The 72089-nt window shown below is 40.3% G+C and overlaps 1 protein-coding gene across 1 annotated transcript; it reads right to left on the bottom strand.

Annotated features, from left to right (window-relative positions):
• Positions 1–20190: 20190 nt before the first annotated feature.
• tio (tiptop) lies at positions 20191–40245 on the bottom strand. The gene is made up of 2 exons (XM_067139523.2): positions 40054–40245; positions 20191–25425 (listed from the first exon to the last, which is right to left on the bottom strand). Exons 1-2 carry the CDS (start codon positions 40104–40106, stop codon positions 21789–21791), a joined length of 3690 nt encoding a protein of 1229 aa, XP_066995624.2. The 5' UTR covers positions 40107–40245; the 3' UTR covers positions 20191–21788.
• Positions 40246–72089: the final 31844 nt, after the last annotated feature.

Here is a 72089-nt window from a genome sequence, read left to right as displayed (position 1 = left end):
AAACATTAATATATTGTAACTCGTATTGCCGGTTCCGTGGTGTAGGGGTAGCGTGCCTGCCTCTCGCCCGCAGGCCCCGGGTTCGATTCCCGGCCAGGTCAGGGATTTTTCTCTTGACATGAGGGCTGGTTCGAGGTCCACTCAGCCTACGTGATTAGAATTGAAGAGCTATCTGACGGTGCGATGGCGGCCCCGGTCTCGAAAGCCCAGAATAACGGCCGAGAGGATGCGTCGTGCTGACCACACGACCCCTCGTAATCTGCCGGCCTTCGGGCTGAGCAGCGGTCGCTGGGCAGGCCAAGGCCTTTCCAAGGGCGTTAAGTGCCGTGGGGTTTGGTTTGATTTGGTTTTTTGGTTTGGAAAATTGCATTATTTGAAAAATATATCTGTTTTGTGTACAGCCGCCTTAAATTACTTCAACAAGGACGGTGTACATATTCCTGTGTTTGATTTCCATAATAAAGATGAATTCAAAACCCTACAAAAATTACTGAAATGCTGAAGACAAAACTATCAGATTAAGGCTTTTAGATTCATCCAGAGTATAACCAGTGGATATAACTTCCAAAACGAATGTTATGTCAAACAAATGGGTCCCAACAGTACAAATCATAAACACACTACCAGAAACGGTGAATACATCTAACTCGACCAGCTTGTGAATATGAAGGGAGATACAAAACCAGAAATCTTCTGTTGCATCAGGCTGACAAGCATTCGGGGTGCACTCAGCAATCTTCAGATCAAACATGCCTGTAAGAAAACAGTGCCTGATCGGTGCATTATCCCAATGCTGTGAAACCTGGGCACTAACCAAATTTACAAAAGGGAAACTGAAAACATCCAGAATAGGTATGGACAGGTCACTGCTGGGCTTTAGGCGGAAAGATTTGAAGAAAGTAGAATACCTAAATTAGTCACACAGGTTAATGACGTCCTGGAGAGAACAGGTATCTTGAAGTGGCAGTGGGCCAGCTGTGATTCTTGCTTGAAATATGACAGATGAACGAAAATGGTACCGGAATGAAGTCCGCGAGACCAAGAGGAAGGCCATTGGACAGAGGGAATAAGGACATTTGGAAGATCAGGGGAGTTCACTGGCAGAGAACTGCCCAAATGCATTTCACCTGGAAAGAAATACGTGGACTTAAAACTTCAATGGAGCATAAGATTTCAATAGAATTGGATGACGATGGTAACCAATGGTGCAGTAGCCCATTCGGGCCTAGGCCTGCCTAGTCGACTGCTGCCGATCCCGATGGCTTGTAGGTGCTAGAATGCCACTTGGTCTACGTTACGCCAGCCTATCCTCACCCGTATTGCTTGGCTTTCTTGGCCGGGTCCTCTGTCTTTCGTATCAGGCAGCTTGTAAGTTGGTCTCGCGAGATTGAGTGACCTCTGTTCCATACACTGTATAGAATACAGCTAAATTTGTGCTTTAGGAAAAAAATACCATCTATGGATCCTAATTGTTAATGGAGAATACTTATACTGTAGCATCGACGTTATTTTTACTCACTATATACCAAAATAAAATTTCTGTTGACAGAACATTTACAAATGAGACTTCTATAATTCAGAGTCAATTACTGAAATAAATCTGGCGAAACCGTCAAGGAATTTTAAAACTAAAGTGCGCGTGGAAACGGTAGTTGCCTTATTGTATGCCATGCAACCTCAGCTCAGGTTTAACTCCTGAAAGCAGCATTGGTCAGTGTTATGCCATCCTTAGCCGTAGTGCTTGGCTTTATTTGCCGCATCCACTGCCTCTCGTATGAGACAGCTTCTCAGTTGATCAGTTGATGATATGGTTGCAAGAATTATTGCATACTGGAAAGCACATCAGAACACAAGTTGAAAATATTTACAGTCATAAAAACTACCAGAATCCACTCAGTAACTTAGATTGTCAGATATTCTACATACAGAACGGGACTAACGACCAAACTTCCCTGTTTAATCTATTCTATTAGCATTACCCGGTCGACAATAATAATAATAATAATAATAATAATAATAATAATAATAATAATAATGGCATGTGGCCTCCGAGGAGACCTGTGCAGGTCTTTCGAGCTGACGCCGTATATGCGACCTGCGCGTCTATGAGAATGGGGCCCTACCTGCGATGAATTCTAGTGATGAAGGTGGCACACACACCCAGCCCCCGAGCTATCGGAATTAACCAATGAAAGTTAAAATCCCCGACCCGGTCGAGAATCGAACCCGAGACCCTATAGACCAAAGGCCAGCACGCTAAACATATAGCCATGGAGCCGGACCCGGTCGACAATGATTGCAAAAATCATATTGGTCCAGAAGAGCAATTTATGATTACCATGAGGAAATGACGTCTATTACATTTAAAGACAGTTTTGAGCAGATTGCTATGTTATATAGAAGAGGTAAGCATAGTAGTGATTGATAACACCCCCTGTCATTCCGTCAATTTAGATAAAGTTGCAAACACATCCTGAGGAATCTCTGAATGGTAGCCGAAACAAAGGTAGGTATCGAATTTTCCACAATAAAACTGAATTCTTAGAACGTGTATTGCCCTTCAATAACCAGCCTTAAATTTAAGAGGTATACTCACAGACGAAAGCTGACATTAAATAAAACTACTAGGGTCTGCTCCTTGCCACTGGAAGAACAATCGTGTTAAGGACTGAACTAGAGTGGGCTCAGCTAAGCAGTACAGTCAGTTTGCAAGAAGGAAAAACTTTCGGAATGAACGACTCCTTAATGATGGAACTGACTACGTGACACAGGACTGGTAAACCTACGTAAAACACGCCAAAAAGTTAGAAGAAATGTTACGACCAATGGGATATTATTATAAATTTGCAGGGCTTGTACTACGAGGACAGACTTTGACGGTTGTGATTTTTTTTTTTTTTGCTATTAGCTTTACGTCGCGTCTACACAGATAGGTCTTATGGCGATGATGGGACAGGAATGGGAAAAATCGACGGGGAACCTCTATCAGTTACATTGAAGATAGGTATTTGGTAACATATGAGACATGATAGTCTTCCTATTGTATTTCTAGTATCATGGCAATATTCTAAGATATATTACATATTGCCATAATATGTTAAACTGAGGAAAAGATTAGAATAGACGCCTGTTTAGTAAAGATATCACAGCATGTTTTTGTAATTTCTATTGGGAAAAGTAGCGGAAAATGAGTTCAAACATAGCCGACGGTGTGATTCCTGCTCACCTGCCTCTGGACTCCGTGGATACTGGCCAAATGGGTAAGCGCTGTTGAAGACGGCTTCCACATGTGGATGAAACAACAATATACTGTAACTGGGGTTTACTTGAAACTGTATTTGTAATTTTTATAACCGTAAATTTGGTCTGACGAAAGTCTTTATGCAATTCACAAGATACGAGAGTGCAATGCTGTATTGTCCCGTAGATATTTATTTTTGCTGTTCTGTCACATTAACTCAGATAGATTTCCGGTAATGCTTCGATAGGAAAGTGTTAGGACTGAGAGAGTATGAACAGTAGCCTTACAAGTTATAGAATGAATTAAGATTAAGATACGGTATCGCCATGGAAAACAACAGAGAATGATCTTTAGGACTGCTGATAGTGGGGTTCGAACCACTATCTCCTGAATGCTAATTTAAAGCTACATCACATGTACCACACAGCTAGTTTGCTTGATTTTCACAATTCTTTATAATAAAATGAAAAAATATGGTCATTATTGGTAATCATAGCGCACTGTTTAATCTATCATAGAGCCTTCCCCTTTATTAGGCTGAAATTCTACCCAAATATTTGTGTCTAGCCTCCTGAAAATAGATTTGTGTACTCTGTCATTAACCCAGTTGAATTTCAGCTTCAAATCCAAAAGATCTTTCAGAACGCCCAAGAAAATTCACAAATCAATGCAGAGGAGAAAAAAATGCAAGTAAAAGAATAGGAAATTATGATTATTGCTGCTTAATGGGGCCTAACATCTAGATCATTGGCCCAGAAACATAAGAAATTCAATAAGTGCTTTATAAAGTCATAAGAAGTAACATTTGCAGACTGCGGTGGCGTCACAACCGAACTTAAGAATATGTCACGCCACGTTTAATAAAATTGTCATTAGAAATTGTATTCACAGAGTTTAGATAAAATGTTCTCTTGCTTAGTGACGCACCTTCAAAAATTATGTACATAATGAAGTAATCAATTCATTTTGTGACTTTGGATTCAGTGGAATATCATTATTTAATTCGTACTTTTCATTATTATTAATGTTTACAATTTGCTTTACGGCGCACCGACACAGATAGGTCTTGTGGCGACGATAGGCCAGGAAATGGCTAGGAGTGTGAAAGAAGCGGCCGTGGCCTTAATTAAGGTACAGAAAATGGGAAACCACGGAAAACTATATTGAGGGCTGCCGAGAGTGGGGATCGAACCCAGTATCTCCCAAATACTGGATACTGGCCACACTTAAGCGACTGCAGCTATCCAGCTCGGGGTAACTTTCACTTTAATATTTTCTTGAAACATCCTACTGTATATTCATCATTTATGTGTTAATTCCAGTTGCCTGTAAACCACACGTCAGACGTAACTGGTAATTTCTTATAACCTACTCATCTTCGCATATGAGTGGTATAATCATACTCTACGATTAAACAAGGTATCTGAAACAGTGGAAGATCCGACATCAGCTATCCTAAGTGTAAATTTCTCTATAAATATTCATACTCACTCCAGTAAAATACTGAGATTTTAACTTATTTTCTGTCTTGGGACGACTGTACAAATATGAGGTCAAAAGGTTTCAGTCATATGGACCCATACTGTAACTCAGATTGGTAGACATTGTACTCACTGAACGGAGCTGACGATCAAACTTACCTGTTTCATCTATTAGTATGACTCAATCAGCAATGCCTGTTAAACCAGCTACGTGCCGAAGTGCTATTTCAGTGCTAACATCAGCCATCCTAGAAGTGCTTCAGTCGCATTTTAAACAGCATACTCGAGTGAACTGTTATAGTCCAGATAGATTTGTTACAGTTCCATTCCCAAGTCATTAGGTTCCACTAATTAAGACGCCGTGAATATAGATCATTGCACACCAATCTCTCACTGTGGGTAAGAGATGTCAATAGCCACCATGTCCCTGTGCTCGGGGGTAAAATTATAAACCAGTAACTGCCAACGAGATGCAGCTCTTTGTTCAACGTATTTCAGTATTTAAAATTTGTATTAAACTAAAAGTTAACTTCGAAGAACAGCATTTATTTCTTCCCTTCCCATAGGAGCTTCATGTATTAATACGTAGTGTACTTCGGTTACTTGTCATGTTCTTACTTCGACAATGGACAATTATTATCCTGCTGTGTACCTGAGAACCATTAAAATTAATAAGGGAAAACGTGAAGTAACTCAATTCTTGACCCTGTTGGATCTTAACGAAGCAGCACGATCAGCAGCACAAGCAGCTCTTCAGGAGTACATTTGGCTTCCTATTTGTAATGTGTAACAGGACGTACTCTGCTTCGAACAATGAAGGAGCAGTGAAGAAACCGACCGGATTGGGATTTTAAGGAACATTTCACACACATACACACACATAAAAAGAGAGAAGGAAAGAAAAATAAATATGAAGAATCTATTAATTTGCATGTCATTTGAACTTTATTTTAATCCTTTATATTTAACATTACATTCACTTGGAAGCTCCACGAAACGGGCATGATAATTTACAAGAGGGAAAGATACTGTACAAAAACACAACACATCATCATCTTTATTAATATATAATAATGACTAAAATACTGACGCGACTTATGAAAGGAGCTTTTTCTGTCCCATCGCTATGGTATACATGAGAATATTCACATTATTTAGACAATGTCGTAACATTTTTGTGGATTTTTATACAGTACTAAATTATGTACTCAACAAATTTAAAATAATAAGATATAAATGATAAAATGGATCATAAATTGCTTTTCTTTGTATACGTTACGCAAAGGAGAATCTTTATACATATATTTTATTAACATTCATAAGGCGCATGAGACCAATAATAATTAAGTAAGAAAACAAGAGATCAATGTTTTAATATAAGTGTTTTTACAACTTATGGTATTGACATAAAAGTTTATTTTTATCATTATAGATTCCTCTCTAACTTTCTTCTATATGCATTTTTTTCAGTTTCATGGTGCGCGAGCGAAGACTGACATCCAATCATACACCTAGGACCATGAACTAGATCTTTATTACTGTTACAGAATCGCTTAACCAGATGTCAGTTTTCACTCATGCAATGTTCATCGGTGTCCACTTACCACATCGCTAAGTGAGGTATTATGAATATGATATCCTACACTTATCTTCCTTCAATCACGAAATTCAAACCACTAATGTCACAGCACCTGACCTCCTCTCTTACTTTTCAATACTGTTCTTTCTCAAGTCGTTTCCAACAGCATTTCTCACGTTTTCGAGTAAGATTTCTGGGGCGAGCAAGTTGAGGCAATGCACATAACATAATCCCCACAGCCAAGTGATAACTCAGTCGAGATATTGAGCGCAAGATAAACTGGGAACTGTGCGAGGAGGGACGACGGGGGAGAAAGGAGTGTGCTCATTTGAACTTTGTTGAAAGTCGCGTATATAGAGAAAATGCTTTTAAATGTCTTTCCGTTGGATTACACACTTTCTTTCTACCTCCTCTGCCCTCCCTCGTCCCTTCTCGCTCTTCTCTTTAAACAATATTTGTTTGGAAGGGCTCGTCGCAGAGATTTTACTGAAGTACAAACGTTGTCGGAAGCGACTGAGGAATATATACGAAGCAAGACAGAGAAACAGTTACTAGGAAAGAGGGACACATAAAATTGGCTGAAACTTTGATTATGAAAAATATAACTGAAGTTGAGAGTACAGAACTAAAGATAAATATTTCTACAGAAAAACATTTTTCTTTCCTTCACTTCCTGTATTTATTGCATATATTATTACAAAATACATCACCTCCTAATAAGTAAAGAGAAAAATGTCTTTTAGATAGTGAAATATTAACACACGAAATTAAAGCAATTAGGTGTCCCTTTTCATATCGCTCCCATACCGTAAAAAGGGAAGAGAGACAGTTTTACAGTCTACTGGACATTCGAATGGTAAACTCTAGTTTATAAACGCACTGGGAACGAGATGCATGTCTTTCGTATACTTAAATTTGGTCAGGTTGATTTGCAATGAAATTCGAAATGAATTCCATTGCATCTTATTTTGGGGTTTTCATGAAAATATCTTTGCAGAAAATGGAAGGCTTATACTTCAGCATGCCAAAGTGCTTTATTGATAGAACAGGCGTTTGGTGCATTTCTTAGTGCTATTATCAAAACAGGACGGTCAAAAAGAGGTAGGGCCTACCTGTAATTATTTCTACAAACGGTGACAAATTACACATATTTATATGTATGTATGTAGCTGTAAAATATAGTCTATAAATACATACTGCACGGCACAAGAAAAGCATTTTATACGACTTGAATAAAGCTGTGACGTGACACAGAAAGTTGAGGTAAACACAATGTTACAGCACACTCCACCTGAGGTTTTCCTACCACCAGAAAGCTAACATATCACTCCGTCGCCATTAGAATCACTATCAACACAAAGCCTCACAATGCGTCATAACAGCCTAAGTAAATAATAGACTTACGATAGACAAATAAACCACTTTTCCTTGAGTGGGTAGGTATAATGTATTCTTGTCAGGTGAGACGGATAATGAAAAGACGAAAAAGAAATAAAAATAAATCAGGACAAGAAATAACAAAATAAGTGAAGCAGGACAAAACGACGAAGAGGAAAAACAAGGTCTTTCTTTAACGCTTCTCTGCTAGCATCTGTGGGGCTAATCTGTCAGCCAGCCAGCTGTTGAAGCATCAGTCGCTCTTCCGTCTGTTCGTGCCACGAATGCAGGAGATCAAGCCAACCACATTGTTTGATTGGCCAAAACACGACTGCAATTTACTATCACACAAAAACTACCTACATGTAGCCATGTTTTCTTTCAATGTGTGCACTTACACGCTCCGAGAGCCTAATAAAGTTCGGGCCGCATCCGCACTTTGTGGCTAGGAAAAAAGAAACAATCTGCTGAACGAGATATTTTCAAAGCACAACATTGAGTTTAAAACAGCACGTAAAGTGATTAATTTGGGGAGTACACTAGTCTAGTTCTCCTGTTTAACATTGCCATTGTTGGCCGTGCGCTTAGAGGCGCGCGGCTGTGAGCTTGCATCCGGGAGATAGTAGGTTCGAATCCCACTATCGGCAGCCCTGAAAATGGTTTTCCGTAGTTTCCCATTTTCACACCAGGCAAATGCTGGGGCTGTACCTTAATTAAGGCCACGGCCGCTTCCTTCCAACTCCTAAGTCTTTCCTATCACATCGTCGCCATAAGACCTATCTGTGTCGGTGCGACGTAAAGCCACTAGCAAAAAAAAAATAACATTGCCATTAGAAACAACTGATGTGAACAATTCGTACAAGAATATGATTTTCAGTAAGGAACCGAGAAAGAGCTGTTCACACGGCAGTGGTCTTGAAGTATTACCTCAGATTCCAGCATGAGTTTCTTGAGTATCGGGAAGCAGACCGACTATTCCTCCAGGAAAAATACCTAATTATATGAACTAGATCATCGGTCACAGTCACATTCCTATCCTGCATTAGAACGGTAATCCCATGAGAATCGTCATAATTGCTGTGAAATCTTCTGTTAAGGCCATGGAACGAAATGTATACAAACTAAACTTTTCCTGTAGTTATTAACAAATACAGTTTTTGCTTAATTTTTATTCGCAAGCCACTGAAATTTGTGTATCAAGCTCCAATAATACTGGGAAACCTAAGTCGAGTGGTTTAATATTAATTTTATTGGTTTTGCGCCCAGATGACTAATTTTATGGTTTCTGAAGAAGCCGAGGTGCTAGAATTTTGTTCCGCAGGAGTTCATTTACGTGGTAGTAAATCTACTGACACGAGGCTGACATATCTGAGTGCCTTCAAATACCACCGGACTAACCGAATTCGAACCTGCGTTCTTCAGCTCAGAACGCCTGCGCTCTACAGGCTGAGCCACACAGTGATTATATTCCGTGACATGATGACTCTCACAGGCTCTCCTATTATCGGTTTTTGGAAGTTTTTCCAAAATGTCCTGGGAAATATGGTGGTGGGATCTTTCCTTCAAGTACCGGAGCATCTGGCTCAAATAACAGTATCAACTCAATGAAATGAAATGGCGTATGTCTTTTAGTGCCGAAAGATCCCAAGACGGGTTCGGCTCGCCAGGTGCAGGTCTTTTGATTTGACGGCTGTAGGCGACCTGCGCGTGGTGATGAGGATGAAGAGATGATGAAGACCACACATTCACCCAGCCCCCGTACCAGGGAAATTAACCAATGATGGTTAAATTCACGACCCTGCCGGGAATCGAACCCGGGACCCCTGTGACCAAAGGCCAGCACGCTAACCATTTACCCATGGAGCCTACATCAACACAATAATGACTCGCTACAGTTCCACGCGTAGGACTATAATCTTCCACTTTGAAACATCTGGGACCGATCATCGGAAGTGACAATTATATAAGAAATGGTCTCTTCACCAGGAGGCTACAGGTGGACAAAGCTAGATTTCCAAATAATTTCTATAGGGAAACAGCGGATTTCCTCTGAGGACTGAAAATCAGTCGAAGCACATCGCTGACCATTCTGCTGTCATATCTGGCACTAGAGGTAAGAAATATGTGTATCCTTCCTCTCCTCAGAAACTATATTACTCCACCGTGTAACTAATCTTGGGCCTACTGCACTAACCTCTGATCAATACCATGAATTAATTTCATAATTTTACGGAAGTGTTTTTCAAATAAGTTTTACATTGCATATTTGCATTGCTGGTGCCTCCGTGGCTCAGTCGGCAGCGCACTGGCCTCTCACCGTTGGATTCCGTGATTCAAATCCCGGTCACTCCATGTGAGATTTGTGCTGGACAAAGCGGAGGTGGGACCGGTTTTTCTCCGGGTACTCCGGTTTTCCCTGTCATCTTTCATTCCAGCAACACTCTCCAATATCATTTCATTTGTCAGTCATTAATCATTGTCCAAGAGGAGTGCGACAGGCTTCGACAACCGACACAATTCCTATCCTCGTCGCTGAATGGGTCGAATGACTGGAAACAGCCTGTGGATTTTCATTTCTTCTGCAATGCTGATCAAAGCTAGGATTATCTGCAAATAATATATAACTGTAACCTGTAGCCTACCAGCGACCGTCTAGCAACAAGGATTAACAAGGATTAACGTAACTCATATAACACGTGGAACAGAATTGTGACCATTGAGACAATTTATAAAGCATTACTCTCCATGAATATCCACTAAGGTACTGCTTCCATGAACTTAACCGACCGATATAACTTCAATTCTATCAAACCTGGTTTTACGAAATGGCCTCAGAATATATTTTTAAAAGGCTATTGTTAATTTAAGAAAGGCTTCTCAACACACAGATTGTGTTCCCTATGTAGTGGAAGCTTAGGTAGTGGTGTGTACGACTTCCTTACTGTATTTTATGATAAGTTGGAACAATCAACTTGAACGCTATTTTGTGATATTAAAATATTGACTGCACGACTGAGGAAAGTGGTTATAGTAGAAATTACTAACATCATCCCTTTGAGAATGGACTTTACAGCGCAGAAACGCAGTGTGATCCACAGATGGCTCCAAACTAGATAATCTTTCAAAGCAAAGTTTTATTCTGCGCCACAAGGAAGTTTTACTTAAAATGATACTATATAGAACACTTTTAATGGACTATATACAGCACTCAAATATCTTAAATGTAAATGTTCGTTAAGTTCTAGATATTATCATTAACCAAGAATCTAATACTCAGTTAGTTTTACTGACATACTACCGACACAAAAGTCACCAACGAAAAATATTTTTTTTAATTCCCCAGTTCCCCCTCTGATGATTTTGTGTGAAATTACAGAAAGAAACCTAACTGTATCTGCATGGAGGAAGTTGACCTTTGAACAAAACATGTTCATTTTTAGTTCCATTAGTTCTTATTATTTCGCTGCTCTAGTGTATCTGTCCCCCAGTTCACTCAACACTTTCAATTTTCATGTCAAATAACAATTGAACCTTGTCAGCATTTAGCACGTAGTCCTGCATTGCAAACAGTTTGAGCCAATAGCAGCTATCAAAAAAGCGAACAGGATATCACCAATAATTAGCAATAAAGGTAATAGATTAAATATCCTAGCCGGCCCCGCGGTCTAGATGTAGCGTGTCTGCTATCACCCGGAGGCTCCATCTTCGATTCCCGGCCAAGTTATGGATTTGAGGGCTGGCTTGAGGTACACTCAGCGTTCTCGATCATAATTGATGAGCTATCGGGTAGAGAGATGGGGAACCAAGCCTAGAAAGGGGAGAATAACGGCCGAGAGGAGTCGTCGCAATAGCCCTGAGTCACCTGATAATCTGCAGGCCTTTAGGCTGAGCAGCGGTCACTTGGTTGCCAAGACCCATCCTGGCTGCAGAGCCATGGGGGTCGGGGCACGACAGCTTCAATAATGGCGACGGCAGTCTGAAGGTATTACTGTATGTAGGTCATTATCGTACTTCGCATCTTTACTGAGCAATGTCACATTGCTGTTTCATTAACATTGCTTCATATTGTAGAAATAATAGTAGCTATGTTCACAGATCCATACATAACGAACCAATCTACGGAATGCCAATTTCTAAGAAATAGAAAATATCACCTTATGGCTTATATTACTGCTATACTAATTTCTACTTTTAGCCTGGTGCAGCCCTTGTAAGGTAGACACTCCTATGAGGGTAGGCGGTATCTACCGTATATGAGAAACTGCGTGTTATGATGATGGAGAATAGTACTGTGTGTAGCTGCACGAATGTTGGGGACAGCACAATAATCCAATCCCCGGGCCAAAGAAATCATTTAAGGTTAAAATCCCCGATTGGACCCAGAACTGAAACCAAACAGAACGCTATTTCGAGGATCATTTAGCCAAGGAGCCGGACATACTACTGCTTAAATAAACAGACATATAATTAACTAATTATTCTCGCACTATGAATGGACGCCTGGAGAAGAGGACGCAGCAGCCGTTCGGGGAGATCAAAGCAGGCTTAATAAGCTACCCCAAACAATTCACGGAAAGATCGAGAGATTTTTTCTACAAAGAAAGAAAATTCACTACTCAAGGAAACTAAAGATACTATTTAGCAGAGAAGATTGAGAAGAATTGTTTGTGGACTAAATTCAGGAATCATGTACGTATTATTTGCTGTAAATAATCATAGGAAGTTACACCGAAGTAATAAATATATCTGAACCGGTCCAGAAAGCCAAGAATAACGGCCGAGAGTATTCGTCGTGCTGACCACACGACACCTCGTAATCTGCAGGCCTTCGGGCTGTGCAGCGGTCGCTTGGTAGGCCAAGGCTCTACAAGGGCTGTAGTGCCATGGGGTTTGGTTTGGTTTAGTGTATCCGAATGTCAGCACTGTAGGGAGCTACGGCTATTGTAGACTACAGTATATTTCCGTAGGTATTCGGTTTAAACGAAACATGGACCTTCAATTCACGTATACTCTTACCACAAAAATAAGCTTCCTCATAGATTTTTTGAGAACATGCCACCTAAATTGGATAAAACTCCCAAATTTCACAATTATCATCCCAGTTCTATTTAGAGAACCACATGGCCACATTCGCAGACTCCAATTATGCATAAGTATTATCTTCCTGGACTAACAGACAGAACAACTTGAATGCCTAGCAAGATACTATTTAGCGGAGAAGATGGAGAAGAATTGTTTGTGGACTAAATTCAGGAATCATGTAAGTATTATTTGCTGTAAATAATCATAGGAAGTTACACCGAAGTCAGACCTAAGTGTATATTGAAATAATAAGCAGGAAATCTTCCATGACCGGTACAGCAATACATCACAGGCTTTTGTTGCAGATATATTTTACATTAAAATATTCTGAATCACTATGTAAATGTTATAGTCGAAAAACAATGTTATTCATAGTTGTAACTCGTAACTATACACAATACTGGTTTAGGTTCAGAACATTTTTATTGGTCTTCGTATATTCTGGTTAATGTTAATGATTGCACTGCTTAGTCTAGTGCGTGAATTCCTTCCCATTCCGTCAAAGCGAATTATATCGGCTGTATTTCTGCAGTACACATATGACAGAAGGCGATTCTTAGTTAAGGAAGACAAAGAAGTGTCTCGATATACGAAGCAGAACAGTCATTCCTATTCCAACTGCTTGCAGGTTACTCGCGCGATAGCGTGTTACGTTTTTGTATTCCGACTAGCTATCAGAATGCTTTGTTAATGTACGTTTATGCTCAATTATCTTCAGTACAAAGACCAATTTTCGTCAATTTCTGGTACAATTAGGTGCGGTGTAGTGTAACAGAGTTATATTATTAAATTCCATTATGCCCAAGTTCTTAACGAGACGGGAGCATCAGGCCAATTACATCCCACACTAATTTCTGCATTCAATCCACAACTTCAGTTCCTCAATCTTAAATTAAGTACGGCAACATTAACAGTCTCTGAGGAATAAACTAACTTTATCAAGAAAAATCGTACACCAGTTAAGTAGCTCCAATTAATACAGTCATCGATACACTTTCGTGAATCGCATATGGCACCCAATAAAAATAATAATAAAATACACACTAATTAATATACTTTTACTTGATAAATGCCTCTCTGTTTTCTTACTGATGTAAGTTGACTAATGTTGAGTTTATTTTTTACCTAATATTATCATTAGTAATGCCCTAGGTGTCGATGGACGGACAATATTTCATGGAATATCACATAAACGCAAGTCATTAACGATACGACTGCTCTTAGACTAGAAATAATACTTATTTTTCAGTTTAGAATCATCCTCTTGTTTCTTCAGAAATAATATGACGGAGTTCCTTGGATTGATTGCACACAAATGACGTAATACTGAAATCTCGGGAATTAAATTTGAATGACATATAGATACAGAAAAGTACTGTCCGTTCAGAATTAGGAAAAAACCTTTCCTGGTCCTGATATTAGCTACAGAATAGGAAACATTTCCGATTTGCTGCTACACACTATAAGTTGCTCATTCTTGCCTTACGCTTAGTAATTAAGGTTATTTACAAGCCGTACCATGCACCTAAACACTAATAGAGTGAACTGTATTCACAACATGATAATGGAGATACGGTATGACATGGTATTTTCTAAAGGAAACCTTCCCTTCTGAAACTTTGATTGTAATTAGCACGTCCCCTACTATCGTAACATTCTTTATGCTCAGCCCAGAAATGGCGTTAAAATGGTACCAAACACGAGCTGTCTCGTTGAGATCAAAGGCATGTATGGGCATTACAATCAATCAGCAGCGCACATCGACATTTTATTTTGAGATGGTGATTTAATCATAACAGACCTGCTCGAACAGGACGAGTTTGCCGTGCGGTCAAGGCCGCGCAGCTGTGACCTTGCATCCGGAAAATAATGGGTTCGGACCCCAATGTCGGCAGCCCTGGAAATGGTTTTTCGTGGTTCCCCATTTTCACACCAAGCAAATGCTGGGGATGTATCTTCAATTAAGGCCACGGGCGCTTCCTTTCCACTCCTAGCACTTTTGTATCCCATTGTCGCCGTAAAACCTATCTGTGTCGGTGTGACGTAAAGCAAGTTGTTAAAACAAAACAAAAAGACCTGTTCGTCGGAGCTGAGCTTGAAAGCAAGGGACAAAGGACGGAAGTATGTTGTTGTTGTTGCTGCTGAATATCGTAGTCAATGAAAACCTACAACCTGTTTTCCCGTCATTGACCGGGTCAGCGATGTAATGAATGAAGCAGATATAGGCTGTTAGTACGATGGGGTCGCCACTCCCAAAGTGATTTATTAATGAACGATTGATGCTATGAAATGATAATGGAGAGTGTTGCTGGAATGAAAGGTGACAGGGAAAACCGGAGTACCCGGAGGAAAACATGTCCCGCGTCCGTTTTGTCCAGCACAAATCTCACATGGAGTGACCGGGATTTGAACCACGGTATCCAGCGGTGAGAGGCCGACGCGCTGCCGTCTGAGCCACGGAGGCTCACATCGTAGTCAATAACCCAGTATATTTATAGCGTATGAACTATATCTGACAATCTGTGTAATTGTCGTGCCAGTACAGAAGTGATATTCACATCATTAACAACTGTCCCCTTGGTGAAAAAACCTTGGAATTATGTACAGCATAAGTACATAGTTCCAAGTTGAGCTGGATACTTGTTGATGTGAACGTAAAACTATACCTGGAGTAGAGATATTGGATGTCTACTGGATTTGTCCCTAATATAAGTGTATTCGGTGATAATACAATGCTTCAATGAAGGTATTTTGACTACACCATAATATTGCTAACACAAATAATAGGTGACTACACCAAACATCTAATGGTTTCGTTGTTCAAAGACTAGATCAAACAAAAATACTGTATAGTGACATGGCTTCCTCTAAGACAGGCATCAAATGCGCATGTCTGTTGAAGGAATGTCCCTAAATCAGTGGTTGTTGGAAAACCATCTGTGAATATGTCAGATGAGATAGAGATAGGCAAATGTATTTATTCCCGTAGTTAAGGCTATTAGGCCTTCCCTTACACTGATTGTGTCTGTTGAAAGCTACCTCTCACTCTGATTCTAGCGTTAAATTGCAATGAGCAATGACTGTTCAAAGGCAACGTCTAGTACCATTATCTGTCGGCCATTGGCGTTGGAAACTGCCTCTAATGCAGGTTCTAGGTGGCTACGAATACAGCTTTCGAACTCAACTATCCCATCTGATAAAGTGCTATTCGTAATTAAGAAGAGGAAGAGTCAGACGAAGCGTTGTTTGTGCTCCCTACCCCCACGCGCAATGACGTCACAATGTGCCATCCATCTGTCGGGGGCCCCACAACCACTAGCCTCGTGTAAATCACCGCACTACGACAGGTAGGTTGGCAGTCATTACAAGAACCGGTCCACTAAGCATTAGTGTGTGGGCCCCACCACTCAAGTAGCATTGACACAATGTTACATTACTACACTCCAAACACTAAAATACCATGAGGAATGATAAGAAGAAATGTAATTGAAGTATGGAAAAAGTTTAATTTCATTTTCAGGAGAGAGATCAAAATTTTCAATTTTTTAAACTGTTGTTCTTAGTGGGCTAAACGTTAGATTGGAGAAAAACGCACAACTCACAAGTGCCAGTCTGAGTAAAATATTTAGTGTAAGTGCTTACAAGACGCTTTGCAACCTAATTGCATTAAGGCACACTCGTAACAGAGTTTCACATTTAATGACTGACGAGTTGATTTGTCGACCTCAAGATCAACTCTCAGCAGATTACTTGTTAATGTCCATAAAGAGATTTAAATACATGCGCAGTGACTGAAAATTCAAGGAAAACAACACTCTTCATGCTAAACAAGTATGTTTACTCTCTCCATGTAGGCAGTCATTAACAGTGAGATATATTTTGTTCCTTTCAGACACCCAAAGCCACAGTGTTATTTAACCGAGTTACACTAAGTTTCAATAGCCCACCTGGTGGCCATGATCGATAAGGCTTGAAGCCTATACGGTCTGACACCGTGGAGAGCCGGTTCGAGTCCCGTTGGTCGAAAAAGTTTTACCATCCGAATGTTGCCCGGCAGGGTAGTTTGCATGCCAAAAGCCTGGATTAAATAACAAACCTCACCGCAGTGTTCATATGCAGTGAAAACGTATGACGCTGTTGATGGTGATTTGTCCGTCGGATGGAGACGTAAAGCCTTGATGCTATTCAACTGTTGTAGACTATGTTCTGGCACCGGATTTCACACTCTCCCTTCCTATTGCCATATATTACTTCATTCATTTCATCTCATTAACTCCTCTTGATGAGGTTGACGTCAGGAAGGGAATCCGTAAAAAAACTCGCTACGAAGATTCATCCCACTTGATACACAACCCGGTAGAGAAATGGGACAAGGGTTGGGCATATATACATACATACACTGGTTTCATTCTTGATAACGGAAGCCCTCCCTTTTCTGAAATATCTATAACAGCTCGTCCAGGTTCTAAAAACGTACAATATTATTTTAGTCAAGGAGAAAATAACTCATTTTAGGTAAGTAAAGTTGAAACTTTTTTTATATTTACATTTTTATGAAAAAGCTAATTATTCTGCTGGGTTGTCACACGTATGGTTGTAGGTTTTCGATTTATTATCATAGTTTATAACAAGATTCAGGTAAATATTCACACGGACTTATCTGGCGAACATCTCTACGAAAAGAATTCAATATGGGCGAACAATTAAGAAAAATATTACTCAAATAACTTATGACTAAAGGCGCTACATCACATAAATTCGGAAATAGATTACATCTGTAGAATAACAATGTTAATGATTATGTCTTTTGGATTATCATATGTCCTACGTAACTAACAAACGTATGTCCTTAAGTCTCTTGAATTAGTAAGGTTATTAACAGACCTTCATACATAGTATAAGATAGAAAGCTCTGAAATTCTGATAATAAAACAGTCTTCACTATTTTGGACAAAGATACAGTATGTAACATCGTAACGTGAGAATTTTGTAGGGAACAAGTCGAATCAAGTTCTTCTGTGGGCCCAGGGGTTTAGTGGAAATTCTCTTTCACTTCAACTAACTTTTCTGCACAGGCAGGAAGGAAACCTCTTAAAGCTTCAAGGTCATTTCTATCCAGACAGTAGAAAAGATGCGCGATTTATTGGTGTTTTCTCATTATCACTAGGTAAATCTAATAATTATCAAAGAAATGTATTGTGTAAGAGCGTCCAAGTGTGTGTAGACCCACAGTGGTCAAAGAGACCGTCCCTATGACAGTCCTAGGATAATTGGACAAGCAATGTTACCAATGAGCTAGAAGTTGGGAGCCTTTAAACAACAAGCAACAAGGGCAAGCAATGTACTTTAACATGTACACCAGTCATTGAAAGAGGAATGATTCTAACCGTTTTGTGTATAGTAGAATGAACTAATAAAATATTAATGGAATTAATAGATTATCCCCATACGCATTACACACAGAAGATTTCAGTCATCCATAGTAGCACAAGCAAATACATCCCAAACTGGAAAATTCCATGTCATCTTAGGCCAATGTTGTTTCTACCTTTAGCACTGAAGATTGGAATAACCAACAAAAGGAGTTAGAGCCGACGACGACGGTGACAGCGATGAATTAAGCTTCATCTACTCCTTTCTCTTGAATTTATGCAAATGAATAACCATGAATACTCTCACGTGGTTGAACCATCTCGTTTTTGCAGCTCCTATCTCTCAGGAATGGTGCGAGAACTTGTCATCTGAATTAAAATGTTAGGTAACTTTGCAAATGAACTTCGCAATTCTTGGAAAATTAGTATCGTCGTTTAAGATAAAGAAATATGACCTGAATAGTAAAGTGTGAAAATACAGTCTTTTCGTTGAAAGCTGATGTCTCCATTGTCTTTTCGTAATTGCCTTCATTTATTATCACCCGATATTTGGGAACACGATGACAACCTCATTAAAAGCGTCAACTAATATGGCTAGGCTGATTCTGGAGAAAGAACATTTCCAGCCCTCAACGGGATCGATGAACTCTTAGATAGGTCCCTCAAAACGATGGGTATCATCATCAATATAGCCTACTTCGAATTCCGTAGCCAAATTTTCAAGAACAGCATTCACTAAATATTCCGGAAACCAACCTCAAACACGGTTGCCCTCGACGTGTGAAAATGTTGCCGAGGGGAAAAGTAAGAAGGCGAGATGAACTGGGCACCCAAAAGATCAGATCGTTTTCCTTTAACGTTAGTTTCCGTCCGGAATCATGCTACAGTATTTATACACTTAATCGCCAATCTAAGATTATTTCAAAAATCTATTCCCTTTTACTTTACCCGTACCGCCGGAGATTAAACTGACAACGTATCTATTCTCCCCGACGTTAATTTTATCCTCCCTTACATAAATAAATTCACTTTTTTCGAAAATCCACAAAAATGAATTACCTTTAGAATAGCATCGGGGTCTAGAAAGAACGATTAATTAAGATCCTTCCTGTAGAAACGAATTCCTGCAAGCAAAGATGTATCGTGTTATGTATTCAGAAACCACTGGCTATTATTTCGTACGGAAAGCAGAAATTGATGTCTAATTTTAAGTTGACAAACGATGACTCACAAATTCTTCACTTGGCAATGGATTTAGAATTCCTACGTAATTAAATCGGAAGAATTCTAATTTCTTCGACTACAATCATCCATTTCCCCAACTGACTTACATTCATAAACTAGCGACATGAAATGTGTCACGCATAAGTCCTGTAGTTCCTTGTATGATCATCAAAGCGATAAACTGCCATTGCATGAAGTATCCGCGTGTTTATAGGTGTATTACTAGAAAACGCCTACAAGCTGTGTCATCAGAGAATGTCTCTCGTGCTCCATTTAGTGTTACGCATAAAGCACACATCAGAGGCTGCGCGTTTCTCTCCTCGGAGTCTACATTAACAATGCGACGGGGAAATATGGATAGTTGGATATATGTAAAATCAAATAATGAATAGAGAAATAAGTCAAAGAAGGAAAGGCTAAGGAAAGAAAAAAAGAAAACAATGAAAGCGAGAAAGCAAGCAAGAAATAAATGCACATTTAAGACGAGAAAGGAATTGTCACTTAGTAGAAAATAAGTGTTTCTGCAATGACTAAGGGAAATTTTTTATCAATATTAAATTTGACAAATGGATAAAATGAAACTTTTAAATAGCTCACACCTGTTCATTATAGCACTTGGCATAATGCCTTTCGAATTGGCACAATTTACATTACTTGATGAATAACTTACCATTAAGATAATTTTCGCTTGCCATTCGCGTCTTTTATGAGTTATATCATGACAATTCAAAAATAATCTATTCTATATTGACATGTTTTTCAGGTTCTAAGATCTATTCTTTTACCCAAATCAGTAATAAAACTCTCCTTGGACAAGAAAAATCTTTTGTTTTATTAAATTAGCATAAATTCACAGATATAAGTTCGTATAATAAATAAAAAGGAGAACGATATACATTTTGCATTTAAGGCTGAAAGGCATCATACAGTATTCTTAGTTGAGCATTTATAAACAAAATCATTTTTAACAAATATGACACAAAAATAAGTAACTACTTATAAAACTTTTAACAAAATAAATGGGAGAGAAATACATATATGAGCTTTCAGCTTGATTATTCGAGCTAGCGTATACATTGTGTTCTTCATTCTCATTTCAGATTTAAATATGTACAGAGTTGTGGGTTAAATGAGTTTTATGTAGTCACAGAAGGAAGAAATGGATATTCTTTTAAAGATACGTATACGAATGTTTTGTTTATACCATTATCATTATCATCAGCTCAGAATTGGATGCCAAATATTGCCTTCTAAATTTCAGATAAATTGATACCATCAAAGATAAAGTATTGAATGTATTACCTTGTTAAATTTCTGGAGTGAAAACTTCGACTGTGGCTGTTTGATGTGTGCGGTGGTAATAAGTCAGGAAACTATGCACGTATTATATCATTCATTTCATGCCAAGAACGAACTTGAGTTATATCGGCCACTGGCTATCGCAAACAAACGTCTACTGCTTCCACAAAACGTGTATTCAGCAAAACACCAACACTTCCATATAAAAATATGATTAACTTCGCTGCTGATGTGTGAGAATGAGAATGTGCAGTTCAGAATAATAAAAAAAATCCTCCCATGACCACATGAAAAATGTGTGTATTACTCTGGCCGCACTCATCTTCCAGCCACAAACCGCTTTTCACAAAATTTCAGTCACACCTGAGCCAGTTCATTTATACCCACATGAGATTTTTCGAATGCAGATTTTCTTCAGGCGTGAATCTCACGAGGACAACGGGAACAAATAATACAAAGTATTGATGAGCACTTGCCAGCTGTGTCTGGTCCAGTAAGAAAAGAAACAAACTTCTTTGAAAAGTATTGGCGCAAAATTGTATGTGTTCTTTATAATCGTAGGCTTTCATAAACACATCTTCGTACTGTACAGCTTGAAGATGGGGAAGAGGAAGAGAAACCACAATTTGTTTGAACTTAGTTCCACAAAGAGATTAGAAGATATCATCACAATCTTTGGCGATATATATTCCAACAACATAAAAGAATGATTAGGTTTGTTTCATCATTCTAACTCTTCAAATATTTTAACACTATTCTACAATATTATTACTTTTAAGAATTCTTCGCGTCTGCAAGATATGATAGCATCACATTGTACTGTGCACGAGTAAGAAGAAGTTGCTACGCAACCACTCTTCCACGCAAACATTTTAAATACTAAGAATCATAAATTATTCATAATCTTTTATTTTTAGAACACCAACAGCGAATAAGGAAACTGGAGGAGGATTTTTCTTTCACGTATTCTACGAACGATATGGGAGGAATGACGAGAGAGGATGAAGGGAGACAAATAATTTACAGTTATTTCATCATACGCACACACGCGTGAACGCTCACTTTTATACGAATATTTACACTCGTCACACGTGGTAAGTACATGTGTGGCTCCCGTCATCAAGTGTCTACAACTATACATATTTACTAGACAGTTGTTTGGCAAGTTCAGTATACTTAAGAAATTTTGAGTGCGGGCTTTCTTCAAAGTTCGATCCATGTTGAGGACTTTTTCCGCTCGTACCGGGAGCTCCAGAGGAATTACTGGCACCTGAAGAATTAGCAGTTGGCATTCCACCCTTCCCTGGCTGAGGAGCACCCGCTGAAGAGCTGGAACTCTGTTGTTGTTGAGCTTTTAGTGCCACTGGATCGGGAATGACGCCATCCTTCACAAAATGCATTTTTGAAAGGTGGTGTCGGTAAGCCCCCTTAGAGATGAATGGTGTATCACAGAACGCACATTTCATTATTGAGTCTGAAGTCATGACAGCATCATTGCACGCCCAGCTGAAGGCGAGAATGGCACCCGGAGCCGTGCCACTGACAGATCCCTGCGTAGCGGCAGCACCAGTGGCCGACGTGTGATTTCCACTGCCTCCAGTGTTTGATGGTACGCCCGCCCTTCCTCCACTGCCACCGTGGCGTTCAGTCTTGTCACAAAGCTTCTGTAATGCTGCTAGGGGATGGCTACTGCTGCTCCTACCACTGGAACTGGCTCCGTCGTTGTTACCTCCCCCACCACCAGAAAGGCTGTCAAACATTGAGGACAGCGCACCGAGACTAGACTTCTTCTCAGCTCCTATCGAACTACGAGGTGTACCAGACCGTTCACTGCTGGCTGGACTACTGGTACTATTACGGCAAGGACTGTTAGGTACACCCCCTACATTATCGACAGCAGATGGGGTAAGTGGTGTCTGTTGACGAGGACTAAGCACCGGACTGGGAACACCCGCACTACTAGCACTCCTCCTACCTCCTGCTTCGTCACCATCTTCATCTACACCACCAGAAACTGGAGTCAAGGATACATCATCGGCTCTCCTTTGTCTAACTGCACTACCACTATGATAGCTCGCACGATCTTCATCTTCATCGTCAACATCGTCAACTTCCTCTTTCTTTACTACTATATCTGCGTGAGTTGATTTCCTGATTTCATCTCTGTCATCCTCACTAACAACCTCCTTCTTCACCATATCTTCGTCGACTGTCTCTTCGTGTACAGACACTTTAGCAGAAGGAGGGGTTTGAATACGTTTTTCGGGAGTCGTCCTGGGTGTAGAAGGTAACAGCCGCTCTACAGGTTCCAATCGTCGGTCCGGTGTAAGAACTTCAGTTCTCCCTCCACCACGGTCGGACACAGAGCTGGACTCACTACCACTTCGCTCTCGTCTACTGAAGTGATGCTGCTGGTTATGATGATGGTGGTGATAACTGCGCAGAATGTTCATAGTTTGTGCATCAACTAACGGTTTCGTATAATCTACGCTTTCATCGATACCCAGCCTCTTCAAGATGCTTGAACCCATTGGAGCCGATCCTACTGGGCCACCTCCGAATGCACCCGCTGCCCCATGCGGTGCTCGTGAATCGAAACTCTTCTCGATGAGTTTTTCGATAGCGTTCAAAACCGAGGGTGATGAGCTGTCACTACCAGCCGGGGGTCCTGTATTGCCTTCCTTTGCAGGCGCTGATAAGTCTGTGGCTAATGACGGGGATCTATGATGCCGACCTGGAGGAGGAGTTGGATCCTCACCTATGCTTTTTCGACCATCGCGGTCAGACATATGTCCAATGACAACAGGATTCTCCGGAGGAAGAACATTACTAGAGAGGAGTGCACTCTTAAGCAGATTCCTCTGATTGTTACCAATGCTACCACCACCAACGCATTGACGGATGTGATCGACGAAAATAGATGTCTCAATTTTATCGCCACATTTTTCGCATGTAATGCGCCCTGTTGCAGACGGTTCCCTCCCAAGTTTTCCTCCACTGCCTACAATCACTCCACCTTCTCCATTCTTAAGGTCATGTTGAGCACGCTCTAATTCCAGTAGTTTGCGGACTGGCAAGGACTTTTTACGCTTCTCCCTTGTCTGTCTTCGTCTTCCTCCACTTTCAGTAATTGATCGCATGATGTGTTCTTTATAATGGGAATTCTTTACCATATGATTACTCAGTTCTTTCAAGGAGCTGAATGCTTGGTCACAAACTTTACACGTTAGGACGGCGCTGACGTGACTGCTTGTCCCTCCTGCACCTCCGGCTGCAGTTCCACCACCTCCGCCACCTACACTTTTGTTTTCATCTGATGACTTCCAGGATATTATCTGCTCTTGAGATATGATGTTCGTATAATGTTGAGTCTGTTGCATGTGGCTGGTCATTTCAGCCAATGAACGAAAACTCTGACCACACCACATGCACTTGAGTATCTGCCGAGTCTGTTCCGCGCCTTTACCCAACCAAACATCTTGACCTCTAACCAACTTCCGTGGAAGTGGCATTGTTTCCTTTATGAGAAGATTCAGATCAGATGCAGGAGGCTTATTGTTGCCAGATAAAGAAGTTGGAGCAACAGCATTGCTGTTCGTTGGTGTCGACGGAGTTGATGTCGGTGGTTGATGTGGTGGTGGAGGTGGTGGCGGTTGAATCTGAGGTGCAGGAACATTCACGCCGCAATGTTTAGCTTCCTTCATGTGCGCTGTCATTGCTGCCAGGCTGGGGAAACTCTGCTTGCACCAGACACATTTTAGTACATCTTTGGCTTGCTCTGCCCCTTTGTTAAGCCAATGAGACTGCCATGCGCTGTGACGACTGCCACTCGTCGAACCAACACCAGCACTGGTACCTCCTACACCCGCATTAACAGAGGGCCTAAATAAATCGTCCCCTCCCAGTTTACTTAATTCCTTCATTTTCTCCAGTGCTTTGCTAGCGTCACTTGGTGTAGGTACGAAAGGTGAAGTCTGTTTCTCGTTTAATTTTATCTTCCCATTCCAAAGCTGACTTTCTGCGGTTCCATGAGTGGTGCTGTTGGAGGTATTCTTCGGTGAGAGACTACTTGCGTTAGCAACTGCAGCTGCAAAATACTGAAAGTGAGATGCTACCACAGGTGAAGTCCAAGGTGAAACAACAGATTTGAACTCTGCAGAGAGTCGAGAATTCTTGCGCGTTGGCTGATGGGGACTAGGAGACAATGATGGGTGTGACTGAGACGAAGACTCATCAAGACTTCTCTTCCTGCTGGAAACTGACAGATCTAAGGGGCTATTGAGCTGATGAATTTCTGTAGATAGGACGGGGGTAGGGGGTTTGCTGAGGTTTAGAACTGATTCACCTTCAGGTTCTTCACGTGAAGTTTTCACATGACTACGCTTGGTGCTAAAGTCCAGGACGGTGGAGTCTGTTTCCATGGGCGAACCCAAGGGCGGTGGGGGAGGTGAAATAACAGTATTAGCACCCGCTAATATAGGCGGTGATGATGAGGACGATACGAGTGGGGACACAGAACCGCGGGGTAGCACTGGTGGCAACGGGGAAGTCATAAGTAGACGGTGGTGAGGATGTTGTCCAGCACCCAAATAGGCAGCGATGGCGACCGAATGTTGCGGCAGGACTGCCACAGGACTACTGGCCGGCAAAGAACTGGTCAAATTGTTCCCTCCACCACGTTCAGAACACAGCGACTCACGAGACGGGCAGCGGGGTGGAACAGAGGAGCCACGAGAATCCCGAGACGGACTGCGTGAGATCGGGGCGTCTCTGAAACACAGAATATACACAAGAAATTAAAAGGAATCAGAGTTACTCCGAAAGAGAAAATTGTTTTTAATAATATAAGTGTCAAAACGGTGATGAAGTTTCCAGTCTTTAATGAAATATTGACAATTAAATATACCAACATACAAAATATATGTTAAGAATTTATAACACTCGTCATATATATATATTTATATTTATAACACGCACTGTATGAAATAATTAGCAAAGATTTGAGATTGAAACACTAAGGTATTTACCAATATAAAGCAATGAATTAATGAAATTCCCAACACTCCATCACTTGTGCTGACAGAAGTATGAAATTGTAAAATATAACGAAAATTAAATTTGTTAACTTACATATAAAAATATCTAAATTCTGGGAAAGTACGCAAATTTTACTCACTCTAATGATGCTTTTATCTCCATTCTGTCATCCTTATTACCGTGAAGAATTCTGAGCGTTTTTTAATACTTAATATGCATTTACCTTTCATAAAATATACATTAGTGTCTCTTAAATTTTACAGCAGTTGAAGGGCCGTAAGCACATATCATTATACAATATACTATAGTTAAATGTTATCTAAGGTAGTGTCGGGCTCCATGGCTAAATGGTTAGCGTGCTGGCCTTGGTACAGAGAGTTCCGGATTCGATTCCCGACCGGGTCGGAGATGTTAACCTTAAATGGTTAATTCCCTTGGTTCGCGGACTGGGTATTTGTGTTGTCCACAACATCCCTGCAACTAACACACCACACATAACACTATCCTCCACCACAATAACACGCAGTCACCTACACATGGCAGTTTCCGCCCACCCTCATCGGAGGGTCTACCTTACAAACCAAACGAAATTATTATTATTATTATTATTATTATTATTATTATTATTATTATTATTATTATTATTATTAAGTGAGTGAATGTTTGCGTAAGCGAAATATTTCTCAAAATCGTTCACAAATCAATTTGTATCTTACACGAACAACCTGTCACAATCGGAAATACGACTGCAACACTAAATCGTAGGTGAAATCTGAAAACTTTGAAATTAACAATTCATTTTTCTAGAGTAAAATGAAAATCAATATATTTTTCGTAAACTCTCAACGAACTATTAGTAGGACTGGAGAAGCATTGAATATTTCATGTCCTTTAAATGAATAATCAGAATCCTATCAATCAAAATATGATATTCACATTATTTTTTCCGGAACGATATTGTATTTCAACATGTTCGTATGAGTCTGCAATACATTTTGCCTATTCCCAATTTGTTGAAAATATCTCAGCGGTTATATACGTATTCTTGGATAACTGAAAAAACTCCTCATTTCAAAGGAACATAAAGATAATAACCAAAGAAGATAATAACCAAACACTGTACAGGGTACGATAGATAGACAACAGAGAGGGGCAGGAAGTTGAGGGCTAAGAGGTCTAGCCAAAGGGGGTTCAAAAGACTTGGAGAAGTATCGGTGAGGAATAGGTATGTGTCTCTGCTGGTAGAACAGCAGAGGGAAACTAAGGAACAGCGAAGCGTTACAGAAGAGGTGGATGAGGAGTGATGTGGAACAGGGTCAAGAGAGCGAGAAACTGTAAGGGGAAAGTAGGTTCTGCAACCATCAGGGAGGGTGTCAAATGAGGTGGGTGGGATTTAGGCTCTGATCATGTGGGGACTCCATTGTTAGGCACCTGGGGAAAGTGTGTGGAGGAGACAGTACGAGGATGTTTAAGACAGATGTTGAGGAAAGTAGAAGGGAAGAAGGAGGTTAAGGGGAATGTGACAGATTTTCTCGTTGGTATCAGCAACATAAGGCAAACATAGAATAGGTACCAACATAGTTTGGGATAAGTGAAAGCTGCTTGTGGCAGCGCGGGAGAAGTTTAAGTGAGCGGAGATTGTTAACAGTGGGATACTGCGCAGGAAAGTTGATAAATGGAGGGCGATCGGGAATTTAAATGAGTCTATGGTGTGGGGATGTGGAAAATCGGAAATGAGATTTGTAGATCTTAACGGGAGTTAGGAGATAGATATCTGCGATCAAATGACCTTCACTTGAATCATATAGGTATGTGTAAGTAAAGGATTGGTTTAGGATTATGTGGCGGTTGATTCAAGGAAACGGGGTGGATTATGGAGCGGTGTTGACAGTACAGGAATGTGACAGAAATGAATGTTGTAAAAGTAGGACTATTAAACAGCACCAAATTATTGATAAGAGAGGCATGAAGGAGCTATTGAAAAGTAAACATGATCGGTGGAAAATAATAAATGAATTGTAAACAGCCAATGGAGTAGTAGGTTTAACGTAATTGTTAAGGAGTATGGAAACAGGTATGTACCTTTAAAGGAGGCAAGGAATGGTAAAGACCCACAATATTATAACAGACAAATAAAAGTTTAAGAAGGAGGTGCAGGTTAGGAAGAGATGGAGTAAGGATTGGTTGCGAAATTAAGGAGAGGTTAGGGAACTTGCCAGGAAACTGAAGTAGGAAAAAAAGTATCAGCTTAGGATAACATGGCGGTAAGTATAACTGCAGTCATATGAATTTTAGTGAAATATGGAAGTGTATGTATATGTACTTTAAGGTAGAAACAGGTTCGAGCAAGGACATTCCAGGAATTATAATTGACCAAGGGATGTACTGTGTATGTGAAGATTTATACCAGGTAGAAGTATTCAGTCTGCAGTATGTTAAGGCAGTTCGCCATAAGGATAATACCCAGTTTGAGTAGGCGATTAATGCTAGAGAAATACTGAAATTTACCTATGATGATAAAGATATTTTAAAAAGATACAAAAGTTAGAAAACCACCTGGAACTGATAATATTTCTGATGATATACTAAAGAGAGTGAGTTGGGATTACTGTTTTCATGAAGGAGTTATACCAAATGAATGGAAAGAGTACAAATGAAAGTTTAATAAATATAAAGCAGTTAATTACAGGCCAGTCAGCTTGCCATGTATTTCATCTATGCTCTGGTAAAGCATTCTTTCTGATTATATTACACACGATTGCGAAATTACTAACTGTTTTGCAAGAAGGCAGTTCCGGTTTAGGAATGGCTATTCCAATGAGACTCAACTTGCAGGATTCCAGCAAAATATAGAATATATTTTAAATTCAGGAGATCAAATGGACTGTATCACTATTGACCTATCCATGGCTTCTGATAGGGTGGATAGTGGGAAACTACTGACGAAAATGATTGCTATCGGAGCAGATGAAAGAGTGACTGAATGGGTGGCTAAATTTCTAGAAAACAGAACTCTGAGAGTAAATGGAGCATTATTTGATACTGTTGTGATAAATGGGGTATTCCACAAGGCAGAATTACTGGACCTTTATGAATTGTGAGCGACTGCAAAAAGACTTCGTCACTGTTGTGTGATGAACAGCCGAAAATGGAATGATAGTGAACGGCGTGTAGAGTTAGGCTGTAAGTATCACTAAGAGGAAAAGTCCTCTCAGTTTTAATTACCGTGTTAATGCGGTGCAAGTACCTCTTTGGATTGCTATAAGTACCTAGATATTAATATGAGGTAAGACCTTCATTGGGGTAATCACATTAGCGAGGTTGTAAATGAAGGTTACAGAGCTCTTCAAATGGTGTAAGAATATTTAGGGGTTAGAGTAAGGTTTTAGATGGGAGGACGTATGAATTACTAGCCATGTCTCAATTATTGTATGGTTCCAGTGTATGGGACCCTCAATACGATTACTTGACTGGAGAGCTGGAAAAGATTCGAAGGAAAGAATCAAGATTTGTTCTGAGTTATTTCCGAGAAGAGAGTAGTGTTACGAAAATGTTTCCAACTTGGGGCTGGGAAAACTTATGAGTAATAAGAGGAGCTACTCGGCTAAGCGGTATATTCAGAGTGTTAGTGGAGATAGAGTGGAATGATATTAGTAGACGAATAAGCTTGAATTGGATGTTTAAAATTAGGAAGGATATGAATATAAAGTTGAATAACGACTCCTTCGCCGAATGTTCAGCGTTGAGACCTTCGGTTTAGGGGGTTCCGGGCTTGATTCCCGGCCGGGTCGGGGATTTTAATTGCGTCTAATCAATTCTTCTGGCTCGGGGACTGGATGTTTGTGTTTGTCTCAACACTTTCCTCTTCATGTTCATACAACACACTGCACTACCAACCACCACAGAAAACGCAATAATGATTACATCCCTCCATATAGGGTTGGCGTCAGGAAGGGCATCCGGCCGTAAAAAGGGCCAGGTCCACATGGGCGACACAGTTCGCACCCGCGACCCCACAAGTGTGGGAAAAGCGGTAGAAAGAGAAGAAAACTCTGAATATAAAGTGGACATTCAAGAAGACATATTCGAGCAAATAAATGTTTATAGGAAAAGGAATTAGGGATTGGAATTATTTACCGAGGGAGATGTTCGATAAATGTCTAACTTCTTTGAAATCGTTTAAGAAAAGTGCAGATAAACAACTGGTAGGGAATCTGCCACCTGGGCGACAGCCCTAAATGCAGGTCAGTGGAAAGTGAGTGAAAGAGAGAGAAAGAGAGAGAGAGAGAGAGAGAGAGAGAGGGTGTGTGTGTGTGTGTGTGTGTGTGTGTGTGTGTGTGTGTGTGTGTGTGTGTGTGTGTGTGTGTGTGTGTGTGTGTGTGTGTGTGTGTGTGTGTGTGTGTGTGTGTGTGTGTGTGTGTGTGGGTGGGTGGGTGGGTGTGTGGGTGGGTGTGTGTGTGTGTGTGTGTACGATATATATTCCTATTCCATATGCTTCTCGGAATATCGTCCTCTTATTTACCCTTCAACACCATTAACTCTCTCTAAAAAAATCAATAATGATGTCTTAATCCTGTGTGACAAGCTCAAGATTACTTCTAATTTACGATGAATCATAGTTTGCTCAGAAAGTGCAACAGAAAGATAAGTATTTAAAATGTAATGCTTTTTTGCTCTTATAATATGCAGTATATTGCGGAAACTGTACTGCAGTAAAGCATGCTACAGATTAGATGAAGAAGATAAAGTGCAGTTGGAAGATTCAACTACCATTATCTATCGGAACTTAAGTTCAATAATTTACAAAAGAAGTTCTAATAACATTGAATCTTCATGAAATGTTCATGAAATCGGTAAAGAAAACTAAGCTATCTGAAAAATTCTACTCAAGAGTGGAATGGGAGCCGAACTGACAGGTTCAGCAATTCCTTCAATTGCCATGGCTAAACGAGGATCTATCCAATCATCCAATTATCGTTGGAGGAGATAAAGGGTCAATAGTCACCGTTAAATTTCAGATTTGCAGGAACCGTACTTAGGAAGAATTATTTCGGTTATTTAAATAACATCATGCAAAGTTATCTAATATAATTTTCTTGTAATACTCGCCTTAGAGAAGAGTATTATATGACTGAAATTCTATAGTATGACGGCTTAATACTAGTGTACACAGAAAGGCTTGATCAACCATCGCCGACATCCACACACACGTCACAATACATGTTTATATTTATTGAACAGAAACAATCCAGCTGCCAACAGCCCTGTAATATACTCTTTGTGTGAGTACCATATTAAGCGTGCCCTGCTAACTTCAAATTGTAAATGTAATATTTATCAATTATAATTGATTAATCATTCCGCTATTGCAGCCATCAGGTTTCATTCAAAATTTGGAATTCAATCCACAACCAAGTTAGTGGTGTGTTTAACGACTGAACCATGAAGTGTTTATATATTCTTGTGCTTTATCATTCACTAGATCCATACGTTAAACACAGAATTAGCATCGATCAGCATTCTAATTCTCTCTGACTACATTTTCGACTATTACACTGCTGAAACGCAGACCGACAAAACTCTTTTAATCTACAATCTACAACCACTAATTTGCAGTGTGCATCACTGGGAAAATGGATATGCCTACTTTGGATGACGGCTTCAGAAGTTCAGAAGTTTTTAAGAGAAGGGAGAAAGAGTCTGTATGTTCAATTGGTTATGTTCAGTAAAATTCAGTAAAATTCAGTAAAAATCATCGGAGAGTAAACACTTTTTACCAGTCGTTAGCACGTAATAAATGCAATAACAGCTTGAAAACAAGGTCCCTCGCATTTAAAGTCCACTGTGTCTGTAGGACGAAGCCTTTTCTGGAGGTTCTCACAGATACTTTGCTTTTTAATAAAGGATAACAATAATAAGCATACAATCATAATCAGCCAATAAATATTTATCCCAATGTAATGGAAGAAAATCTAGAAATGGTACACTTGATCAAAATGTATGTACGTTGACTAATCCGTGCAGAGATTGATTGGATGCCCAGCTGTCTAAGCATCACTTAAGTGGTGTATAAAGGAAATGAGGAGTGATGCAGTTCACGGTTGGTTTCATTGGAGGAGATACCCGATGGATTGAAGTATGTGTTATGAAGCATATTTGTTTATTCTAACATTTACTACTCAAACTACGAAAGTAATTCATCGGGTGGAGGATACACTCAATTCTATTTGTTTTCTATTCGCTAATCTTCGGAGTTAAATTTAATATTTCAGTTACTTGTGCAGTAAATAAAATTGTCCTATATATATGATATATTTATAGATATATATAGATAGATAGATAGATAGATAGATAGATAGATAGATAGATAGATAGATAGGAATTCCGTTAAAATATAAGAATATTTTACAGGTACTATCCGAAGTTTAATATTACCAAAAGAGGTTTATAATGTTTATGGCCCTCCGTGTGTTCAAATTATTTTTGCGTTCCTTACATAACATGGTGACGAACAGCGATAGAAACATCTTGTAGTGTCCTTATTTGTGACAGGCAGCAGACCTTCTCCGCATACATGAGGGTGTTTGTCAATGGTTGTCAAAGACAGACAGTGACCTTACATGCATGGACAGCATGGACAAGACTCGTACGTGGCATAGTACGAGTTAAGAACTCCGTTACAGGGCAATAGTAAGAAAAGGCAAGGCTTCTTAGCCCGAGTCACGCAGAAATATTTAGTGAATAAATAAGTACATATGAACAAATAAACACAGAAATTAAAAACAAAGAATGTAATTAATTAATTAGCAAGCCATCCCCTTCAAGGCTACGGACGTCCAGGAGTAGGAGAAGACATAAATTAGACGCTAAGTGGAATAGAGTGGTCAGCCCCCAGGAACTAATGAAACTCAACTTGTACTCATTTCTTGAGTAGGTTGATTGAACACCAGGGTCACGTGTCTTCCCAGAAGTGGAAGTCCTGTTTCCAAATTTTCAACCTCGAGACGGGGAATCGGATCTACTACGTTTCGGATACACGAAGCACATCCTTACAGCACTGGCTAAATATAACAAAAATTTCACCCAAGGTACTTAAATATTTAAGTAAATTATATTTTCAAACATTTTGAAAAAGTAACTCAACCAAATTTTCAGTTTGAACAACAGTTTATAATACAAAGTTAATTCGCAATGTATTCTTTCTTCGCTGACTGATGTTAAAGGACTCAGATACTCAAATAAAGTGAATCCCAAAATATTGGCAGATCAGAAGACAGTATGATGAACTCCACAGAATACCAATAATAACAAACGAAACAGGTTCACACTGACGAAGTTTGAGGTTTACATGGAAATATTTCTTCCGCTGGAAAAAATGGAAATGCCATACATCCTCCTTTAGACGGTATTCACGGGAAAATCACAGACCTTCCTTGGTGTCATCATAGATGTGTTTTCACGCTTACAAATTTCGGATGGTTTTGTTGTTTTTGCTGCTGTTTTTGTTGTTTTATTGCAATTTTTCGCGTTTGTTTTATCCTAACTATTCGCTTTCTGTCAGCGCAATGATTGGTTAACAAAGCACTACTTTCGGCATTAACTTAATTTATTACCTTCCATACATACATACATTCATACATACATACATACATACATACATACATACATACATACATACATACATACATACATACATACATACATACATACATACATATATATACGCCTCTTAATTATAGACTAGTGTGACTTTCAGCTTTCAGTCTGTAAGCCTCTGTGAATTAACTACGCGTCTACGCAATCCTCTATTTCCAGTTAGTTCCCTGGGCTGTTAGTTCCACACTTCGTATCATTAAGCCATTAAAAACCGAGTCTAACCACCACCACCTTCTTCACCCTCTACTCCTCTCAACCTCCACGCTAGAGTCATGATTGTCCTTGATAAACTATCCTCCACCATTCGTTCCACTTTACCCCACCACCGAAGCCAGTTTACGCGTATGAATTACCTTTCAAGTACCTTTCAAGGAATACAAAATAAAATATCAAAGAATGTAAGTAGAGAAATTTAAAGTCTGATAACATGTTCATCTTTCTAGAGCTTATCATAATTACCGCTAAAATCGTCCCATTCGTTCATTATTTCCAGAGACAAAATAAGAATAAGAATAATTTATGAAGACGAACCCCTTAACGACAGTCATCGTCTACGCGTGCATCATTATGGAAAGCAGTGTTGAAACAAACCATGAAATCACATGAAATTAAACTGGCGTGTTGATAAGTATGAGTAGGCCTCAGATCGGATTTTGAAGCTGTCAGTCTATATTTAGCATATATATCCTTCATTCTTGCCAAGCCATATCCAGGCAAGAGAGAACATTCCATCCAGCATAAATTCGAGGAATGGAATAACTCGTGAGACCCAATCTCTGTTATCTGTAAAATATTGGAAATGTCCCCCTACTCACACCCGCACCCTTCCACGTCCCACATGAAATTGATCGTAAGGAAAACACGGCTTAGTTTATTGCACAAGAGATTCGAGCTGTGTTTGTCTGCCCCGGCCCGTTCACTCTGATGCAAGCCAGTTTGGCTGCCTTGCAATGATATGGAAGAATGTTTGCTGAATGTGTGTGTTGATTTACGATAATAGCGAACTACCAGTGCTAAATATTACTTCTCCGCTTGCCATCGTCGGCGTCGACGCCAAAAACAAAAAAACAAAAAACAAAAAAGAATATAAAATGAGATGGGGACTAGAAGAAAGAAGAAAAGCAGTTGAACCCAACCGTGCTTCCACTTTATAGGCAGGCAGTCTGGTAGTTAAGACTTGCAAAACTTACATTACCCTCCTTTTGTTTCCCAAATGTGATCTTTCATAATGACGTATGAAGGAAAATGAAGAATTGGCAACAACTGACTTGTAAGGTTAGAAACACGAGCAATCTAATACTGTTACGCGACATTCGTAATTTTCACAAGTCATCCACAGAATGAAACGCTCATAGTATGACCCAAAAATGTGCGATATTTATCCTCCACTAATAGAGAATAAATAAAAACCAATCCTTGGCATATGTAAGCCAATAAGAGCCTTGGCCTGCTAAGACAACTACTGCCCATCCAGATGGCTGGCAGATAATTGAGTGCCACGTTTTACTTGACTTCCTTGACCGGATCCACCACCTCTCAAATAAACAGCTCCTCAGTTGGCCTTCCGAAACTCAGTGAACCCCGTTCGAGTCCTCGGTCCAGGATCTAAATCCTTGGGCGAGCCAGGAATCGAACTCAGGGCCTCCAGGTAACTGATAGATACAGTAGCCCTAAATTAAGGTGCTCAGAAACGGAATATATATCGGGAGATTTTGAAATTCGTTCGGAACGTTTAGGTGATTGGAGATGTGAACCTTTTCGAAAGTTAGAGCAGTATTTTTCGAATTTAGCAAGTTTTCCAAAATAACATTAAATGTCACATTTAAGATTTCTTAATTACAAAAATGGTTAAGTCGACACACTACAAAGAATGTAAACAACTGATAAAACAATCTCAAATGAAGTTCTTGGAGGAGTGAATAGATTTTGTCAGGATATGAAGTGAGAGACGCCGCGGCATGAACATTAGGAATATACTTGGTACGGTCTCGGTCTTTGTACGGTACTCTAGCTTCTTCCTTTACTTGCAGTCAGTATGTCTGCAAAAAAGGTGGAATACATAAAACTGTTATACTTACATCTGTTATTGTTAGGTTACTGTAGAAAATGCAAGTAACTCTTTGTGAAAATTACACCTGAATTTCCGACTTACAGTAATTAACCTCTAATATTATTTCCAGCGTGTGCTATTTAAGTGGGTGGTATAGATAATCATTCTGTATATGTCCCCTAAATCAAAATATTTCTCCCCAATGAGGGGCGTAAATTGTTTCCTAACTAGTTGAATTTTCAATGTCACGCTGAAATCTGAATCTGAAAGTTTCATCTACACACGAGAATTTGCCTGCAAGTGAGAAAATCACCTAGAAAACCTGATGTCAACAGCACGCTGCGTGGTAAGGGCACATTCCTTAAGCTTGCAAGTTTGCTTTCGAAATTTATGCGTCCTAAGAGACTTACGCCGGCCCCGTGGTGTAGGGGTACCGTTCTTGCCTCTTACCCGGAGGCCCCGGGTTCGATTCCCGGCCAGGTCAGGGATTTTTACCTGGACCTGAGGGCTGATTCGAGGTCCACTCAGCCTACGTGATTAGAATTGAGGAGCTATCTGACGGTGAGATAGTGGCCCCGGTCCAGAAAGCCAAGAATAACGGCCGAGAGGATTCGTCGTGCTGACCACACGACACCTCGTAATCTGCAGGCCTTCGGGCTGAGCAGCGGTCGCTTGGTAGGCCAAGGCCCTTCAAGGGCTGTAGTGCCATGGGGTTGGGTTTGGTTTCTTAAGAGACCTACGGTATTTCATATCGAAATATGATTACATATGAAATTTGGATATAATGATTATTATACGCTCAAGAGGTACGTTTTAAGGTATTCGCTCTAAATTTAACCATCTATCTCTTCTGATTTACGCTTTAGGTGATAGTTATACTGTTAGAGAAAGGATCTTAATGGATATCTTACTTGAAATTGTGAAACAATGGAAGAATATTGTCCTGTCTACTTCCCATACAAGAATATAGTAGTGTTCCAGTAGAGGACGCAATGAAGTGGTCAAACAAGCCAAATTTTCTCCTGACCTAGTCTTGAATCGATTTCGGTGCACGATGTATTATAATGAAACCACATGGCCCATAAAATCATACATACACCATCATCATAGACCGTTATGTCTTTCAGCGCTCAGTCTGCAAGCCTCTGTGAATTTACTAAAAGTCGCCAAAATTCTCTATTTGCAACTAGTACTGTGCCCTCATTTAGTTCCCTCATCTTTAAATCGTTAGAAACTGAGTCAAACCATCGTCGTCTTGGTCGACCTCTACTTCTCTTATCCTCCATAACAGTGTCCCACTGTCGGCAGCCCTGAAGATGGTTTTCCGTGGTTTCCCATTTTCACACCAGGCAAATGCTAGGGCTGTACCTTAATCAAGGCCACGGCCGCTTCCTTCCCATTCCTAGGCCTTTCATATCCCATCGGCGCCATAAGACCTATCTGAGTCGGTGCGACGTAAAGCCCGTAGCAAAAAAAAAAACAGTGTCCATTAATCTCCTAGGTGTTTATGCGTACAGCTTAATCCATCGAGTTCATTCCAAACTTATCCTTTATCTCCTCATTCCAATTACCCTACTGCCATTGTTCCCACCTGTTTGTACCAGCAATCACTGAAGTATCAGGCAGTCAGCGTGACGACTCTTAAGCCATATTGCTAAACAGCTCTTCACCTGAACTAACGAGGTTGAGTGAACCCCGTTACAGTTCTCAGACCAGGATTATAACCCTTGTAGGGGTCGTCGCAGCCTAGGATGAAACCACCCGCGTTTGACTTCCCACCGTAATTAATGAAACTTGCCTAAATAGGCTTGGTTACAAAGGGAGACGAGTATCTTGGCACTTATCTAACAGAATGGGGACGCATTCCTTCTACCTAATGTCTCTTGACCTTTAGACTTCACCACAGTGATGCGAACATCAAGTGGGTGATTGGACAACAACTCTGGCTGTAATCTCTATACTCGATGTACTTTAATTTAAGTGTAATGAACATAGATTCCTTGGTCAGCTCATGATGCAATGACATCCAAATTCGGATTATATCAATGAAATAATTCTAAATATTTTAACTTGCCATCTTAAAGCAAGCTTACACGCTAAGCAAGTGAAAGTTGGGTATGCACTCAAACTACTTCACTATTTCAGAAGGAGCGGTCACACTTACCTTCAAGTTCAAACAGAACTCTGGCACATCACAATGACGCACAGTATGAAAATGCACACAAACTAGGTGTTCCCAAGTACCATTTACAGGCCACTGCCTGCCAAGAAACATGTTCAGACATTAATGGAGTCTACAGTGCAAACAAATCTAAGTGACTGGCTGTACAGATTGCTGACATTAGGATTGACTGGAATACTACACGGGGCTGTATCCACAACGAGTAATTTACCTAACTTCATTGGTGATATATTGTTGATACAAATACTGAATATTGCGTATAGAACAACTGATTCCGGGTTCTGCGTAAATAAAATTCAGAGACAGCATTGAATAATTATGTCTGTTCTTTAAAATACCTAGTTTACACAGTAGGAGATTAACAGATTTGGAGCATGGGCAAACCAGAAGAAAATAAGGAATCGTCCAGTGGAATTTGGTAGGAACGATTAATGTGTTGAAGGTGGGAAAATCTCCAGTTAAGCACGTCAGCACGTGCATTACTGAGTTGTGTAGTTTGACCGCGTTATTCCCTTGGTTTTCAATAAGGAAGTATTTTAACAGAAAAGGTACCTCATCTTACCACAGATAGCATATCACGCCTGTCAGGTATCTGTGTGTGTGTGTGTGCTGACTGGTAATATTCATCCTCAAGCTCCACCCCTTAATTTCATTTAGCAACAAATTATCAGGGACTGCGTAGGCCTTAGGTGTCTACTTTTAATTCGTTCTTTCCTAACCTCCGACTACTTTAAGTATCTTTCCCCTTTCTTCTAACAGACACTAAAGTACACATACATACTCACCCACTACCTCAGGAAGATATTTAAAGAAATGACGATTGGCCAATCCTTCAGGATATATTGTATCAGACGCTCTGTTTTGAATATGGCTAAATTTGTGTCTTTGTTGCGATTTTAGGACTAAGGGAACATGGTTTTCCTTTCATTTAGGTCTAAATTAATTTCGTTCTTAGTCGACGTGTATCCCCCCTTGTGATCTGAAGAAGATTGTCAACTGGTCAATGCGTTTCACCTTGTTGCAATCTGAATCAATTAAATACCTGTTGTAACCAAGGTTGAAATTTACAGAACACAACTTTTATTGCTTCACTTTATGATATTTACACAAATAACTGAAATTTATTTTGAAGCAAAAAGGAATATTGAATCTTGAGAAAAGTTTGTCTTTATACAATATGTACAGGTTTACAGTCTTTATATACACTTCTATCTTGAAAAGATAGTCTTTGTGAACTGACACGTTGATAGTCGAAAACTATCTGGCACACTAACATAAATGTCTTTGAGAGTCCTTGTTTGTTGAAGTGCCTGAATTCCTAAAAAGCAAGTTCAATTGATTGAAGAAATTCCACCTAGCGAAACTAAGGGAGCTTGCATACATTAGGGATTGAAAATGGCTTGTAAAAGAATTACGGGACATAGGCAGCGGAAACAGGTAAGGGAGCGGTGACCAGAGGTGAAACCTCGTACTGCCAGAAATTCAGTCCACCTGGTCGAAGCACATTTTCAAGAGGAGTAGCCTCCGTGCTCGACGTAGGGTGTATTCTGGAGCTGGACACCGGGCAAGTGGGCAAGTGAGCAGGCAGGGAGCTCCTATTTATAGTACACTCGATGGTCAGGCACGCGCACTGAGGGCTGCGCGTCGAAGCTAGCAGAATGATACACAGGCGCGCGTGCAGCTGGCTGTCGGAGCGAGAAGTGAGCGCCGGACATACAACAATACCTACTCCATATGTGATCCTTGTTGGTAACGGAACGTATAACTAAGTTACCGTGCTGCACGTTACGTTACCGTTTTGCGTAATCCATGGTTATTCAGCCATTGTAAAATTCTTGTTGGTATCTGCGATAAAATGCTGCGTATTCAAACTGTACCCCCCCCCCCTCCCCAGTAGAAACCAGTCAAAACCAGTCATAGGTATTTCTTTTCTTCAGTAAATGTATTTTTGCTTGTTGAGCCATGGGTCAAGGATCTTGCCTAATTAACGTGTTACCCTACTTGGAATTTGCATTGTATAACTGCATTATTGTTTCTTGCATCATCGCGGCGATGGTATCTCGGGCAACATCGTGCTTATTCTCCATTATCTTCATCCATCCCAACATTGCTTAAAAGCAACCAAGGCACCCACGTCATAATTATAGATAATTTAAGTAAACTCCAGTCTTGATACCTATGTTCTCACCTATAGCTGTGTTTATAATCGTAAAAATATTTCAAGATCTTTCTAGTTTTTAACACAATTCTTCAAGCTGAAACAAATCAAAGAAAACTTAAAAAGAGAATTCTTAAAGTAGAACTGGTCACATGAAATAAAAATTGAAACGTGATTTCTTTTTTTTTTCATATTTGCAATTGAAGAAGTGTTATCTCCACAAATGCGTAAAATATGAATTTACGCAATATGAGTGCTTGATTTTGACTTTATTTTGTGATATTCATTTGACACTTGGGAAGAATTTTGACTTACCTGTTGACCAAAGGGTCCGGACCGGACTCAGCGTCTTGCGTGTCCCCTGGCATAGGCAGTGGGGAAGCAGGTGAAGTCGGCGCCGTCCCTACAGGAGTGAGCGAAGCAGCGCCGTCAGCGGCTGAGCCAGGGGATGCCGGTGTAGAGGATGCGTCGTCTCCGGCCACTTTACTGCCGGGACTTTCAGGGGAACCTCCCTCTTCACCGCCCTCGCCGCCCTCCCCTGCAATAACAACACCAACATACGCGTTAATTGACTGATTAACTGATTGGCTAGCTTGCATTGCCCTCATGCACTGGGGTTGAGTTGGAATGAATAGGTCGGATGGATGATTCGATTGCCTGTTATTTTCTGGAAGAATCAGCCCATTAACGGCATTTACTACATCGAATCTATACATAAAGTACAGGATCATACATAGATCACCAGAGGGTGGAAGGACATATGTAGGTCCACCTTGTATAAAGAAATCGTGTTTAAAATTCGTCAAATTTACGAAGTTAATAGACTATCAATCAAGTACATAAAGGCAACAAGACCACTTTTTTAGAATCTTACAACTACTTTCCGTCATGTTATCTCGAAGCAGAAGAAAATGCATTTTTGTTGGCAGTGGTTTTATGTCGCACTAAAACGCTGAAGCTTTTCGGTGACGCAAGGATGGGGAAGGAGCTAGGAAAGTAGCGGCCGTGGTCTTAATAAATGTTCAGCCCCAGCAATTGTTTGGTGTAAAAATTGGAAACCAAGTTAAAACATCTTCAGGGCTAGGGACGGTGGGATTCGAACCCGCCACCTACTGAATTTAAGCCGACAGCTGCACGCCCCTAACCACACGATCAATTCGTTCGGTGAAGAGATATTTATAGCATTCAGTGAAATCAGCTGTGTTCAATAAAACACTATGCCAAGAACGACTGAATTTTTCAAGGTAATGGAATAAGTTTCACGGTGTACTGACTCTCACATTTTGAAGTATCATCTTCAGAAATATTTATTTGTTTGATTTAGTTCCTTCATAAACACTCTTTCCCTCATGTAGGTATTCCCGGCTTCTTCTATTCCAGAAACTGCAGTTGTTAGGAAAAGGTGAAGAAGTCCAAAAAAATGTTTGATTTTCTTCAAAAATAAGCGTTTCAAAGATACATTGAAAACAGTAGGAAATAAATAGTTTACATTTAAAATTTGAATTAAACTGATAATCCAATACCCCAAGACTTTAGTCAGCGTAGTCTCACAGATCAACTAACTCCGTAATTATTTACCATTAATAATTAATTTAGAAACGAAGGCAGTGTACAAGAGATCGTCGCCTCTGGGCCCTAGTGTTCACAGGATACAATCCAGCTGCGAATTCTGCCATATTCTTCCTCTCGTTCTATGTGACTGTTGGTACTTCAATTAAACCCAGTTGATTATGGACAAAATAACGGGAGAACTTCAATATCTAGCTCTAAGCTTCATCACAACACTAATTCAATTAAAAACCACAGATATTTAGTAAATAATATATTTCAGTGAGTGATGAGTGTCGTACGGAATAGTTTGTTATATTAAAATCGCGTATGACACTACGTACAAATAGAAGGTTAAAAAGCACAAAAAATTCATCCTATCTTCATCACGTAAAACTTATCTTAATTTTTTCTACACACAAGCACCATCATTTACTTCTTCTGCGTTGTCGTAATATGTAATGAAAGGCACGTTATGGAGGATTTTGAAAACAAGACACAGGATTATATTGGCAGCATTTGTAATATGAGGGCAGGTGAAAGGCTGGAAAACGACTAGAAGAAGAAAAATAAGCAGTAGAGGAGGACGAGAAGAAGACTACCGTCTCATTTCCTGAACTTTCACAATAGGCAAAACGACGACGAAAATTTGTGACGCGCACAAGAGCACCAAACCTTGTAATTAGTAGAGCTTGCGGGGGTTAATTTTAATTAGAAGGCCTATCGGGCAAGCCCGGAGGGTGGGTGGGGTGTGGTGGAGGGCGCCCGCCTCTGCCTCCATCAAACCTCGCGACAAACGTCTCGTCAGATAGCGTCTTTTCTCGCTTGTCTGCTGAGTACGGGACCCACAACGAGAAATGCCTCACCTAACACTCTCTGGACACTTTACACTTTCGATGGTTTCATTTCCTTGGCATAAAGAGGAAATGTGCTTACTTCATGCAGTTTGTATTAAACTAAACTATACTATAGAATAGCAAATATAGATCGTCCTTGCGCCTGCAAAACCAGCTATGTGACCGCTATGTTTGGAGAAATACTGACCCGCAGTGCATATCTCATTAAGAACAAGAATTCTTTGAGTACCATCGCACAATATTGAATCTTACATGACAAAATCATTACCAGCCGAAGTTCTAAGCAGAAATATTTTCACATAGGAGTTTTCGCAAGCGCAACGACGATATAGTCTGTCGTGTTCCACAGCAAGATCACCAGGTTCATATACACTAAAGCTGAATTATTTTATTGACTGCCCATACTCAACATTCTTCAACTCCTTAAGAAATTTTCATCAGATTTCTAAGTTAACATTTTAGAAAATAGTAGATGTTGCTGGTGATAGGTTTTCGACAGCGGCGACGCTACCGTGGAACAGCGCGCAATTTTCAAAAACAGATTTTCACGTAAATCCTAAAGTAGCCTAATTCTAATGGGAAACCTTTCACCTTTTTCGGGACATCCTCAACCCTCCAAGGAAACTACGATGAGTCGTGAGAATATGATGTGTATATTTTACCCTAGGCCGCTTCACAAACCAAGATACCTGCATCCAGATTTGTGAAGTAATCTAAGGAGAATGTTACTAGATAATTTTAAAACATTGGAAGTAATGGCGCAATATGTCGCGATTATCTACACTGCGATCTAGTTCTCACTCCGTGTTTACAACAGGCTACGTCCAATAAAAGCTAATTCAGGAAATTAATTATCGGTTTTGCTAGGTTGTTACTGAAATGCACTATCTAATCAAAAGTATCCGGACACCCCTGTACTCCAGTAAACAACAACAAATGAGGCATCGTACGGGTATAAAAGGAGGCAAGGTGGTTTGTACTCCTCACTGCGACTACGGAACAGCAATATGGGTAGGCCAGGTGAGCTTAGTGACTTTCAACCTGAAGTAATCATTGGTTGCCAAATAAGCGATAAATATGTAAGGAGAATATGTAACCTTACGAATGAACCTAAATTGACTGTCAGTGATGTAACATAACTGTAAAGTGGAAACGTGAAGGTACAACCACAGCACAACCACGATCTGGTCGGCCAAATATACTGACACTCAGGGGCCAAGGAACATTAAAGAGGGTGGTGCAAGAAAATCGTCAATTGTCTGTAGAAAGAAACACCAGGGAATTTCAAACAACTGCGCAAACCACAGACAACACCATGACCGTGCGTCGTGGTCGAGCAGCTTCCCATAAACCACATATTTGCCCTCTTACTGAAAATTGCTACCTGACGTGGAATAAGCGGCCACGCCACTAAACACTGGAACAGTGAAAACAGGTCATTTGGAGTGATGAATCGCGTTATAAGTTCCGGCATTCTGAAGGGAGGATCTGGGTATGGATAATGTCCGGGGAACGCTATCTAACTGTATGTTTAGTACCAACAGTGCAGTTTGAAAGAGGTGGCATTTTGGTGTTAGGATGTTTCTCATTGCATGGACTCAGCCATTTTGAATGCTTTCGTATTGCGTACCGTGAAAAATCGATTCGATGTTGACCATTATTTATACCAACATAACGTTCCGTGTCATAAACCGGCTCCTGTGTGTCAATGGTTTAAGGATATTAGTACAGTATTCCACAACTGGACTAGCCCGCCCAGAGTCGCGATCTGAACCACCAGAATACCTCTGGGATGCATTACAACAGTGACCGTTTCTGACCCCGCCCTCCAACATCAACACGTTCTCTGACTACGGCTCTTCGGAAAGGATGGGTTGCCATTCCCATGGAAATGTTCCGAGGCCTAGTGGAATGTCTCCGAAACAGAGTCAGGGCTGCGATAAAGACAAAAGGCAGACCATCATCATATTACTGTAGACTAATAGAGAGTACTTTACCAGCAAACTCCATCCTCAGTTTAAGGTAGGTGTCAGGATACATTTGATCAGACAGCGTACAGTAGGCCTATACCTACGTATCTGTAATGTGTACAAGTCTGCTAACTTAACTTTCGTTTAACAATTAGAACATAATATAACATACAGTAGGGCTTACTATAGGCTTAGCATCCCGGCAATCCACACCGGTCTAAAGAGACGTCGGCGTACCGGAATATTTCGCTGAAGGGGAATTTTTCAATGTACCAGTAACTTTATTGCCAAGGGTCTATCGCATATAAGTCCTGTTTGATGCCAGCAGACCGTGAGTTTCAGTCCCACAAAACTGGACACAGCGAGCGAGTCCCTAACCGGCTAGGCTACACACCCAGCCTACTGCCGTGTTCTTTATTTTTCAGCGAGTGCACTTTTAATATCTGCAATATTAGGAGTAAAGTTTCAAGTTTACATCGCCGGGTCTCCACTCCCTTGATGAACGTTATAATATATTTCTCGAGGTCCTGCAATTGTGTTCCCTCTTCTACTTGAGAGCTAACGAAAAATGTAAACGTAGTTGCCTCAGATTCAACAGCAGAACCGTTGGGAGAGAGAAAGAGAATGTCGATATCAAGAAACTACTTTCATAGCATGTAAAGTGTACGCCAATTTAACCTTGTGTCTTAAAGAGTAAATAACTATACAAAATATCGCTAAAAATAAAAATGAAATGAAATGGCGTATGGCTTTTTGTGCCGGGAGTGTCCGAGGACATGTTCGCTCGCGCGGTCGAGGTCTTTAGATTTGACTCCCGTAGGCGACCTGCGCGTCGTGATGAGGATGAAATGATGATGAAGACGACTCATACACCCAGTCCCCACGCCAGCGAAATTAACCAATGATGGTTAAAATTCCCAACCCTGCCGGGAATTGAACCCGGTACCCCTGTGACCAAAGACCAGCACGCTAACCATTTAGCCATAGAGCCGGACGCTAAAAATCAAAGAAATGTTGTCATGAATCCAATTAATCAAGGAGCGAAAGCAAACCCCATGGCGCCACAACTATGATGAGCCTTGGCTTACCAGGCGACCTCCGCTCAGCCCGAAGGCCTGCAGATTACGAGGTGACGCGTGGTCAGCGCGAAGAATCCACTTGGCCATTATTCTCGGCTTTCAAGACCGGGGCCGCTATTTAACCATCAGGCAGCGGCTTCATTGTTCTCACGTAAACAGAAAGGACCTCGAACCAGCCCTCAGATCCAGGTAGAAGTTCATGACCTGAACAAGTATCGACCCGATGCCTTTGGGTAAGAGGCAGATTCACCACCCTTAGACGGTGGGAACGGCTGCACCGAGGAAAAAACAAAGGAATCATATCCATCCATCTCTGCTTCAACCTGAATATAACCAACGAAGTCACTATCAGAAAAATTAAACAACACTTTCTCTCACGATAAAATATATTATTGAATTCAATTGGCATTAAATCTGAGAAGAGTAAGGTAATAAGTATGAAAGTAACTTCACCAAACACTGGAGGTCTAAGGTAGTTAAGTAAGTTATCCGCCTCCAAGGTTTTCCTGATGCTCTTTGCACGACGAGCACTGTACGCCTCAGATCTGAGAAATGAAAAGAGGAGAGAGGGGTCTATATAGAAGCAAACAAAGATTGTGAACAAATGCGTTCTAACGTTTCATTAACTACCACCATCATCAAGTATTATTTCATCTTCATTGCACACAAGTAAGACTGCTATCGCATGAGGCGCTGAGAGGAAAAGGAGAAGAGAGAGCGGGCAACTGGAAAATACAGGAAGCGAGAACACGTACCTACAGTAGCACACTCTATGACATTGTGAAGGAAATAATGGTATTAAGAACAGGCTAAGTCAACGCGGTGTTACATTACGGTTGCGTAGAACAACTTTTTTTTTTAGATACGCAAGCTCGGTGTAGGCCGAGAGGTATTGAGAAAATTCGTTCTCAATAGTGACACAAGAAATTAATGTCTTACTTAGAAAAATGTACGCTCTCTGAAAATGAGGTTTACTTGTTTGTCTATGGTTATTCCATTAAGTCACCTTGACACTACTACGGCATGAACAAACGTCATATGGAACTACTAGTCTCATACAGTGAGTTGGTGTCTAGTTGGATTAATATTCCGAAGGCTATAGGCTACATTGAAATGAAATAATTTTTTCGTGTGGCTATTTCTAGTCGAGTGCAGCCCTTCTAACGTAGATCCTCGGATGAGGGCGGACGGCATCTGCCATGTGTGGGTAACTGCGTGTGTGATGTGTGAATTGCAGGGATGTTGGGGACAGCACACACACCCAGCCCCCGAGCCACTGGAATTAACCAATGAACGTAAAATTTCCTGACCCGGCCGGGACTCGAACCCGAGACCCTCTGAACCGAGCCATTCAGCCAACGAGTCGGACATAACAATAATAATAATAATAATAATAATAATAATAATAATAATAATAATGATAATAATATAATACTGATCCAGATTTGATTCATTTGACACTCGGTGTACATCATCGGGGGAGGCAACATAGCCCAGACCTTTCTACTTCCCCTGAGGAATACAATTTGTACATTAATGAATGTGCTTCATTGCGAATTAAACTGTCACCTCTAGATCACTAGAAGTTCGTTCGGATTACACCACGTGAGTAACTAGTGTAGCCGCGAATCTTTCCCAATGGTGAAGCAGCAGCTTTTAATATTTCCCAAAAGTATAAAAAAGTATAAAATGTATAAAAACGCATTATGACCGGCTGAGAAAGGTGATGCTGCAGTGGAATGACGTAAAACATGTAATGAAAATCCACAGCCTGTTTCCAGTCATTTGACCGGGTCAGCATTGGAATGAATGAAGCCCGCATCTAGCGGAGAGGATAGGAACTGTGCCGGCTGCCGAAGCCTGTCGCACTCCTCTGGGGCAATGATTAATGAATGACAGATGTAATGAAATGACCTTGGAGAGTGTTGCTGGAATGAAATATTGATCCTCCACAGCTATGCCAACCGCTGTTATAGATGGCCTAGGCATCACTGAAGGCGGATGCTAGGGAAATTAGGAGTGAAGTAGTTTCCCGTTGCTGTCCTCACTGAGCCAGAAGTTGCTCACATATCAGTCTGCTAAGCCTGCTTAACTGCACGCACCAACCGTCCTATGAGTGATATGTTCATACCATTCACAACAGGGACTGGCTGCATAAGTAATGGTATTACTAGCATCGGCCATACTTCGGTCACTTTCATATTGTCAAATCCAATGATGAGACCGAGACAGGTCAATGAAAGTAAAAAAAAATTATTCTAGCCCATACCAGAAGACATAATAATATAATAATATGGTTCATGTTTGTGGGTTACTGTAGTCACGTCCTAGTACGTGAACCATGGGCAACGGCTGAGTGGCCTAGTAAGTGGTCCTGAGAGTCGGGATACCAGTTGCTATGGAATGGGAGTGGGCATCTTGGACATATTCTGAGTCCTGGCCCTCCTTGTGCTCAGGCGGCTAGGACTATACAATCCACCGGTGGTCCATAACCCGTTAGAGGAGAGATCCTCACTTGGACTATGTGCAAGTAGGGCAGCATCCTGCTTCATGAATCGACCGAGCTCAGAACATTTTAAGCAAGCCTCGGACCTATGGGAGTAATGGAGTCCCACTCCCATTTGACAGGCGAGGTACTCCTTGGAAACAACTTGGCGAACGAAATGGAATTCGATGGGGAGCTATCAATATTAATGGGGCTTATGGAAGAAAGAAAGTAGAACTGGCTGAGTCAGCAAAGAGGATGCATCTGGATGTGCTAGGAGTAAGTGATATTCGGGTAAGGGGAGATAACGAGGAAGAGATAGGAGATTATAAAGTGTACTTGACGGGTGTTAGAAATGGAAGGGCAGAGTCTGGAATAGGGCTCTTTATCAGGAATAGCATTGCACGGAACATAGTTTCTGTTAGGCACGTAAATGAGCGAATGATGTGGGTAGATTTGTCAGTTGGAGGAATTAGGACTAGAATTGTGTCCGTATATTCACCATGTGACGGTGCAGATGAGGATGAAGTTGACAAGTTTTATGAAGCATTGAGTGACATCGTAGTCAGGGTAAACAGCAAGGATAGAATAGTGCTAATGGGCGATTTCAATGCGAGAGTTGGGAATAGAACTGAAGGATACGAAAGGGTGATTGGTAAATGTGGGGAAGATATGGAAGCTAATGGGAATGGGAAGCGTTTGCTGGACTTCTGTGCTAGTATGGGTTTAGCTGTTACGAATACATTCCTCAAGCATAAGGCTATTCACCGCTACACATGGGAGGCTAGGGGTACCAGATCCATAATAGACTATATCTTAACAGACATCGAATTCAGGAAATCTGTTAGGAATGTACGAGTTTCCCGGGGATTTTTTGATGATACAGACCACTATCTGATCTGTAGTGAACTAAGTATCTCTAGGCCTAAGGTAGAGAAAGTGAAATCTGTCTGCAAACGAATAAGCGTAGAAAATCTCCAGGACGAGGAAATTAGACGGAAGTACATGGATATGATTAGTGAGAAGTTTCGAACAGTAGACATTAAGCAGGTTCAGGATATAGAAAGTGAATGGGTGGCATACAGGGATGCTGTAGTAGAAACAGCCAGGGAATGCCTTGGAACAACTGTGTGTAAAGATGGGAAAAGGTGGAATGATGAAGTGAGAGCAGCTTGTAAACGTAAAAAGAAGGCTTATAAGAAATAGCTCCAAACAAGGGCTGAGGCAGATAGGGAATTGTATGTAGATGAAAGAAACAGAGCGAAACAAATAATTGTTGAATCCAAAAAGAAGTCATGGGAAGATTTTGGTAACAACCTGGAAAGGCTAGGTCAAGCAGCAGGGAAACCTTTCTGGACAGTAATAAAGAATCTTAGGAAGCGAGGGAAAAAGGAAATGAACAGTGTTTTGAGTAATTCAGGTGAACTCATAATAGATCAGAGGGAATCACTGGAGAGGTGGAGGGAATATTTTGAACATCTTCTCAATGTAAAAGGAAATCATCCTGGTAGTGTTGTGAACAGCGAAGCTCAAGGGGAGGAGGAAAATGATGTTGGTGAAATTATGCTTGAGGAAGTGGAAAGGATGGTAAATAAACTCCAGTGTCATAAGGCAGCAGGAATAGATGAAATTAGACCTGAAATGGTGAAGTATAGTGGGAAGGCAGGGATGAAATGGCTTCATAGAGTAGTAAAATTAGCGTGGAGTGTTGGTAAGGTACCTTCAGATTGGACAAAAGCAGTAATTGCACCTATCTATAAGCAAGGGAACAGGAAGGATTGCAACAGCTATCGAGGGATCTCACTGATTAGTATACCAGGCAAAGTATTCACTGGCATCTTGGAAGGGAGGGTGCGATCAGTCGTTGAAAGGAAGTTGGATGAAAACCAGTGTGGTTTCAGACCACAGATAGGCTGTCAGGATCAGATTTTCAGTATGCGCCAGGTAATTGAAAAATGCTACGAGAGGAATAGGCAGTTTTGTTTATGTTTCGTAGATCTAGAGAAAGCATATGACAGGGTACCGAGGGAAAAGATGTTCGCCATACTGGGGGACTATGGAATTAAAGGCAGATTATTAAAAGCAATCAAAGGCATTTATGTTGACAATTGGGCTTCAGTGAGAATTGATGGCAGAATGAGTTCTTGGTTCAGGGTACTTACAGGGGTTAGACAAGGCTGTAATCTTTCACCTTTGCTGTTTGTAGTCTATATGGATCATCTGCTGAAAGGTATAAAATGGCAGGGAGGGATTCAATTAGGTGGAAATGTAGTAAGCAGTCTGGCCTATGCTGACGACTTGGTCTTAATGGCAGACTGTGCCGAAAGCCTACAGTCTAATATCGTGGAACTTGAAAATAGGTGCAATGAGTATGGTATGAAAATTAGCCTCTCGAAGACTTAATTGATGTCAGTAGGTAAGAAATTCAACAGAATTGAATGTCAGATTGGTGATACAAAGCTAGAACAGGTCGATAATTTCAAGTACTTAGGTTGTGTGTTCTCCCAGGATGGTAATATAGTAAGTGAGATTGAATCAAGGTGCCGTAAAGCTAATGCAGTGAGCTCGCAGCTGCGATCGACTGTATTCTGTAAGAAGGAAGTCAGCTCCCAGACGAAACTATCTTTACATCGGTCTGTTTTCAGACCAACTTTGCTTTACGGGAGCGAAAGCTGGGTGGACTCAGGATATCTTATTCATAATTTAGAAGTAACAGACATAGCAAGAATGATTGCTGGTACAAACAGGTGGAAACAATGGCAGGAGAGTACTCGGAATGAGGAGATAAAGGCTAATTTACGAATGAACTCGATGGATGAAGCTGTACGCATAAACCGGCTTCGGTGGTGGGGTCATGTGAGGCGAATGGAGGAGGATAGGTTACCTAGGAGAATAATGGACTCTGCTATGGAGGGTAAGATAAGTAGAGGTAGACCAAGACGACGATGGTTAGACTCGGTTTCTAACGATTTAAAGATAAGAGGTATAGAACTAAATGAGGCCACAACACTAGTTGCAAATCGAGGATTGTGGCGACGTTTAGTAAATTCACGGAGGCTTTCAGACTGAACTCTGAAAGGCATAACAGTCTATAATGATAATGTATGTATGTATGTATGTATGTATGTATGTATGTATGTATGTATGATAATAATAATAATAATAATAATAATAATAATAATAATAATAATAATAATAATAATAATAATGTTAATAATAATAATAATTCAGTACCACCTGAAGAAGAAGTGACCCTTCGAAGGGGTTCAAAGACAACAAAGCTGCGGGCAAAGATGGCATTCTGGCAGAACTACTGAAAATGGGGCCTACTGAAGTCATAAAAACGCTGACACTTTTATTTGGTTACAAATGGGAAACGGAGAGGTTCCCGGAAGACTGGCAGACGACTCTGACACATCCATTGTATAAGAAAGGTGATAATATGGATGTTAATAATTACAGAGGAATGTATATAGTTTAGGCCCCATACAAGATGTTCCCTAAACCATTACCAGCTACAGTAGAGTAGATGATATACTGGATCAAGAATTGGGAGAATAGGCTATCAAGCAGTCTTCCGGAAAGGTAGATAATGCGTAACAAATCTTCATCCTTCAAAGTATCATAAAATAAAAGATACTGTTGCAGAACGAATATGTGGCAGTTTCTGTGGACTTCAGAAAGGCATATGACTCCATTGACAGAAATGTGCCGCTGGGAGTTCTAGAAGAGTTTGGAGTAGACAACAAGACAAATTTAATCAGCAACACTTATTCCAAAGTAAATTTCAGGGGAGAGATCTCTGAGCATTTCGAAATCAGAACTGGTGCAAGACAGGGAGACGGATTTTCACCAATCATGTTCAACTGCATTCTGAAAAATTCGTTAGGGAATGGAAGAAGGGAATTCCTGACAAAGAGACTTTCAAGATCGGGAGAGACTGTTTTGCATTCGCTGATGATATAGTGATACTCACCAGCGATATAGCAACACGATGGCTTTCTCTTAAAACCTCGTATATCCCAATGATTTCCCTACCCATTATATTTCTTAAGACTGGTCGCACCTCCCAGCCACATATTTATAAGCCTATGCAATCCATCAGAACGATTTTCCTTGTGCTAAAATGTAAAGGAAAATGTACCTACCATACCGTATTGTAGGGATGTTTTATGCATGGTGAATTTACACATTCCCACAGTATAATGTATTTAAGGTTAAGAACTCCAGATGATAGCAAGGAAGACTGGGCTTCAAATTTCTATTGAGAAGACTAAGTTCGTGACCAACATATACTGTAAAAATAATCGAAAATAGTATCGAATCCATAGGTTTTGGGGCCGCTGAGATGAATAGTGACACTCCGATGTCGTTTTTAAGTCCAATTCAGCAACCATGGGCATGGTGACTCAGAAGGGGTGAAAAAGAAAATGTCCAAATTGACCGAGATTAGTGCTGACTACACAGTTTTCGGAGTCCCTCGGCTGATTTGTCACAGTCCCAGTGACAGTTGGAATCGTCTACATCATATCTATAATGTGACACGTAAATACAAAACGGTATATATATTTTTTTTTGGTTGAAAGGATCAACTACTTCCCAGACAATCCGGACTGCCACAAGGAAATGCTCTAATGCGAAACTAAATAATATCAAACTAAAACGTAAAATTATACACCTAACAATATTGCTAAATCTACAAAAGATTTCATAAAATAGCAATCAATGTCACAATTAAGAAAACTTACAAAATCACTTCAGACAGGTAATAAGGGTGAAGGAGAAAATTACCAAAATAACCGAGATTGATGATGATGCTTGTTGTTTAAAAGGTTCTAACATCTAGATCATCGGCCCATAACCGAGATCAAAGAGGTATGTGTGTAGAGCAACTTTCAAAATATTTCTCAACCAAACTTCGCACAAATTCGAATTACTATCTCGAAAAATATACTGGAGGGGTTAGATACCCTTGGCAATCCTAGCGTCGAATCCATAGTTTCCGCGGTTGCTGAGATGAACTGTGACACTCTGGATGCCGTTTAAGTAACAGTTCAGCTGCATAGGCATGGTGAGAAGTGGTGATGAAGAAAATGTCCATACTGACCTAGATTAGTTTAATTAACGAGAAACAATATAACTTATAACTAGAACTTGAAACAAACACATGACAATAACTCCTAAACTAAAATATAGTTCTTAAAATATCAGTCAACGCCACAATAAAGAAATCTACAAGCATTCGAACCACAGGTAATAAAATATCTAAAAAAAGCAATCACTAAAGTGCCTGTGCAGCGTCGGGTAATACTGCTAGTAAATTATAACCGTACACACAACGTAAATGTTCTACAATCTTTACTTTAAGAATAGTTGAATTAGACCAAGCAAATGAATCAGGATGTGAAAGCCTGTATAAAATAAGTGTTTTTAACACAGAAGTTAACTGTTTGTCACCTTTGTCACTCGAGATTCAATAAGTCTTATCACTTCAATTGTTGAACACTAACGGCAGAGACTACGAATCCATTCAAGATTACCAACTAATATTGATGAGTAAGTTACCATACTAACGACGTGTCACTAAAGCACATGAAAGCCATCTGTCTGCACAGTTCTTAAAGGATGAATGGGAAGCAGTTTAAAAAGTTTAATAACTCGAGACGTTTCTTGCTAACAAAGCAATCTTTTAATTTTTTCCAATGATCTGTATCCAAAAAATTTCATCCCTATTTGTCATTAGGTGTAAGGTTGGTGCTTACGAGGATTTCCTGAGACACAGTTTTCTAGTAGAAAGTATTTGCCTTCTGCTCCTCCATAATTCAACAATGCATACAATGTTGTTCTAAATGCCGAATATACCACAGAATTTGGATTTTCAACATGGCCAAGCCGTTTTTGTACCATTCCCTTTGAATCGCGCCAATGTACTTATTTCCTACAACATACTGCATTATTACGAGTTAGCTATTATAATGCTGTCAGTAAAGACATATTCTCAATCAAGAGTAAACAGCGTCTGAATCAGACAATAACTTGAAGAAATAAATTGCAATTCTGTTACTCAGGCTAACCCAAGAGTCGGGCGTCCAGACCACGTTCAGCTCTTGTAGTATTTAGCGTCCCCAGACAGAAGCGGTGCGACGACAACCAATCTGCGCTAGAATCAAAGGTGACGCGCTGGAGATGGGAACACACGAGGAGAGCGATAGCAGGGTTTCTCCTACCTCCCTCAGGTATTGTCTAATTGATGGGCTAACGGCTCGCTTCCGTCACTCGTCGTTATTGCTGATGACCGCCTCGCTCGCGCACTGTGCCTCGTTAGAAAAATCCTTCCTCTATCACCACATCCAAGGCCAATGCATCCCAGCATCTTGGATTTATTTATTTATTTATTTATTTATTTATTTATTTAATTATTTATTTATTTATTTATTTATTTATTTATTTATTTATTTATTTATTTATTTATTTATTTATTTATTTATTTATTTATTTATTTAATTTATTTTATTTATTTGTTCGGGCGAAAAGCAACAATCTTCTTCAGTATTATATTCAACGTAATTCATGGGACAGTACAGTGGTCAAAGGATGCTGTGGCCAACACAGCACAAATAACAGATTTATAAAATCTTAGGTATATTTGTATGAAAAAGTCAAGAGTCCAATAAATATAAAATAAGTAGGTTTTCTCTTTTAAGATGATTTAAGCAGTGATCAAACTTTCATTAATGATAACCACTTACGAACCGTAGAAACAAACTATGTTTTCTCGCTGAAACTAACTTGTTGGAAGACATAAATAACAGAACATGGAACACACACAACCACTCAATGATACATTCGTGGAAATTCTGTCAGTTTTTCTCCTCATAGCCGAGTTTATTTTTTAATTTTTCCCCTCAGACGAACCGGTGTAAAACGGGATACATGACCAGCTAAATTATTTTGAAATTGTCCTGGTGCTGATAATGATTATCTGACACAATATTCCCCCCAGAATGGTACCTTATGTCCAGACTCCGGAAACCTATCCTACGATTAAAATCAGGCTTGTTTACAGTGTTTCACAGGCACTTAAGAACTTTTCAGGGAAATGATCATACGAGCTCTTGAGTGAAACAGTCACCGCTGTCACTCACAAATACATCTTCAGAAAAAAAGAGAAAGAGAAGTTTCAAGGTTAAAATTAAAATCAGTTTTTTTGCTAGTTGCTTTACCTCGCACCGACTCACATAGGTCTTATGGCGACGATGGGACAAGGAATGGCTAGGAGTGGGAAGGAATCGGCCGTGGCCTTAATTAAGGTACAGCCCCAGCATTTTCCTGGTGTGAAAATGGGAAACCACGGAAAACCATTTTCAGGGCTGCCGATAGTGGGGTTCGAACCTACTATCTCCCGAATACTGGACACTGGCCGCAATTAAGCGACTGCAGCTATCGAGCTCGGTAAATTAAAATCAGTAAAATGTACTGAATATGAATAAGCACATAATATATAGAGTAATGCGAATTAATAAGCATAATGCGTTTTTTCTAGTGGCTTTCCGTGTCATTTTAAATATTTATGGTCCGGTTGCACAGTCGAATAGCGTGGAGGCCTCCGATTCCGAGGTCACGGGCTAGAATACCGGATGGACCAAGGATTTTATCCGCGTCTGCTTAATTCTTCAGACTAAGGATTGAGTGTTTGCCTTGTTCTTAATACACACCTTTTCATTTACACACAACACATCAAACAACTAACAACACGCAAGAGTGAATACCTCCCTTCATATAGGGTTGGCGTCAGAAAGGGCATTCGATTGTAAAACTGGGTTTAATTCACACGTGACACCGACCTCAAGTAATTGAGAAAAGACCAAGAAACAAACAAACAAACAAATAAACAAACAAAAAGAAAATACGTTTTAGCCCGGCAGGTTGCACGAAAACTATCATTGATCATTTGATGTGACCAGCTGAAACATGACCTTCCTGACACTCACTTCCTGAAATTGCTAATTACATTATTGTTCCAGGTCAATGAGTCACAACAATCCGTCAAAGATCATCATTCGTTGGCACTTCTCTGAAAGGAAAGCGAAGATGTTTATATCGCTAATCATTGTGAAACTAAAATACCACTTTACAGGCTTTGAGATAGAAATAGGCGTTTCATTCGTAAACATCATCCACTAACCTTACACATAACAAGAGGCAATGACGAATTCTACAGAAAGAGAGCAAGCAGTGGAAATAGAAGCTATTTTTCGGAACTTGCGCCTCTTCAATGAACGGTGGTTTGTGGTGTTGCTCGAGCCTGCAGATGACAACAAATATAAATGTAGACTCGAACTGTGATCAGAAGTTTGGGGGACTGATGTCTTTAAATTTAAATTTCCCTTCGGATCGCAACCTAATTGTTAGTGATGAACTATACATATTTCCGAGGGTTAGTTTGTCAACAGGCGGAAGGAAGGGCTCGGCGATCGACCAGGTGACGCATGGGACTAGACGATACGGGGAACCCCACCAGCCTAAGAAACAGACAGGACTTGTTACACGTCATTGCCTTTCCCGTTCCTGTTTCTCGTCGCTTTTATCTCGCCTTCCCACAGACAGACGGAACAGCATCAGACAACCAGAGAGAGTGCCATTGTTTCAGATTGCGTCATTTCATTTCCTTCACAACTCCTTCTACGGAGAGGAGGTGAAACTTTCAAACAGAACCAGCTTAATTCCGACAATAGTTTAACGACCCATTCAAGGACAAACAAACTAGCTTCTTTACACTGTCCAGGACATTAGTGCTCGGTCTATTACAGGAAGATAGAATTGAATACTGAGAACTATATTTACAGGAGAGTATAATCAAAGTAGGTATTTTAAATCGAGTAAATAAATTACATCCGTTGGTAATGTGCATTGTAGACTTAAACGAGATTGTTGAATTTCCCTGTCTTTACTGTCAACCCACTTCACTGAGTAGAAAGAGAAAAGTCAATGTAGAGCATAGCGTCGCTGCTGCAGCAAAAACTCGTAATTCACTATGCTCTTCCTATCGATTTTTCTCCTTAAGACTGGTCACGCCTCCCAGCCACATATGGATATGCAGGCCACCAGTACAATATTCACCGGGTGAGTTGGGCGTGCAACTGTGAGCTGGCATCCGGGAGATAGTGGTTACGAAGAACACTGTCGGCAGCCCGGAAGATGGTTTTCCGTGGTTTTCCATTTTCACGAGGCAAATGCTGGGGCTGTACCTTACTTAAAGCCACGGCCGCTTCCTTCCCACTCCTACCCTTTCCCATCCCATCGTCGCCATAAGACCAATCTGAGTCGGTGCGGCGTAAAGCAACTTGTAAAAACAGTACAATTTTCATTGGGTTAATTTTCCTGTACTATTGTGTAAAGGAAAATGAACCTTAAATACAGTAGGCTATACTGTAGGAGTGTGCAAATACGTCATGTAAACATGCACTCTTAAATCGCATTGGTCCTGGTGAAAATTCTACCTGAAACAGTGGTGGCTCGTGGTCTATTCAAATGGGTGCACTATTTTGTTTATTTCTATCATACTCACATTCTCTCGTTCTCTCTCTCTCTCTCTCTCTCTCTCTCTCTCTCTCTCTCTTCCATATACACAAATGCGCACATAAAAATAACAGCAGACATACTCTTGCATCAGACGTTGCCAATCCCCATCTCTCTATATAACGGTTTAGACCACATGACGATGAATAAATTCAATCCTACGATCCTTTTTGCTGGCAAATTTATCTAATACCAGAAACGAAAGAAACGAGCACGTAGGGAAGTAACGGGGCGGCAAAGCCTTTCACTCAATTGGCCTGACAGAGTAAGTGCGAGTAATTAGGGTCTCTAGGAACTGCTGCACCCTGACGTTAGCCAGTTGTGGTGGAAATTATTCGGACTGTGTCGAGGTATCCTACACCACCCACTGCAACTCGCAAATGGCCATGCGCAGAACCTATCGCAATTCATAGCCTTCTCACCAAATGCCCCTTAGGAGACTGTTTTACTCCTTGCTCCCCGCTAGCAGTTTTGGTTCCGGAAAGTCACAGGACCACTAGCATGATCCCAATATTGGGATTCTCCCAGGAAACAGCACGCTCGTGAGAGCTGACAACAGCAGCGGGAAGACCGCGAGGAAATTTGTAACATAGTTTACATGAACGGAAACATATTTCCTTTTTAAAAATGCCATGCATGATAAACGGTTCGGGAGTGCACTTGTGTGTATGCGAATAGCCAGAAACTCTCACTGACCCGAAGTCACCGGCATTCGAAGCCAGGGCACTGGGATTTGAAGATCAACTAGCCAGAACGCTGCACTAAAACACCCCTAAATATTATATTATATTATATTATATTATATTATATTATATTATATTATATTATATTATATTATATTATATTATATTATATTATATTATATTATTATTATCAGCATTGAAATCTACACTATTTAAGTAGTATTTATCTTACAGGAGCCAACAGCCGTAGCCGTGTTGAAATATCGGATTCCGTGAGATCTCCGCAGTTAGAGTAACATTGGGCGTAGTCAAGATTTGGATGGGTTGCCACGCGCTGTTGGTGTGGGGGTAAGGGAATGGAGGAGCGGAAAGGAACTGGAGGTTCGGACCTGCCTTCGGGCAGAATACACCCTTACCTTACCCGTCTTATAGGACGTCGAGGTGCTAGGACCTATTTTCCCACTGAAAAGTGTTATTAAACGTACCAGTAAATCAACTGATTCTAGTGCTACGTATTTTACTACTCCTTCATAGCAACGGGGATTCAATTCCGCAACCCTGGGCACAAAACCAAGGCCACATGACTGATCAAGCACTACAGACTAACAAGAGAGATACCAGATGCATATTGCCGGGTTTCCAGGATTAAACATCTGTTAACTCTCATGAAGAATTTGGTGAGGAGCGTAGCTTTATATAGTGCCGAAGGAATTCACTGAAATATGGTATTACAGAAAAATATTGAATGTGAGATGACAATACCTAATCATAATTGAAGATTCACTGAATCAGTTTTGTTGGGGGAGAACAATTTGGAAAAATATGATCAGAAGAAGAGATAGATCATTAAAATGTACCTAGAGGCATCTAGGACTCATTCATTTAGGTTTATGGACTGGAGACCAGAATACCTTTGAATGTGTCCTGTCATGTTATGTGTTACTTAATTACTTTCAATCCGTGTACAGATCAACATCAGGTTTTATGATTTTGTTATCACCGATTTCAGTAACTTATTCAAACTTCTCAATGTAAATTTACTAGATATCTCCTAAATATTCGTAGAAGGATGTATTTTTTAAATTCTAGCTGTTGCTTCTAGTTAGATGTTGGGAGGAAATTCAACAGCTACAACCTGTCAGCTAGAACCTTGTGAATACGATATTATTGTTGACCCCATCTCGATAGACATGATGTATCGAAGGAGAAATAAGCCAAGATAAGGGACCGTGAACCCAGCCTCTACACGCCTTACTTCTCCCAGCCAAGATTACATTGTCAAGAGTTTGCTTGCACGAAAACCTTTTTCCAATTCACTCCTTGGAGAATCACACCTCATTCCGCTCCGATACGAACAATCTAACAAAAAGATGGTGGATTTTATAAATGGCTCAAGGTTTAAAAATGCATGAAACGACCGGCTGTGAGGCATAGGATAAAAGTGGGAGGGATAACAAGTTGATTTCAGCATAGCTATCTCATTTTTCCTCAGGTTGGACACATGATTCATGGGTTATACACTCAATGCAATGAAAGGACATTTTCTTTATTAAGCATCATCAGTCACTTCTTTGGATGGTCGTCAGAAATAAGGGTGAAAAGGCAGGATTGTGTTATTACGTCTTGTATACCTGAAAGGGTGATATGATCCACCAGTGGCGTGCGGTGAACATAGTGATTACCCCAGCTGCAAAAACGTTTTTTAAATATAAACAATCGCATCCCCACTACGCTCTCTAAAGTCAACATTACCATTTTATAAGGCTGCGTTTTTCGTGGAAAAGTCTACCTGAGAAAGATCTTTCAAGAATATTTTCAACCACACGCTCTTACATACTTGCAAATTGATATTCACGGCAGTGACGACACCATCATAACTTAATCTATAGCAGATTTTAGATAATTTACTTACAGTTTCATACGGTGACGCTTCGTGATAGTACAGTCATGATTTTCACAAAAATACACTGGGACTAACTATTTGTTTTTACTTAAAAAGCCTGATCTAAACTAATCAGCAAAATTTAATTGGTATTTTACCCTCGCTGAAGTTTTATAGTTTCACTCGCATACCGCGTGTACGTGCATCAACGACAAACGAAGGAAAATATTTATCACGACGTATAACACACGTTATATTAATGGAGAATGCCACAGAACTCGCGAAACCTTCACCTATAATCCAAGAGGAACACAACAAAAATTCACTATATACCACCATCACAGACACCAAGAAACAAAATTATTTTACGTCGCGGCTTAAATCTGTGTTCATGCTGGGCAACCTAAATATTTCTCTGCGGCTATCAGAACACATACTCCACACGTGTCATCAATGAATTGCTAGAAGAAACTGTATTCATGCCGAAACCCAAGACTAAAATATATTCTTCTATATTAAAATAGATTTCATATATTAGCTCTGTTTTTATTAGCAAGACGATGTGCAAGTGGCTATACTGTTAAGATGTTGATATTTTTCTTGCAGTCCCTCGCGTGTGGCGCTGAAGACTTCGAGTGTCAAGTATTAAAACTGACATTACCTAACCTAAGCTAGCTGGCCTGTCGCAGTAAATTGCTGTCGAAGTGGGCCTACAGCTCTGCACCGCTCCCAGGACAAGGAAGCTTGGAGTGCATGCGTCACCCAAGCGACCTTAAATTTTGTGCCGGCAAGTAAACCCAGCTCGCTGGAGAAGCTGAACTCGGGTAGTGCAGCGGATTGTCGAGACAGCTGTAGTTGACTTGGCTTAGATGTTCGCAATTGTTTTAAACATTAAAAAAGTGTTCTAAGGAATAATTAGGAAATGTTAATACAAAGTTCTTTACCCCAGCAGCGCTGAGGTACATGGGGTTCAGTGCACGCCACTGTGATCCATAATAAGGAACAACTGTATCTAACCTTTACGAAATGCTCTATTTAAAATCTAACATTATTTTCATCCAGATATTAACTCATTCATATAAAACAAACAAAAATTTAGTACTGTACCAGTTAGGACTCTTCCAGGAATTGTGGCATGGTAATACTTCATATAACTGAATAATCGGCTGAAACGACCGGTATCAAAATGGATGTACTGTACACTCTAATGTTAATAAAATGACTACATATATAACAAAGACAAATCATTTCTGATCATTACAGCATATTACTTTAACGTCACCAGGTTAGGTCAATGTCATCAGCCATTCATTTCTGCTTATAACCATTCATACATTAAAGGACTAGTCTCGGATATTACGAAGTTAACTGCAACTCTACTTTACACATAGTATTCATTATGCACATGCACACATACATACAAAGACCCACTTAGCCTGAAATGATTATATTTGGATTGCTTTGTAACTGTTTACGGAGATTTTCAGTTAGATTTATTTTACAGAAATGCTCAGTTTTAAAATCGGACTATTGCTAAAAATTCTATGAAAGTGTTTTGGCATGAATCCCTGAAATAACAGCCGTGAGAGAAAATAACAATGGTCAAACGTGGAAGAGTGCAGCAACTCAAAATATATATTTGCCTAGTAACATAAATACTATGTTTATTCGTGTTGATGAGACTATAAATCAGTCAATAATCATTGATATGCATTTACTGTAAGGCTATCGCACAGGTGGAAGATTCCCTATAAATTATTTTACTAGAATTTTCTTAAAACAATTTCAATGAAATCGAACATTTGTCGAACATGTCCCTTGTTAAATTATTTCAATCCCTATTTCCTCTTCCTATAAATGAATATTTGGCACAATTTTCATCTTGTATTCCATCTCACCGGGCGAAAAGGGAACATGCATAATTTTCAAAAATATTTTTTTGAAAAGTACATCAATGGAATAGTACGTAAACGTATTACAATGTGGTAAGTTGCCTTGTTTTCCACCATTAAAAAAATGTTCAAAAGTGCCTTTCCGCAAGGCGAGTGAAACGGCCTCTGACGTAAGCGGCGCGCTGTGACGTCACGATCCAGTACCGCATGCAGCTCTACCAGCCATTGTGCATCAGCCGTTACTTAAAGCCGATTGTTTATTATTCGTGATCGCGAATAACTTCAAAATGACAGAAGAAATGTTCAAAACAGCACAGTCAGATAATCTACCATGTGTAGATGTCATCATTCTTGAAAAATAGTGACTTTTGTGGCCGCAGAAATTCGCGGATAAAAAACAAGTTTGTAAGTGGCATCTTTTATATACGTGCAATGTACTGTAACTCATAGTATTAGGATAACAACGAACCTGGATAGACGTCACATCACTTTCAATATTTCCTTCTAGATTGATTCCAATATTAAATAATAACATTACATTTTCGGGCTTCCAGCATTAATAAAGTAAGAAATCGGATTTCAGCACTAACATAAACATATAGGTAGCATTATAGTACTACTCCGCCTCTGTGGTGTAGTGGTTAATGTGATTAGTTGCCACCTCCGGAGGCCCAGTTTCGATTCCCGGCTCTGCCATGAAAGTTGAAAACAAATAGTACGAGGACTGGAACGGGGTCTACTCAGCCTCGGGAGGTCAAATGAGTAGAGGGGTTTCGAATCCCACCTCAGCCATCCTCGAAGTGGTTTCTCGTATTTTCCCACTTCTCATCCAGGCACCTAAGGCCACGGGCGTTTTCTTCCCTCTTCCTTGTCTATCCCTTCCGATCTTCCCATCCTCCAGCAAGCCCCCTGTTGAGCATAGCAGGTGAGGCCGCCTGGGCGAGGTAATGGCCCTCCTCACCAGTTGTATCATCATACCCAAAGTCTCACGCTCCAGTACACTGCCCTTGAAGCGCTAGAGGTGAAATCCCTCGCTGAGTCCGAGGGGAAAACCAAACCTGAAGGATAAACTGATTAAGAAAGAAAGAAGAAAAGAGAGATCATAGTACTATAGGTCTATAATCTATCATTCCCGAAAAAATATATATTTATGGTTGGGGCAACTGGTCTACCCACTTCCGGGGCCCATGAAAGAGAAACATTAAATATCTTGGTGGAGGGAAAAAGTTAAACATGATAAAGATAAAGATAAATATGTCTTCATCTAGTTTTCACAAGTCGGGCTGAGTGGTTCACATGGTTGAGGTTGACCCCAACTTGGCAGGTTCTATCCTGGTTCAGTCCGGTGGTAGTTGAAGGTGCCCCAATAAGTCAGCCTCGTGTCGGTAGATTTACTGGCACGTAAAAGAACTCCTGCAGGCTAAATTCCTGCACATCGGCGTCTCCGAAAACCGTAGAAGTATTTAGCGGGCGTAAAGCCAATAACATTAATTACATTTGGCTTTTAACAAGCTGAGCATATCAATCAAGAAAAGTGTCTTGGTGACATTTGAGTCGTTCAGTACAGGAATGTTTTTGAGTACTGTAACTTTTAACTTTTTTTTCTATTTGCTTTACATCGCACCGTCACAGATAGGTCTTATGGCGACGATGGGACAGGAAAGGCCTAGGAATGGGAATGAAGCGGCCGTGGCCTTAATTAAGGTACAGCCCCAGCATTTGCCTGGTGTGAAAATGGGAAACCACGGAAAACCATCTTCAGGGCTGCCGGCAGTGGGGTTCTAACCCACTATCTCCCGGATGCGAGCTCACAGCTGCGTGCTCCTAACCGCATGGCCAACTCGCCCGGTATTTTTACACTTCGGTTCAATGACTTGGCTCGTATAACCTAAAACTTAGGCTAAGTTGGATAATATTTTAAAAACCAACATCACTATTTTCACCTGTGTGCAATTATGTTATTTATTTCACTAATATTATGATAATTATTATAATTGAGCATTGTTAAGTTATAAGACCCCACAGACAAGCATTGGTTTTGTGTAGAGATATACATTTGTTAAATTCACGTTGTTTTCTTTCATGACGTACACGCCTATTTTTTGTTATAGACTATTATAGAGTATTATTTTAGCCTACATTTCTTTACAAATGTAAGCTCTTCAATAAAGACATAAATAATTGTCGCATGCCAAGATAAATTGGTATAATTAGAGCTGTCAATATGGTTTATAATCCCTTTGATTTATTACCTTGACATGGATCACCCAAAACATAGGTTAGGTTTGGAGAATACTTTAATAATCAACATTAATTAATGCACTGTTTATTACTTTGATATTCCAAGATGTATATGAAGCATTTAATTAAAGCATCATATATTAAAATTCAAAGTGTTACCACTAGAACAGCTGACATGGAGAAGTGATTGAAAATTCAAACAAATTCAACTTACGTTAAAATGATCTTTAAAAAAATAAACTGTAGATTTTTCTGATATATCATCAGCATTTATTCGGCTCGACAAAATCCATTTCTCCCTAGTTTTAGCGTCTTTGGAACACTTATAAACAATTTGTTTGGGATGGTATGCGATGTGCTTTTGCACATCGGAACTATACACCATTTATAAGTTTTCTGCCTCACTGTCTGCTCAGGATTCATTTTAAGTCTAAAATATACCACTCAGATTATTATCCAATGTATAGACTTCGAATTTAACTATACCAGACACTAACATAAAGTAGAATTACGCAAAGGGTATCCTGCTTCTCACAGCACACTATATGTTATTTCGTTTGCTAATTCAGTCAACCTGTACGATGACGTCAGAACAATGAGATCGCGTACTTACGTGACGTGACATTTTCGTACTTTAATTTAGATTTTTAACATGTTTGGAGTTATTATTTGTACATTCTTATCACATTTTTGAATTCTGCATGAAATTTTGAATCAGATTAGCATATTTTTTATTAAAACCCCGGATCATGCATGTTCCCTATTGGCCGTGCGGTTAAGAGCGTACAGCTGTGAGCTCGCATCCGAGAGATAGTGGGTTCGAACCCCACTGTCGCAGCTCTGAAGATAGTTTTCTGTGGTTTCCCATTTTCACACCAGGAAAATGCTGGGGCTGTACCTCAATTAAGGCCACGGCTGCTTCCTTCCCATTCCTAGGCCTTTCCTATCCCATCGTCGCCGTAAGACCTATCTATGTCGGTGCGACGTATAGCAACTAGCAAAAAAACCATCTTTATATTATGATTTTTCCTACCTCTAAATACTCCACTCTAGGTGATTCGTCTGCTACTAATGGACCTTACCATATCGTATTGTAGGGATGTTGTTTGCATTGTGATTTATTTTTTGCTAGTGGCTTTACGTCGCACCGACATAGATAGGTCTTATGGCGACGATGGGATAGGAAAGGCCTAGGAGTTGGAAGGAAGCGGCCGTGGCCTTAATTAAGGTACAGCCCCAGCATTTGCCTGGTGTGAAAATGGGAAACCACGAAAAACCATCTTCTGGGCAGCCGACAGTGGAATTCGAACTCACTATCTCCCGCATGCAAGCTCACAGCCGCGCGCCCCTAACCGCACGGTCAACTCGCCGGGTCATGGTGAATTTACGCACGCCTATAGTATAATGTATTTAAGGTTCATTTTCCTTTACACATTAGCATAGGAAAATGAACACAACGAAAATTATTTTGATGGACTGAATATAAATAGGTGGGTGGGAGGCGTGACCAGTCTTAAGAAATTTAATGGGTAGGAAGAGCATTAGGACATACGAGGTTTTGAAAGAAAGCCATGGAACTTATTTTTGCCTTTCCTCCATGAAAGAACAACATGCTATGAAACCTTGACTAATCGTTTTAAATCTTGTCAAACCTTCAGCAATGTTGAACAATCTTCAACAAGATTTGACAACTTTTCTTGTGAAGTATTGCACCCAAATTGTCTCCAAGGGTACAGTATTGAACCCTACAAACCATATGAAGTGACCTGTAACGTTTATTAATTTAGAGCCTTGTTAATGTGATTACCCCAATGAATACCTTTCATTGTATTAAGGCCTAGGTACCTATATTGATCTCCGTGAGGTACTTTCGTCCTTTCAAAATAGTAATTAAAACTGGGAGAACTTTTCCTCTTGGTGAAATTTACAACCTGACTTTTCATCTCATTTTCCAATCGTACCACTGTGTGCTGCCCAGCTCACAACTTTGGCGAGTTTTTTGCAGTCGCTCACAACCCCGTGGCTTATTTGCTACTCTGTACAGTATACTATCATCCTGGTCGGAAGAAAAACTACAGAAAATTGCATGATGAGAAGTAACAAAAATGACGAATTAAGTGGGAAAACTACAATCAGGATGGCCACTATAAGTTACGTTCTGATTCTCATATTCTGCGTGTATAAGCACGCCGGCTATACAGGTAAGTAATGCATCTTTGTTGGATTTTAGCATGTCCAAGTACATTACCTCACATTGCTGTACAGTACTTTTTGCTTCTTTTAGAACAAGCGTGGAATGTCGAGCCCTTTAATATGGCCAGGCCCTCTCACCTCGCCATGGCTCAATAGGCCACCGACATATTAGGATTAGCCAGTGTACTGCGATAACACCTGACTGATGAATCAATTACTGTCTATTAGTATTTAATACAGTTAACCTACATTCCACTTAGTTACGGCATGTTTCTAAGCAAGTTTGATACCTACCATAGATACATATATATTCCTAATTATTCGGTTGTAAGGACAGCGAAACTGAGCTGTAACGAACCACTTCTAATTTCAACTTTGACAAGGGATTTTAAAAAATAATAAAATTGCTGTATTAGGTAGGATTATCATTTACATAGTACGAGAGAGCGCCAAATGTTATTTTCGATAGTTTAAATCATTGAAGGATCATTTAATCTGACCGAACGAGTTGGAAGTGCGGTTAGGGGCACGCAGCTGTCAGCTTGCATTCGGCAGATAGTGGGTACGAACCCCACTGTAGGCAGCCCTAAAGAAGGTTTTCCGTTTGTTTTTTCATTTCCACATCAGGCACCTTAATTAAAAACACGGCCACTCCCAGCGCTCTCCTATCCCATCGTCGCCATAAGACCTATCTGTGCCGGTGCGACGTAAAGCAACTTGTAAGAAAAAACACTGGAATGTTCCAGTTCTCCTGCTTTCATTATACGATTTCATCTCTTCGTATGTTAATGTTGAATAGCATAAATTAATTTTTAATGATTATTGTCGACATAAATTGATTGATTGATTGATTGATTGATTGATTGATTGATTGATTGATTGATTGATTGATTGATTGATTGATTGATTGATTGATTGATTGATTGATTGATTGATTGATTGATTGATTGATTGATTGATTGATTGATTTCAGTATTACATACACAGGGCTATGAAGCCACATTGGGTGTATATAATTCACTCTCAAGTAATTGGTTGTAAAATCAGTACAATACAATAGACTACAACATAAAGAAATGCAGTATAACCTAACATGACACATTCTGGTGTGAAAAAAAAGACGAGATAAACTGTGATAGAATCCAAGATGTACTTAAAACAACCGCAGACCGGGTGAGTTGGCCGTGCGGTCAGGGCCACGCAGCTGTGACCTTGCATCCGGGAGATAGTGGGTTCGAACCCCACTGTCGGCAGCCCTTAAGATGGTTTTCCGTAGTTTCCCATTTTCACACCTGACAAATGCTGGGGCTGTGCCTTAATTAGGGCCACGGCTGCTTCCTTCCCACTCCTAGGCTTTTCCTATCCCATCGTCGCTATAAGACCGGTCTGTGTCGGTGCGACGTAGTAAAGTAAATTGTAAAAAATAAAAATAAAAATCTTCAGTAAGTAATTAATTACTAGCCAAACATGAAACGGGAAGGGAGGAGGGGTACCATACAGTACATAACTTGAGAAAGACGACATTCAGGCAGAGTGAAATCTCACATAACCTAGTCTTAACGAAAGAAAAGTCCGGCTCCATGGCTAAATGGTTAGCGTGCTGGCCTTTGGTCACAGAGGTCCCGGGTTCGATTCCCAGTAGTGTCGGGAATTTTAGCCATAACTGATTAATTTCGGTGATACGGGGGCTGGATGTGTGTGCCGTCTTCATCATCATTTCATCCTCATCATGACGCGCAGGTCGCCTACGGGTGTCAAATCGAAAGACCTGCATCTAGCGAGCTGAACTTGTCCTCTGACACTCCCGGCACTAAAAAGCCATACGCCATTTCCATTTAAACGAAAGAAAAGAAGACATTGAGAAACTAAGAAATTAAGAAAGGAATGTTATTGTTTCAGGACTTTTGAAGACGAAACGTAATATCCGTGAATAATTACAGTAGGTAAAATATTATAGTCCTGTATGTATACTTGGAAGCGAATTTCTCAATTAAATCACAACCTTGAACTATAAAACCATCTTAAAAATAGCCAGACGTAAACTTAAAAACTACTAGACACTAAGCATGATAATTTAATTGGTTCTACGTCCGGGTATCCAATTTTAAAACTTTTCGAATACGTCAAGGTGCCAGAATTTGCCCGGCAGATATTCGTTTACATGTTATTGAACGCGGGGCTAGCGTATTTGAGCACTTTCAAACACCACAGGACTGGACCGCGATGGAACCTACCAACTGAGCCACTCCGCCCGGCTGAAAAGATACTCGATGAACTCGATAGTCAGGTACATCTAAACTAACATGTTTCACAGCAGTTTCACACCAGGCAAATACTAGGCTATACCTTAACTAAGGTCACGACTGTCACCTTCCCCGTCCTAGACCTTACACACCCCATCGTTACCGAAACACCTCTTATGTGTTACTGCGAGTTAGAATGTGCATGATCACCCAGGTTGTCCTTCGTTCCCCACGTAGGTATACAACACAAAATGAAGATTGAAATGTATGAGACGTTACCAAATAAGTTAAATATAGCTTAAATATAACTACCGAACACTTCATAGTCCAAGTCACATTAAGTGGGAGCTTCTTGGCCGGAACGGAGAATATCTGCTTTGTTCATCAGGAAGGATGTGGGCTCTAATTCCCACCGTATAGCCGAGAAGTTACGAAAAGGAACGACATTTAAACAGGCAGATAACTGGGATTTATTCAGACGACGTCAAAAATGGATACCAAGGTGATTTTTGGCGTCGCTATTTGACTACACGTCACGGGTACTTCAGTTGTGCGCTTGAATTTGGGAGATGGTAGGTTCGAATCCCACCGTCACTAGCCCTCGAGGTGATTTTCCGTGGTATCGTAGTTTCTTACCGGGAAAAACAGGCACTGTAACTTACAGTAGTAACTTAGTTATGTTCTCATACAACGTATTTTATTGCGGCGCCACCAAAATTTCAAAATCCTCTCTTTGTTAGTGTGGCGTTAGACATTCAGCAAAAAAATAATGGTGACAAATACAGAGCTTATGATAGAACGTATGATTCTATCCCACTTGGTGCTAAGGTTACAGACAGTGAAAGTCTTTACTTACATCACTCAGTGGGCATGAATGCGAATAGCTTCCACTAACCAAGTAGGTCTACATTTCTATGGTACAGTTCTGTACTGTTGGAAGCCAATACTCCAAACGTGAACTACACAGTTTTGAAAAGAGAAGCAGTTACATTGGGCGTGGTAATGAGTAAGGAGAAAACAAAGTATATGATCAACACCAGGAATAAAACAAGGTGGAGAGGCACAGAGCAGTTTGAAGGGTTTGAAAGAGTAAATCAGTTCAAGTATTTGGGAGGAATAGTCACGGAAGATAATGTAGTACCAGTAGAGATAAAGGCAAGAATAGCGGCAGGCAACCGATACTATTATAGTTTCCATAACTTGTTGCGATCGTCAAACATATCAAGCCAGCTGAAGTTGACAGTGTATAAAACGATTATAAAACCTGTAGTTATGTATGGATCGGAAACATGGAGAATTACACAACAAATTAAGAATACTTTGGATGCACGGGAACGAAAATTGTTGAGGAAGATATATGATGCAGTGATCGTGAAGGGTGACTGGAGAATTAGGACCAACAAAGAGCTGTATGAATCCATCAATAACTGCAGATATAAAGGTTAGAAGATTACGGTGGCTGGGAAATGTGCAGCGAATGGAGGAACAGCGAGTGTCAAGGAAGGTGTTAGTCACCAAGCCCAAGGGAAGTCGTTCAGTGGGACGACCAAGATTACGATGGCTGGACGATGTAGAGGCGGACTTGAGAAGACTAGGAATACGTAAGTGAAGAAGGCTGGCCGCTTCGAGAGACGACTGGAGGATAAAAGTGATCGACAAGGCCCAGGTCCTTCAAAGACTGTAGCGCCGGAGAAGTAAGTAAATAAGTAAGTAATACCCCAAACGTAAACGCTTTTCTTTATACTTTGACTTTAACTAATAAATAATATTATTTATTATCTACACACAATGCCTTTGCTGGCCAGATGTAGTGTTTACAGTGCACTATGTCTTCTGGTATGGGCTATGTCAAATTTGTTACTTTCACTGACCTGCCTCAGTCTCATCCTTGGCTTTGACAATATGAAAGTGACTGAGGTATGAGTGATGCTAGTAATACCATTGCTTATACAGCCAGTCCCTGTTATGAATTGTGTGAAGATATCGCTCATAGGGTCGGTTGGTGCATGCATTTCATTGGGCTTGGCAGACTGATATGTAATAGCAGCGGCTGGTTCGGTGAGGAAAGCAACGGGAAACTATCTCACTCCTCATTTCCCTAGTATGCCTCTTCAGTGGCGCCTAGGCTATTTATGACAGCTGTTGGAGGAGCTGCAGAGGATCAAACCAGCCTTCGGGCTGATTACCTAACATACATACATTATCTACACACACTGCTAAGTTACTTACGTCGTTTGATTGCAACACAAGCTTGAAATAGGTATCTACTGTATATTCATGAAACTGAGAAGTATACTTCTATATTCTAGCGAAAAAATTGTTATTCGGAGCGTGTTTAATTTAAATCACCAAGTTGAGGTCCTCTATAGCTCTATAGCAAGTAATTTCAACAAAATTTGTGTTGGTACACATTAAAGACTTTTGAGCGAAAGAACAGTAGGCTTACTTGTGCAATACAAGTAAAACGTTTCATCTCGTCGAGAAATTAGTGATAAAAGCTTGATGTTAGCGGATTAAGAGACAAAGATGAATAACAGAAGGAATACACGAAAGTGAACTGGATGGAAGGGGGTGTGATGAATTGTCAACAAATAATATTAGAAACGAAACGGTTTAGCAAAGGGAGCAATAATTGCATTCTCATGGAAAAATTACCAGAATTACCCTGAACAGAGGTAGGAAAAAATGGAGCTCTTATGAGTTAGATCATAGATAAGGCCTACTCGTCATGGTACGCCCATTCACAGACCGAAACGAATTTTCTTATCCATCATAAAGCAGTAATAAAAACATATGGTTATGGCACTGAACTAATTATACATAAATTTCCTAACATCCGATTAGAGTCCAGCCGTGAATGAAGTATGGGAGGTGATCACTTCGTGAAAAAAGAAATATGAAAAAAAGCCCGCATCACTGGACAAGTCAATCCCTCGGTGATTGACTAGGTACAGACATTACATATGCTATCTTAAATCAAGATCGTTCCTTCTCTCTCCTGGGTTATTTATAGGTGTTATATAAAACTTCGTGATCGCGAAAATACATAATTCTTGTTGGTTTCAATGTCATTTAGCTGTTTGCCTTGACCTATCCGGGAGGGCGAGCTAGCTGACAACTGCTTGTCACATGCTGAAGAAACGCTGAGGACGAGAAGAAGACTGGGCTCCGGCTCTTCTCGGGTCGGGACGAACCCAACCCAACCCACCAAGCTTGCCTGCAGCTCGGCCCGGGATTTACGACAGGCGCGTGACGAACAAGTCGCAATCAAACCTGATTTCTCTGCCCAAGGCTTCGCTACCACTACCAACCTTCCAGTCCGGATTTTCCAAAACATTATTCATTCTCTTCTCTCGAATGGCGTGATAGTGAGGAAACTTTGACAGATGCCATCCGCGCCTCATCATGCAGGATACAGTTCCTACGCTAAGTTCCACTTCACTCTAGTGAAATACTAGCCAATAATTATCGACGTGGAGCAAAAATAACTATGTGTGTGTTTGTTTGTTTGTTTGTTTGTTTGTTTGTTTGTTTGATTGGTTGGTTGGTTGGTTGGTTGGTTGGTACCTCTATACAATGATAACACATTTTCGCCTTCTGAGCCGACACATTGTAAACAGAGGTTCAAGAACGATTTTTTAAATATTTGTTTTACGTAGTACCGACACAGATAGGTCTTATGGCGACGAAGAGAAAGGA

Source organism: Anabrus simplex, chromosome 2, assembly GCF_040414725.1.
Source record: "Anabrus simplex isolate iqAnaSimp1 chromosome 2, ASM4041472v1, whole genome shotgun sequence".
Taxonomy (NCBI): Eukaryota; Metazoa; Arthropoda; class Insecta; order Orthoptera; family Tettigoniidae; genus Anabrus; species Anabrus simplex.
This window is presented reverse-complemented; position numbering and strand designations above follow the sequence as displayed.

Bases quoted from the DNA above. Each gene is read 5' to 3' on its own strand.
- tio (XM_067139523.2), bottom strand. From the start codon at position 40,106: ATGCCAGGGGACACGCAAGACGCTGAGTCCGGTCCGGACCCTTTGGTC. The intron at 25,426-40,053 runs GTAAGTCAAAAT...TCTGTGTTTCAG, and splicing joins CCGGACCCTTTGGTCAACAG to AGACGCCCCGATCTCACGCA.